Below are 72,089 nucleotides of genomic sequence, written 5' to 3' on the forward strand. Positions count from 1 at the left end.
TTTTACTGCTGGACCATAAAACTGAGGGCATGTGTATGTAGCCCCCCGCTATGAAAGAACTATGAGAGACTATGGACACTTTGTCCAGCCAAAGTAGTCAGATTTCATTCTTTTTTTTCTCTGTTGTGGAAGCACATGTAATTTTATTATGTTATTTTCTTAACCTTAAAATGCCAACATTACCTGGCATCCTGAGACTTAACTATGATTAAATTTCACTCGAGGTGTGAGTGGTACACCTTTCTGTACTGCTGTACTAATGGATATGCACACTGTCATTGTTACAGTCCCTTCCTCGCTGCAGCGCGGACAGTATGTTTGCTGAAGTTTTACTGCAATGATTATGCTAATTCTATTGTTGACAGTAATAAGATGTATAATGAATAATAAGCTGCTTCACATTTCCAAGGCAGTGGAAAACCTTTTAGGATTTCAGGATAGAGAAATACTGAAATCCTGCACAAACTGTGCCACAGCTATGTTTCCATACCAGTAGCTGCAGGAGGAGTTTTCCATAATGAGCAAATACATGGCACATGCAAATAGTTAGTTAAGACAAAAGCAGACACAGTTCTGACACTTTGACTGAGAAACCTGGATAACAGGCATTTGGCACTAATAAACTTGGCTCTTAGAATAAATGTTTTAAACCATGAACCTTCCTGGAAGTGCTTCTGTATTATTAGAGTGCTAAATCATGAACACTGAGCCTAACAGAGGCAGATGAGGCTCTTTTTGCTTAATAAACAAAATCAGATTTCAAAATAGGTTTTGCATTTACTCAGGTTATCTTAATCTACTACTAACTCACTTTAGCACAGCACTGTAGATCTTGCACATGTTTAGAGATGTCAGAAGTTCTTCAATCATCCCCGGAGATATGCAGGCCAATAAAGCAGAAACTGTGGCCACATAAAGATGTTTATGCAGAGGTATAGTGCTGCAGGGCTCTAATCACTATTTATTGGGAAGTGAGTCATGGCAATTTTTCACACAATACATAGGAATGACCTAACACGCGAAGTGCATATACCACGATGGTGCCAGAACATTTGTCCAAACAACATCCAGAATTAAAAAGTAATTATGGATGCAAAACAGATGTGAAGTGAAAGAAGCAAAGTTAATCAAACTAGATCATTTTTATAGTGTAGCGTACAACTTTCATTTGCTGCCAGTGCATCTGTTGTAATATTTTCAATTATATATCTGCTTCAAACGATTGTTTTTTATTTTTTAATTTACATTTTATGCAAAATGCCAACTTTTTTGGAAACAGGGTTGTAAACAAAAACTGTCTTGAAGCCTTCCTTGCTTTACACACTCAAACTACTCTATTGAATATTCACATACATCTTGATGTTAAATAATTAATATTAGAAAATAAAACAAGTCAGCCAACAAGTTGCAACTCATGTTTATTCTGGAAACAAATCATACGTCCAAAGCACACTGTATTTTTGACCTGCCATCTCTGGGTTTCGATACAACAGTAAAAAAGAAACAACATAAAAACAGTAACAAAGGTTGTCAAAGTAACATAAATACAACAAACCACCTGCCAGATTAAAAAAAACACAATCGTCTTCCCCTCTCCCCCCACGATGGGCCGACAACAGAATACAAAGCTTACCTTACTGCACTGCAATCCTCTGCCTTATCAAGAAACAGCAAAGACATGAAAAAAAACCAAACGCCCCCCAACACAATCACATCCAGAGTATTTAGGTAAACTGAACTGGGCTCAGTTATATTCATGCTGATGTTAAATGTGCTGCATCAGAGGGCTATGCTGTGATGACAAGGGAATGACGGGCTTCCCCTTGTCCTAGTCTTGAATGAAAAAATAAAGCCAGAGCTAAAGTGTTATCATAAAGCAGGTTTGTTATACTTCATCAATTCATTGCATCAGTCTTTTTTGTCGCCCTCAGTTGCAAAGCTCTTCAGTTAAAGTCGTAGTTACAAGGGACAGTTACATTTATTTTTAATTCGTGTGATCATCCTTTCATAATCTTTTTTCCCCCTCCCTGTATCCTTTTCGAGATGATTCAGGATTGCAGAAACAGCCAGTAAGTTAGAAGCAAATGCAAAGGACGGTTTCTCGCAAAGCTCTTTTTTTCTAGTGACGATGGAATGCAGGAAACAAAAACTCATATTAACCTTTTTTTGGGATTAAGAAAAAAATCTGGAAAAAAAAAATGTTTCTAATAATTCTTCTTTCTATTTTTTTGTTTTCACATAATCTTTCCCAAGCAGATTTGTCCATATTCCTTTTTTTTTAAACATCAATAATCAGTACAGTACATCATGGGGATGGTAGTCACCAAAAAGCAAAGAGGAGGAGTGCAGCAGTATCATGGATCACGTCACCCATATTAATGCGGCCCATGCAGCTCCATGCCCGACAGCACTCCTGCCCTCAGATTCGATAACTACCTTTTACTTGGTCCAGGAAACCCAAACAAGCTGCAACAACATCATCCACAAAGCTACATCACATCTACCATATGTACAATGCCACCTAGAGCTAACCAAACATACTGCAAGATAATACATGGCTACTGTGGAATCTAGTGTTATGTTTTGCTGACTATGGAGCAAGCAGGCTACTGAAAAGGGGTGACATTGAAAGCCGAACAGGATGAACGAACGATAGCGTCATTCTGAGACACGTGGTATCCATTTTCCTTTGCGAACAGGGTTTGTTTTTTTGTTTTGTTTTTGTGTGATTATACTGAGTTTTCCTGATGTTTTCACATTGCCAAAGTACCAGATATCTATTCCATAAAAATGAGTAATGAGACTTAGATCAGTCATGTGAATTTGGTGGAAATTTCACACTTTCAGTAAAAAAAAAAAAAAAAAATTCCCAAAACACAACCATCTATATACTTGACGCTGGTTCACATTCCAGAGGAAAAGGGATACTTTCTCATATGAGCATAGTAGCATTGTGACAGGTAAGGCATGAGGATTCAGTGTTTTGCTTTTTTCTTTTGTTTGTTTTTGTAACTTTGAAATAATCGTGGTCCTCTGCATCTCCTCCCCCCTCCCCTCTTCAATCCTGCACTCTGGCTGTTGTCATTTTCTTTCTGCGTGTCCTGCTGTTTAACTGAGAGATGTGATGTTGGAACGACCACCAGGGGGCACTACGATGCGCCTTCCAGCAGGCCTGATGGGGATGTCATCAGGGGTGGGAGGACCTGCAAAGAGAGAAAAGGACAAGATAAAGAGACCAAAGATATCGGTTGGGGGGTGGGGGCAGAAAAGCAGAGTCAAAGAGTACAAAAGGAAGACATCTGCAGGGTTTCTCTGAGAAATGAACACATAGATTTCTAATTAAACCCAATCAAATTCCTATAAATTACTTGTGCTTGCATGAAAAACACTGGCAAGCAATTTAGATATGGGAGGAACATACATTTAAACATTTAGTTATGCACTGATATTCTCAAGTGCATGTTCATGAAATTAATGGTAAAGTGTGAATTACATATGCCTTGGTGTAGTCTACTGTTTACTTTAAAACCCCAATTTTTCTTAAAGCTGTAAAAATAGGTAATAGGGTAAATATTTATCATACAGTCATGAGTAAAATGTTCTTTTACCATGTAAGATCTAGAGCATTTGGCCTATTATATGTTTGTTTAATCTCAACGTCATAATCCTATGAAATACTATGCTATTGGTGATGTCTCAGGAATGTATAAAAGTTATATGATTACTGTATTAAAATAAAAAAGAAAATATCCCACGACAGGATTAAGATCTCACCAGACCCCTCATTTGAACCCCAAATCAGTTCTCTGCTCTAAAAAAAAGTAAGCCCCTAGCATAAAGTGTTACAAAGATATATAATCATCTAATATTTTGCCCCTTCATATCTGATTGGTTAGGCTTTACGGAACTAAATTAATTTCTTGGGGTGACTGGGTTGAATTTAAGCTCTAACAATGTTAAACCATATCAAATGAGTGTAACTCGATCACATATACAAAGCAGCCGAAGCGCTTCTGCCCTTGTAAAAATTAGGTTATGCTGTGTCGTTTTGTTGAGATGAAAGTAACATCACAAAACCACTGAGATAGTCTTGTATGTTGGGACTACAGTAATGTGCAAACATGTGACAGATTAAATAAATCGGAGAACTGATGATGGGATTTACTCCCTTTTGCCCTCCACTGGAAACCAGTAGCAGCATTTGTCAATCCTGTCAGACAGGACAGCTTTCATGTCATCACGGCGCACAAATAATTGCCATGATGCACTCACGTTATTACTTTCCCAACACTAGAGGGCTTCTTGAAACACATCATAAGCTATGACATATGGTATGTATCACTGGGGTGACAGGGGAATGCAAATGTGAGTAGACCTACTGCTGTACAAGGACTGTGAAACATTAACAAAAGATGCTTAAGTCTGACATAAAGAATGGTGTTTCCAAATGAAAAGTCAGGTTGTCTGGTCTAACAAATGATCAGTGCGTGTATAAATGGAAAGTGGAATGATGTCAGACTATGATACACTGTGTCTAAGCAAACAATCCTTCCCAACTTCTTCCAGACAAGCAAATGTACTCTGCAGGCGGTATCCCAGGAAAACTATAACAGATCAGACTCATGCACACGAAGGCACATAGACTTGTACAACAAACTTACTTAAACACGTTAATATTTCAAAGCCTGGGAAAGTAGCAGCAGTCTTACTCCCCTCTTAATTCATGTACTCAAATTTAGAAATTCTTTCCAGTGGAGGTCATTGTCTTTTTTCATCTCTGAGTTCAAACACTTGCAAAGACAGGTTGCTTAATACAGTAAATGTCAAACTTCATTAAGTACAGTTGTTTATCCAAATGAGTTATCAGCTTTTAAAAATGATCCATATATTTGTAACGACTTCCAAAGACAACAGTAAACCCAGCTGTGGTGTCTCCAGGTTAACCAGAGTTGCTCTCACTGATGTAATGCTACACATGGACACGTTTAGTCAGTCAGGGAGGACAGAATCTGCTACGGTCGCTCTGTTTGGTTGTAAAACAGCACAAACACTGAGTGGCTTGGGATTTTAACACGAGTATGAAGCGTCACCGCTTGGTAGCTTTACAAAGTGCATTTCTCAAATTTGTTTACTTGAAGCTAAACTAGTGCTGCCCTGACACATGGGCACAATCATACTGTCACTCAGCAGCCCAGCAAAATTTAACAGATGTCAAACGTGAATGTTATTGTGAGCTCTCACATTAGATAGGGTATCTTAACAAATCAGGTCCAGATGACTGCAAATGCTGTACTTTTCAAAGCTCGAAACGTAGGTTCAAATGTGGTGAAAACTTCATTTCCTGCAGCTTTCTAAAAATCTTTTCAAAGTATTTTCTTTTATGCTACCTTGTTAAATGTATTTGTTGGCTTTTTGCCTTTATTTAACGGACACATTTTAAGAGAGACAGAAAAGAGGACGAGAGAGAGAACAATAGAGAGGAATTACAGGAGGTAAAGGACCCGGAGCAAAACGAAAAAACTAAATTTAGAATATAAAAAACAGACACAAATCTTAACACATATCCCGGCTTTGCAAAGCCTACAACAGTTCATGTTGCTAAAATATTAAGAGGATGAGAGTTATATTAGAGAGGCTGTATTACTGTAGTTGATGTTAATGTCAACATGTGTTATCTTTGCCAATATCCATAGATTCGTATAAAGAAATTGCTGAAAGATACAATTTAAAAATGTCTGTTTGTTAAGTTGCCTGCTATGTGCAAACACAACACAGGTTCATCCCTCGAGTTAGGTGACTTTTTTATGCTTGAATGAGTCATAGGTCAGCGTTAAGTGGTTTCATATAAACATTCCTCTGAAAATAGTCAGGTACGAGGACTAGACTGGAAATGAGTGAAAACTATGAAAGACCTTCGAAATAAAAATGACGAAACTGTCTTGTTTCTTGGGAGCAAAATATAAAGTTATATAAAGTGGATCAAGACTTTTGCACATATTTTAAACGCTTTTAACATTAAAGGCATGCTTAATCCAGGGTCATGTTTACTTTACATCGAACAACACTAAAGTGAAAACTTTTATTGACTGTTAGAAATGTAATTTAATTTAATAGAGTCTTCAATCAGACTCAAAAGAACTCAAGCAACTGCCTTAATGAAATGCACAAACAGACAGTATTATGTACTGCAAGTAAATGCATGCCATACTGTGCTAATTATAATGCATGAAATGAGATAATAAGACATTATTGGGTTACTCTCCAGTCAGCCAAGGACTTTTAATAAATCACTGACAAAACGCAAAGACATGATGAGAATCACATGACTGTTATCTGACTTCATATAATGAAGTAGTAACTGAGTTAAAATAGAAGAGTATGAGGGTGGTTTAGCTGATGACCATGGATGCTCCTCTAATGTTTGTACGTACAGTATGTGGACAGATACGTGGAAGAAATGACTGGGTAACACAGGGATTGTTGTTCTATTAAGAAAGTGGTCTCACCGCATGGTGCAGGGTTACCTGCTAGACTAAATCCAGACTGGTGCAGGTTTCTGACAGGCTGTTTGGTTGGGGAAGTACGGGCCGAGGCCGAGGGGGTACCGCCACGGGACATGGAGAATTCAGAAACTGGGCCATCGTACATTCCCCTGGGCACTGCCCTCAGAACAGCCAGCTACAGGACAAACAGAAAGAGCAGAGATGGTGAAAAGAAACATAAAGCATGGCAGCATGTAGAAACAGAACCAACATGCAGGTACTAGGAGAAACATTATGGCATTTTGCTGTGCAACAAAAGGTTAAATGCAACTAGCTTCACACATGTTTAGCATTACATTGCTGTCTGTATAACTGTTTGTGTGTCTAAATTATATATACATCTTTTCCTGCCAAGAGTCAGTTCCAGATTTACAAATCCACACAAACATACACAGAAACACGCAAACTGAAACACGAACACACAATCAAGCCCTTCTCGAGGTTATAGAACAGAAGAGTCACCAAAATACAGTTATGTGTTTATAAGCTTTCAAATCAAGTTGAAACTATTAGCCGACTGTGAAAAGCCATTGTCTGTATGTCTGTCAGTGGCGTGACTCAGTGGAATCTTGGAAGCTCGGTCAAGACTTAAAAAGAGACATCTGTGAATGAAGAAAAGCATAACAGTAACTGCTACCAAGACAAACAGCACACTGTTACTACAGCTCCATTTTTTCATCAGCAGCCAGCTGTGAATTAAGAAACTGTTGGGCTATGAGATTTCTCGGGCCGTAAGAAAGATGGCAAGAGAGCAGTAAGCAGGGGCTGCTTTAAGTATAAGCTGCTATACATCACATGGTTAAATGGGCCCATTTCTCACACTTTGAACAAATGAGTAATACTTTAGCGTGGGTGTCTAATGAAATAGTGCTACTTAACTACAGTAGCTTTCTGGGTTTGGCCCTGACTGCACATTAACATTTAATTTACCTTTAGTTTGGGTTCTCTAAGTTTCTACATGTATATTTTTTTCTATTCGGATACTTTCTCCTTGATTTCCCACCTATTCAGGAACTAAATATGTACAATATGTTTTACACCTTACTGCCAACTGATATCACTCCCATGTCTGTATGCTGAGTTTGAAGCATCAAGCATGTATAGCTTAGCATAAAAACAAACTCCCTATGTATCAAGAAAGCATCAAGTTCTCTCCAGTCTCAGCTACTCAGTGGCTCTTCCTGTAATCAAAGCCACCTTCCTAAATATCTTTTAAAATCGAGAGTCTAAAGTTAAAATACAAGTTTAATAGTATGAGTAATCCTCTTAGCGTGTGCGGTAGGTCTCTCGAAAAGTGTTATCCAAATCCAAAGTCAATGTATCTTTATTAATCCGAGACGACAAAGCCATGACCACCCTCAGTGTATGGACCTTACAGCGTCTAAGCACAGGCAGTGCCCTGTGGCTGAACCTTGGAGGGTGATGTCAGAGTTATTATATCTCCCCCACATCCCACTTCATTGCCTCCTCCATGGCTGCCCTCTTTTCTCCCCACTATCCTTACTTCTATTTCACCCTAGACTCTCCTTTCCTTTAGGTACATCCTAGAAGGCCTTAAAGTCCTTCACTGAGTTTTTTTTCCCCATTTCCTTTGTATTCTATGGTTTTCTAGTTATGTTATTGTTATTCTGGCAATCTAACAGTGCAGTGAGTGCTGTAACGGAGTTCATGTTGTTCAGTTCAAGTTTTATACACTAACTATATTACCACATGTAAAATGTGGGCTGTAAAAGAAGAATAACTGCACTTACCTGCTTCCTGGCTTTAATACGCTTATAGGCAAAGTCAGGGAAGGGAGAGCAGGGAATGAAGCGGCCCACTCCGGAGGTGGCGTGAAGGTTTCCATCTTCCAAAACGATCTTACCCTGGCAAATCACCACTTGTGGGGCGCCACGCAGCTCCATGCCCTCAAAGATATTGTATTCAGCAGCCTAAAAGCGCACATATGATATTGTCAAAGATTGTTGCAGTGGCAAAGAAACTTGTGTTTATTAGATAAAGTTTCCCATTAGTTATATGCTAAATGTACTCTTCAATGACTGAGGAGAAGAGGTTAAAACTCAACTCTCTTTCTCGAATTCGTTATCATTCATCACCTAGTTCTTCACACTTGTGTGTTTGGCATGTACAAACAGCTGCCCTCATCCAGCTGGGCTCAGATGCCTTCGTAGTACTTTGTAGTATCACCGCCCTTCCCTTCTTCTGGCTCCGAATGCTCTTTCACTTTTCTTTCTAATGCTCTTTCCAGTTGTCCACTTCTTAATGTTTTCACTCCCTTGCCTTCTCTTGCTTGACTTCTGTAACCCTTTGCATTTTTTAACCATGTTGTGCTGTTCATCCTCCTCCATTTTTCCTTGTGCCAACTTCCTTTTTTTTTTGTATGTATGTGTAATCTCTGATGGTCCCCTCCCCTCATTCCATTGTTGCTTATTTCCTCTGCACACGGCCCTGTTTTCTACTGCCATCCAAATTCAGGCCAGAACAGGACATAACTAAGACTCGCTGCATGCCAAACATGATGTCATGACTAATCTGAGCGGGCTCTCAGTGTCCAACAGTAATGCTGCCTGTTCTTCTCTATGTATCCAAATACCCTTATGTGCATCTATGTATTTTATGTTGACAATAACAAGCAATCAAAACCAGATGTGGGTTTACTGATAACACACTGAGATATAACACAGTTCAGGGAAAGCATTCCCCAACACAGTGTGCTGGTAAGCAGGTCAGCTCCCGTTTGATTTTCATGCCCATTAGGCAAGACACTTGAAGACAATAGGATACAATGTAGACTACTTAGCTTACATTTAGACAATTATTTTTTGGAAACCAAGATTTAAACACATCATATAATCTAATGAAATGTGTGCTTATTTATATTAATGTCCAGTAGACTAGTTGTCTTTGAATAAGCACTTGAACGTGTGTTTTGGAAGCAAAACAATCGTTTTGCCTGCAATGGTTCTCCTTAAGAGAGATTTATTTGAAGTGGGAGCTGCTGTGCTCTTGTCATCTGTTTCCCTCTGTGGTTTTACAGCTGGAAGGGCGACTAGGAGGAAATGAAAGGGGTGACATCATTATGCAAGAACCCATGGATCCTCGGTGGATGTACTCCACATTTAGAGAAGGCATATTATTAGTCCACTTCTCTCTGTTTCACGTCTTGTTCCTCCATCTGGAGAAAGCACCAGTCCTGTCTTCCAACAAAAACAAATGTCATCGAGCCTTTAAGCAAGACAAACTGAAATCTACACGTTTCAATTCATCATTCCTGCGATCAATTTAGATATTACTAGCTTTTCAGCTAATGCATACTCTCCCTGCTCGTGGACAGTGTTTATGCAAAAGCAGGATTTGTCCTAGGCTGCTGAAGCCGTAATTTCCTGTGCGGACACTTCCTCTGCTGCTGAGCGGCCCGAGAGGAATCTTTAACATCTGTGTAATGGCAGAAACCTCATTACTCATATATACCGTGCGTACTGTACACATAGTGTGTATGTGCGGAGCACGATGTGTGTGAGGCCCTCGGCTTAAACTGTAAGAGTGTACAACAGGATGCAGTTTCACATTTCTAATGTAATTTCACTTTCAGTATCGAACTCTGAACTCATAACTACACACAAAGACGCTCAAATTTCAAATGGCCTTAAGTGCAATTTAAAAGGGTTATTCATTTACAGTCTGCTGACCTTTTTACACTCGTTTCCACCCGCTCTCTTAGGAAAATGTGACAAAACATTTCTTTAATGTGAAAAAAACCCCAAAGTGCTAACCTATAATATTATACATAACTCAGTGCATTGGGAAGCAGGAGGAAATGCCGTGCACTATCACCTCTGGTCCAGGCTGCATATTGTGTGAGATGTTTCCCATGAAATCAAAAATACATTTCAACCAAAGTTGCTTTCTACTTATGAGACGTGCAGCTTGCCAACAAGCAGTGTATACAGATGTCCAAAATCTCCAAGGTTTTATGAAACCATCTGAAATATTAGTGTTTACAGTAACAGAATCTCATACAATGAGAGCCATTCTTTAAACCCACTTTTCCAATTATTCATGTATTTTGGAGGATCTGTGCAAGTGAAAGTGATATAGAGGAAGGAAATACCTCTTGATTATACAGCACATAGATTCTCTGTGGATTAACTTCAGTTCTGCTGAACTAGACATTTTGGCAGCATTTGCATCATTGACAGATGTTTGTTTGCTGTTTGTCTGATTTTGTTGAATAAGCACGGCATAAATCTTTTTTTTTTTTTTTTTAATAAATAACTGCTTCATCATTATTAAGGAGTTTTGAATGTACTGAGTCTCAGCATTGAGACCTGGCCTTGTGGTGAGCCCAGTGTGGAGTGGAATTAGTGAAGATCCACTGAGAATTCATTTCCGTTCCGAGGTACTCAGACCTCTCTGGAAGCTGCTCAAAAATGTGCTTTTTTTCCCCTCCCTAACTTACTCCCAGTCTCCCTCTCTCTTCCTCAGTCTCTCTTTTTCTTTGCCTCTTGCAGACAGATGCAGACACTTACCTCCGATCGTACATTCTACTTGTCTGTCCCCCCACCCAAAAATACATCTCACCCTTTAAAGCACAATTTTTCTTTTTTTTCTTATTTTAAAAAATACCAGATGTTTTGGGGGGCGGGGGGGGGGGGGGGGGGGTTGTAACACAGCTGTTATATTTAACCAACTAAATCAAATAAGGTTTTTGTGAGAACTTGTGAAGCATTACAGTGCCTATAGTTTTACAGCATAAATGTAAAACAAGTAGAAAGGGAAGCAAAAAAAGTTTAAAAAAAAGAAAAAAAAAGAAAGAAAGAAAGAACCAGGACCTGCTAATTGAATTTAACTGATACTTTGGTCTGAGTACATACTGAGTTGTGTGTCTTGGCAGTGATGGTGCGTATGGCGTCTGTGTCCCAGATGACCAGATCGGCATCAGAGCCCACAGCAATCCGACCCTTACGAGGGTACAGGTTCAGGATCTTGGCTGCGTTAGTGCTGGTGACGCCCACAAACATGTTCTCATCCATCTTACCTGTAGTCTGAGAGCAAAACAAGCACAACGCACGAGCAAATATTACTGGAAATGTTGAGACTGTATCCATTATCCATATATTAGCATTATGGAGCACACCCTACAGCATGTAGTCCTACTACCGAAGACACATTATTCAATTGGCTGAATGGTGTATTTGTAGTATTAATGTAAATGCATGGAGGACATTTTTAAACTTTGAGAATAAACTTTGTTGTGAAAATATCCATAAAAACAGTTTCAGATGATGCATTTTTCCTTACATTTAAATCTCTCAACATAAGATACTATATGTAAGTGACGGTTCAATGTTTTAGCATTAAAATATGAAGCGGTCATTAATGGGGGATTTCTTAGAAGATGAGTGGAAGCAGGGAAAACAGCTAGCCTTTGTCAACCTTTTAAAAATAGGCCTACTGACAGTCGGTCCAAGTTTGGTGTGAGCCAGGATTCTAAGTACTTGTGCTGAGGAAATGTATTGAGTTTTATGTTTAAAAGCCTACCCAAATTTCAGAGCCAGCAATGCACTTTACGGCAAAGCTCAACAAGGCTGCATGTTAATTATACGGACACAGTGATATAGAGAAAAAAATAAGGCTAGAGTGCTGTTTAAAGGGGAAAAACAGACATGGATGGACATGTAAAAGAGGCACAGAGAGTGACATAGTGGAGCTGCCGAGTGAAACACCACAGGTGACTGCTAAAACAAAGCTAAGGGACATAAAGTTGCTGATGTTCCTCTGGGAAAATCGTAAAAATCAAATGAATCAAGATAAAAATAAAAATCACACGTCACCATGCGCCTCTATCAGTATGTGATTGTCCTCACCACAGCTTTGTCCCAAATGAGAGCCATCCTCTCCTCCACTCCATTGACACCTTCTGGGATCTGGGTGAAGTCATCCTTGCCAATGGCCTTCTGGGCCACGCTGAAGGTGCAGTGAGCGCTGCCAGTCACACTCAGGTCTCCACTGGGAGGAGAAGAGGCATATTGAAGGTATTACACCAGGACAGTAAAGTCTGTGTACAGCATTAAAGTTCTGTAAACACAAGTAAATATGCTTCTACTTCAGCAGGAGAAGCAAAACAAAACAGAAGGGGGACTGAAAGTAAAGAAGTATGCAGCGTGCCAGAGTTTGTCCTTCCAGTGTAAACCATTACTAATGTTTCCTGTTTCCACATGAAGCAGTAACTCACTTACCAGATGAAGTCCATTTCTTGCATAACAATTGCTGATTTTTCATAAGAAACACAAACTTTGGATGTATCTAAATCTAAAATCTAAACTTTAATAGCTATCATTTTACAACACAGCGGTGTTCATAGCACTTACAAAAAAACAACGTTTCTGCACATGCAAAATGAAGTTGCAAAGGGGATGTGTACCTGGACAGGAGTGTGTTCAGATAGTCTGGAGTGGTAGGATCGGGGCTAAGAGGAGGTGATGTTACAAAAGAAGCTGCTTTGGCCCAATTCTTGCTCCAGTAATGTGTCCCATCAGTGCCCAGACTGGCTGTGATTGGCTCCCCAAACACAACATTTCCTAGGAAAAGAAAATCAGTCAAAACTTGTTAGATGTTACCAAAGTGCCAAGTGTGAGGGTATCCATTTGCATAATCATCAATTACGTTAGTGCACCTTTATTTTTATTTTGTCAGCAGTTTAGTCTCGCTAAAAGCTTTGGCAATTCATGTGAAAGTTTCCAGCAGGGGAACCATGCCAGCATTGGCAATGCACAAATTCCACTTGCTCAGTTGCAGCTGAGGTTGTTCTCTTTCTTGCACGGTTTGAGTCCTGTCACTAACACATGTGTGCTCTTATGCTTCTTCATAGTCCCTTGAACTAACATGCATTATTATTTCCTGGTTTTCATATAACAGCTCGGGAATAGAGTCAAAAAAACGTGTCAAGCTCATAAATGCTCCTAATGGATTCACCTGAGTGCAGAGAAGGCTATCTGAGGTCAGCAATCTGGTGTGTTAAAACCTCATTTGGCTTTCCATCAAAGACATTCAAACACATATTGTTCTTCTCTGCTTGTTTTCATCACATTCTCAAAAATTGTTAATTTCACAATCCATCTATGCCAGGCAGGCTCTTGGTTCACATCTGTTCTATCCTCTAAGGAAAAGTGTGTGTGACAGCTCAACCACAGAAAAGACCTGAACAACAAAGCTGAATGTTACTCTAAGAGTGGGATATTTTTTTCATTATACCAAACAGAGACAACTCAGCGTGTACATTTCTAGTCTTGGAAAACACAGAAAAAGAAAAAAAAACATATGAAGGCCCAGGACAAATTCTGCTTTTTACCTTTTTTCCGGGCCTGTGAGATGATGTCAGCAGCACTCTTGCTCATGACCCGTGTCACATAGAGCGGACAGTTGGTTTGGCTGGCGATGGTGATGGCACGAAATACCGCCTCTGCCTCCAGCTACAGACGAAAGAGCACAATGCGGTTGACTCGGGAATGTTTTTCCCATTACGATTTTGTCAAACAAACTTCAAATATCACGACCGCAGCAAATTATACAATTTTTGGAGCCGTATCATTTGAATAATTTATTTTGAACCCGAACGACAAGGAGAAGCTTATAATTTTAAAACTGGGCAAGTCAAGGATTGTTTCAGTTATATTGTGTTTGAGTAGTTAAATTTAATGCGATCAGCAAACAAATGTTTAAAAGAAACTTAAGGGAGGTCAGACTAACACCCAGTACTTGCAGATTTTCCAAGATGGAAGGCTTTAAAAACAAACATATTGGACACATTTTAGACACATGTCCACAATGAAAAGCACCTGGTGTTTTATTGTGATTATTGCATTTCTGAAATCTTCATCCCCATATTTGTAAATGTTGGCTAACGAGAACTAAAAATGACTTTAAATATAAAATTCTACAAAGGTTTCAAGTAGAAACGTCACTGCCTCCATATGATGCAAACACTGTTTTCTTTGAGTCCAGAGGTTCAGTCTGGCTTCAATGACCACTGGATTAGTACTGAATAAGATAGTGTACACTAATAGAGAAACACTTGTCTGACTTTGCCTGCTTAAGAAAATCCTGTTACCAATTTCTAGATTCTTAAAACTCCACTCAGCTACTTGACATTATGATACTGGTGGGACAGGAACCCTGTGCAGCAGCACAGAATGGAAAATCCCAGACAAGTCGTTGAGCTGAAAGTATGGCTTTGATTTTTGTTGTTTGCTGAAGAAACATTCACAGCAAAAACTGGATGGAACAAGAGACTTTTTTTTCACCCAGTGTCTCAAATGTATCTGAAACCACATGTGTGTAACAGGAACAATGTGTGTGTCTGAGGACCAGTCCAAAAATGTCACTGTGCAGAATGTGATTCTTTACATGTACAACTATGTTTGTATTGTTTGCACAAAAAAATGATAAATTATAACATGGCTAATTTATTTGAATACTTTTTTAGGACAGTCCATTTCAAAATGCTTGCACATGCAAATGATGCATAGTAGCTAATATTTAATATAGTGTATGATGTGTGAATGTTAGACCTCTTCTGGCCTGCTCAGCACATGCCCCTCTGGTCCAGTGATACCCATCTGCAGCATCCGGGCCTGCTCCTGTTCAACACACATGCAAAAAGTCAACTGTTAGCTGCTCAGTTTATAGACATAATGTACAGTATGTAGAACTTTCTGGGAGGTCTTCATCAGTCTACAAACTTCAGAATGATAAACCATTTCTGATTAGTTCTGCATGTGTTAAGTACACGAACAGCAGTTTTAACATGTGGGTCTGTGCACGGGTCAGAGCAAGGACAATTTCACTTTCAGAACATCACCTAAAAGCAAAAACTGCTTTCAGGTTAGTTTTCTTAGGCATTAGTTTGTACCTTTCCTTGCATAGTGTCATTTAGAGCGACTGTCTGTGAGTTCAAAATGTATTACGGTGACATGGTTCTGCAAATAAGGCTTTAAGCGAGCATCTCATACCAGTGGAAAATCAGTAATAAGGCAAGACAACTTGTACTGTAACTGAAGAAACTAGTGGCATTCCTGTGGGCAGTGCTCCCCTCAGCTATCTGAGGAGAAAAACTTTGTTGCGAGGAGCGGGACCTGTTGATGACAGACACGGAAAATCTAGACATGTCTACAAATGAGAGGAATCCCAGCTGTGTTACTACACGAAACAAATTTGTGGCTCTGATCAACATTGCTGCGCTGAGACTGTTCCCCTTCCCCAAACTCACACAGAAGAGGCTGCCTGGATGAAACAGCTCTACATTGGGCAAGCAAAAGCAGTTACAACCTAAGTTTTTCAAGGTGCATTTCTAATACTTATGCTGCCTTCAGGAGATGCTCATGAAGATGGCCCTAAGGCTAAATATGTTTGGAAAAGTTTAGAAATCTAGCATTGCTGATCTCGCTCCAAGGAAACATAGAGTCAGGGAAAAGTTATAGGATATGGGAATTATGGAAGTTGCAAACCCTTTCAGGAAAAAAGTAACTGAACTTTTAGTACATGAGTTTTGAGAGGGGAGTTTATCTCAAACCGGCATTTATTGGCCATTTGAAGCTGAGAAGCTGTGCTTTGGCATTTGTTTCTATGCTTTTCCATGGCTGTTGTTATAACAGAGAGCTTCCCAAGCTAGCTGAGAAGTGGGGTCCAGCCAAAAGACCAAAACCCTGAAGAAGACCCTGCCCCAACCTGGACTAGGGAATCAGGTTGTAAAGCATATCCTCAGGTTCAGAGTTGCTGTTTCTCCCCCTGCAGCTTTGCACTTGCTTGGCCACAAACATCTCCAGTGTATGCTTAAGGTTGAAGCCAGCAGAACCACATCATCTGCAAAAGCAAAGATGTGACCCACCCCTTGGGTGCATCTAGAACTTTGAGTTATAAAAGCTTGAACATAATCAGGGGTAGCTCTGGCAGCAAATCTAAACAAGACACCCCTATCTTAGGTGGTCTAAAGTACTGTACATGACATAATCAAGTGTTCAGACATGTTGGTCTTACAGATGGAAATCCGACTTCCAAGTTAAAGTTGCAAACTGGATAGGAGAGCTGGGAATTGCGATGAATCAGATCCAAGACGCACCCGCATACACACACAGTGACAGAATCCAGGCATGGTCTGGAGCTCTGACTAATACCAGCCCTCTCGATCCATCATCTATTACGGTTGATTCACTTTCATTTGTCCACAAAACGGCACAGCCCTGTATAAACTACACCCACACATTACAGTCCTACAGGAAACAGTCTCCCTCTCATCAGTGACAGTGTGTTTAGTCTCTAAAGTAGTGGAGATGCACTGTGATAAGACTAGAAAAGTGAACTGAAGTGAACTAAACTGAAATAAATCATACTAAACAAAAACATATCACAGAGTTGGACCGGGCACAAAAGTTCAGAAAAAAGAAAAATGAGGCAGTGAGGAAGCAATGGAGAAAAAAGGTGTCTGTTAGTGCACTCGTTTCCATTGTTACCTCAGCGATGATCTCGCCATTTTCAGCGTGGACCTGAGCGATGCCTCCCCGCTCTGCCAAGAAGGTAAAGACCTCATAGAGCTGGATGAGAAAGACACAGAAAGATTGAAATTACAGTGGCACTTCTTTTATATTTCAAATCCTGCCTCGCTGTTTACTCAAAGGAAGGGCACTCCTTTTTAACTCAGAGGTCACCCATAAGCCACAATTTAAAAGAAGCCCACAATTTACATGATGTCTACTCCGACACGCTGCAATTATTGTGTGTGGTCTCCAGAAATGGTGAGAGTCATGTGGATGAACTGCAGTTGTTGTTATGTTGCTGTGCCACAGTTCCTTAGTGAGCTGCATGACATCAGTTTTTCAGGCTGGATTATTTCAGTTGAAACATGTGCTCCTTTGACCAACCAAATTAGGTACGGCTGTATGAGTAACATAGTCCTGCCTCACACCCTCTGGCTTTCCACAGTTTTTTAAGTCCTTATAAAATCACAGTACGCATAAATCAAAGGCTGTGAACAATAAGATAAGATAAAACTTTATTAATCCCTCGGGTGGGTTCCTCTGGGAAATTTGAATTATGTAGTCCTTTTTTTAGACACTTTGTCACCATTGGAATCAAGTCACGCCCATATTTTTTTTTGCATGTTGACTGTGAAGTTACAGGAAGTTGGCAATTACTCATTTTATATTGACTGCAACTGGGAGTTTGTGACACGGTGAAATAATAATAAAGGTCATGAAGTGAGCCCTTTTCTAATGTATGATGAATTGAGGACAAAAGCAACAGTCCTCAACAATTCAGTGCAAAACTAATATTAGGCCTTCGGTAACTTAAAATAGCTTTCAGAGTTAAAAAGTTGCAGCTGTGTCTCTTCAAAGGCACCATCTCGTCGCTGAGCCAAGTTGGAAAGATAGAAACACCAAAGCATTTTTCAAAACTGTTGATTTTTCTACCATCCCTGAACATCAAGCATGCGGGGAAAGCAGACTGCTGAGAACAAAAAGAGTTTTAACACAGATATTAAAACAGCAAAACCCGGTCTTTAAAGTGTGTGCTACATTTAAGGCGCTCTACCTCACTGTTGCTCATCTGGTAGTAGTCCTTGTACGCCATGTACACCTGGAATGAGTTCACTCCTGCAAAAACAGTAAGTCAACGTGAGAGAAAGATAAAATGTGATACGTTTCATGTAAAGTTTAATTACTTTAACTACTTTTAAACAAAATCTCCCAAAGTACTCCACCCCCCTCCCCCACGAAGCTCTTATAGCACGCCATCAAGACCCACCCTTTTCCTTGATGAGATTATCCACTTCCTGCTTTACGCTGTCATTCCAGTGGGTGATGTCCACATGGAGAGAGTAGTCGCAGCAGGCTTTCTCATCAGCCCACTGCCTCCACTGGTCATGGGCCTCTATCAGACTGGTACCAGGTTCTGACATCACATGGTCCACTGAAGAATAAAGGAAGACAAGTATTATCAGACAGAAAGAAGGAAATGAATGCAAAAGGCGATACGACAGGTGAAGTGGCAAAGAGTTGACACAAGTGGGGTGGGAATAGTCACACGTAAGGAGACAAAGAGAGGGCAGCGTCAGGATCTGTCTGCTGGTGCTTTTACTTTCTCCCTGCATTGTTTATCTTGCATAATCAGCTGTCTGTCTGAATTCCTGCAGTGCTCAGCCAGTGGGAAATAACCTTGTCAGATGTCACATTGCATTTTGTACATCTCTATCTAGGGAACAGGTGTCCTTGCACAAAAATTGAGCAACTTTACCTACTTTTATATTTGGCTGTGTAGCCACAATCACATTTTTTATTAATAAGAATGGTGCACATTTCGATGCAAGTTCTTAAATGCATCATGAATGCTTTGCATGGATGCTGCTTGCATAAGCACAAGCACATATAATTACATACATAATGTGTATATTTGCATGATTTTCTGTGCAGATTGAAAAGCACACAGTATGAGTTTGTGTTTCTGTTTGTGGACACAACAGGATCACAGTGCACAAAATATCCTGCTACATCTAACTCAGCTCTAATAAAATAGGGCCTCCTGCTGCCTTGCCACCTGACTGCCTTCTTTATCTTATTAAAGACAACCCAATCTGCTTATGTTAATAGGATATAGCTGAAAACAGCAGTCGCATACATACACACAGACGCACACACACAAAACAATGGCAAACGCTCAGTGTCCACACTTTTTTTGTTCACCATCTCTCAACACAACCTCATTTGCTAGTTAAGACAGACATGTACGATATAAAAAAAACAAAAAACACACAAGCAGACAGCAGAGTACACATTTCCACTTTCTAACCCCCTGGAATATAATCCCTCTATGAATGGAGCTCATGAATAGAGCTTACTACAGTAGCACGCCTGTTAGTGGCTTTGTCTGTTTGAAAACAGGGCCAACAGGCAGCAGAGGAGCAGTCAGCCCATAAGAAGTTTTAATGAAACTGGAGCATCTACCAACTGTGACAGCATCTCATCCCTAACCTACATGAAGTTCACAAACCCACAAAAGAAAAAGCTGTAGTCAAACCAGACATGGGAGTACGACACTGATGCCCTATTTCTTTGGGAGTAGTGTTTCACTCTATACCCCCCACCAGCCATCGCCCCCCACGCTCAGTCTTTTGTATGGTCCTCTTTCGTAGTGGGACCAAAACCTTTTCCCATGCCTCCCTTTCTCTTTTCCTCTGTCTGGCGTTCAGCCATCCCTCCCCTCACTGCATTTTTTTTTTTTAGCTTTTTTTCTGAAAAAGCTTTACTATTATCAGCTTCACTGCGTGGGTGACCTTTCCTGCAGCTCTTACCGATCATGGTTGTCCCACCAGCGAGAGCGGCCTTTGATCCCTGGGCAAAGTCATCCACAGTTGTGGTTCCACGGTACGGCATCTGGAAGTGGGTGTGGATGTCGATACCACCAGGGATCACCATCTTCCCGTTGGCCTCAATGGTTTTCACACCACCAGGCACAATCAGATTGTCACCAATCTGCCTGTCAAGTGATGATGATGTTATTGTAACTATATTAAAACCTGTCCATAAATGTACACAAACAAAATATATGTATTACTTCCCCTTTTTGATTATTTATCAAAGCTCAGATGCTAATTATTCAAATTCAGAGAACCAAATTATTCCAGAAAGGAAGACCACATAGCAAAAGGTAAAAAAATGTTTAATGGGTATAAAGCAGACAAAAAACCTAACCGAAACAAAGTCAACCTAGCCTGAAGCGGGACAATGTCACCATCCCAACACATTAACATTTCGCTTCTGCTAAAAAGTATTTTTAGAGAAGACACAAGTTAGACAGGCAGGCAGAAGCCAGAGTCTCTGTGCTTCTGTGCCAACAGTCCAATAGTGCCGCCGGCATGTGGGTGTTTATCATGCAACACCAGTCTTTCTGTGGGCTCCTCTCTCTGAGCTGCCTCACTTAGGGGCAACGGGGACAACTGGGAATTCAAGTGGCAACAGAACAACGGGGAAAGCGAGTGAGACAGTTCCACTGTCCTACCCCAGCCCGGTCTGACGGGGTCAAGAACAGCTGTTATCAGTTTAACTGTTACCCCAACAAGTTCAGATTGTTAGTTTCATTCATTCAGTCTGCATTCATGTCGTAATTCTTAAATTGTTTCAGATTTCCTCATCAGTGTTTTGGAGGAAGTGTTTATAAGACTGCTATTCATTATGTAGCTGGTGTTCACTTAGACTGTAATGTCTGCTCTTCACTTAAACTTTAAAACGACCATTGCAAGTGGAGCAACCAGTTTTCAACCACTACTGCCTTAGGATCAAATAGCATTCAAAAACTAACAATCTAATCATGATTAAACTCATTAATATTAAAGGTAATCTTCAAGGCCCAAGGTGCTCGTTTCACATTTTTTAATACTGTTTTACCCTGGTATAGATAATTATTTCAAAAGAAGCCCTTTGATTTTGAATTTCTTCAAGAACTTTAGGATTATCTGTGTTTCAGAGTTTTAGAAAAGTAAAATATTTGAATTTCTACAGCAGCACTATGCACCTTCAGGGGAGAGAAGGATTTAAATATAAAGGGGACAAGTAAGATACCACATAGCCCAGACAGAAAATAGCTGATGAGGTGAACTATAAGTGGAGGGACGAAACCAAAATGGGAAGAGGTGTGAGCAGAGCAGAAAAGAGGACAGTGGAATACTTACTTAATGAGGCCATCCTCCATGTAGATATCAGCATGGAAGGACTGATCATCATTAACAATCCTTCCGCCTTTGATCAGAAGCCTGTCGCTCTGTAGAGAAAGAGATGGGCAGAGTGGAGGGAAAAGGAGGGAGGATGGGGTTGGAGGGGATGAAATACGATAACAATTATGATTCTATGCAACGTTGTGCCAAGAAAATTTGTTTAGACATAGACAAGTAAATTTCCAGTAGAGGATGATTTACTAAGCCACAATATTACTGTACAAGAATTTGAACTGTACTCTGTTTGTCTGTAGTGAGATTATCTCCTTATTTCTTTCCACCCACAGGATATGAACAATGTTTCATTCATGGCTGCTAGAGAGGGGTACACGTGGTGGTTGTGTCACATGCAAACACATCTCACATAACTATATGGACCACCCAGTGAGTCTGCGTGCCCAGAAAAACAAGCAAGATTTGGGAGGAAATGTCTTCATTTATTTGATGAACATCAACTAGTGTCAATTATTGCACAACTCATTACCCACTTTTCAGATGGCAGATGATTACATGACATTCAATATCTGGATCAAGTCAGATCTGATCTGTAACAGAAATACTGGTTGCACTGATACATAAACTGACTATGGACCCATATATATGTGAAGAGCTCTGTGTACAGAGTATTATAACCTCCTGCATCCACACATGGGGACATTACATCCTGGCTTTGTTTGCATCACACACTCCATTCTACTTGTGTTATGCTGTAAAATAAACCTAATGTCCCCTTGTGAGCATGTTCTCACAAGGGGACATGCATGTAACAAAGTATGTAAAAAAAATTCACAGCTTCTTGTTTTTTAATCACTTTGGTTAATCACAAATAGCTAGAAAAAAGTAAAAAAGGCTCCCCAAACAACAGCTCTGGTGTCAGGAGGTTAAACAGCATCCTTTAGTCTTTTGCTCCTTTACTTGAAAGGGGGTCCAGTAAATCACCATAATTTGCAGACCTTTCCCTTCTTTTAAAATGAAAATTACTCCAGACATAGGGAAGTCATCTGGGAGGCTGATGTTGTTGAAGCTCAAGCCGCTTTTAAGGTCATGGATTAACATCGTAACCACATTTATCCAGATTCTGTTACGCAATAATTTTAACCGTCAATGTGTTTTTTTCTCAGCGTAATCGTTTTATCCAATAGACCAAATGCAATCACCAACTGATCACTCAATCATTTCATAAAGCAGACAATTTCTGATCTGCGTTACAAAATAATGCAAATATGATATAATCCCTGCAGTGGTAACGAACATGTTCCAAAGTAAAACTAAAAAAGCAACACTAAGTCTGAGGAGCCTTTTGCCAACACCTTTTGATGTTTTGTGGCCTGATTTGGGTGTTGTCATGACACCACACAGTCAGACAAGAACAATTTGCTGCTGCACCATGGGCCGACTCTAGCAGGCCACTGCCATGGCAACGGGTTGACTAGAGGGAGAGAAGCAAGAGACGAGAGACAGCGTGCGCGTGGTTTTGCTGATATGCTGGCTTTGCTGACTGGTTGAGTGTACAACTGACTGTACAACAGGGTTAAGGGTTTACAGACGTGCTTGCTCACAAAATGAGCAAGGGCAAAATATCTTCTTCATACAGGACTTGCTCAATAAAACAAATATGATGTAAGTAATTGAACACATTAATGCCTTAGGAAATTTAGCCTTGGATAACCTTATCACAATGACTTCATGACAAAGCTTTTTTCCCTTCACTTCATTCCACCACCTCAACCTTCTCCTTATATGTGGAGCTCTCCACTTATGATTTAACAATAGGGTTCAAAGGTATATTTATTTGGGAGAATCCATTCTCCTTTCCGCTTCCTCGTTGCTGCTATAAATGGTCAGTTTCTTAAAGTATGTCTGAGTTAAATTACCCAGTGAATTTCAGGCACAATCAACAAATATTTGCACTTATCTGCTTTTCTGCTTCACAAATTAAAAAAAAAACTGCTTTAATTATCAGGATATAGGTTTAATTCTTTTCTGTTTAGAACTGTTTTTAGGACAAAACAAGGCTTCTGCACATGTCATCCTCAGGTGTTGGAGCTCGTGATGTGAGATTTGTGACATTTTTTCGAATAGATGACAAATAAAATAATCAATACTGAAAAATTTGTTGCGACCTGCAGTATTTAACTTCCGTGTAACCTTCACGAGATAATTAGTTATTTTATTTTTTTTATTTATTAATTTTTTACTAAAAGGAATTAGTAATCGAATTAGTTCTTTTAAAAAAGCATCGACATTACACTGAAAACCAAAAAATGTAGCCTTATTTATATACCCAGTCTCTAAAACGGCAAGACTTGGTCTTTCCTTGGTCTGCTAAGAGGAACACACCATATTTTCCCATCAGCAGATGTGTGCAACAATTTACAGCCCCTGGCCGTGGACCCAGAGTTTCATCATTATAATAAACTGCAGTAATTCCTTTGAACATAACAACAGGAAAAATAAAAGTATTATCATGTACATAGCTCGAATATCTGCTGAGCTCAAAGACACACACAATGTGGCTATTCATGAGTTGTGTGGTAGTGATTGCACATATTAGGTGGTGGTGGTGGTAGTGATGGACTAGTGCGAACCAGAACCCAGAGTCTTCCCAAGCAACCACACCCTGAAGCAACACATTACAACACACAGTCATCAACTCCTGGAACACCACACTAGCATAGATCATACCGCAAAGCTCAATGCCTTCATTAGCTTAGAGAGAACGCCTTCCAAAGAGTGCTCTGTCATAATAAATTAACATGACAACATTACTGAATGTGAATAGGGAGTGCACACAGACAACTTTCATAGCATTCCAGTAAAGGAAACAGACGATAAATTTGTCAGTTAATCAAAAAAAGGTACAAAAGATGCCCAATGTTGTAAAATTATTGTAACAAAATCAGTCTTTGCATGTGACTAAATGGTATTTTCCTTATCATTTTTTGACATTCTTTGACAGATCAACAACCTAAGATGACCATAACCCAGAAAAGATTTTTCAGTTATTCTTATAATGACAGCTCCTGATGAATTTGATGTTAACCGAGTTAATGATCAATTGTTGCAGCTCTACAGCTGTCAGTTTAAATGGTGGTGAAAAGCAGCTTGTAATGAGTCAAAGGAAAAATGCAATAGTTGCAGCTGCCCACAAAAAATTAATGCCACCAAATCTGATTCTGCAAAATCTGAAATCTGATCTTGTCACCTGGTCATGACTTATGGTGTTAAATATGAAACATTAGTTTTTGCAAAATGTTGTGATGTGTCAATAAAGTTGACCTCTGATTTTTGTAGATTAAAAAATTATTTTGTGGTCTCAGTAGCTTTGACATTCGCCCACTCAGTTCTAATCAGTTCATCCTTGAGTCCCATGCAAAGAAAATCCCTCAAGGATTCAAAAGCTACTGAATTCGGACTACCTCGGATCTCTAAAATTGGAAGTTTTTTTGTTTTTCTTTTTTAATATATGGTTACGAGTCACTGCTGTTTCATTAACATGAATAAGAATCACTAATATAAATATTATTGAATTAATAGTCAGATAGAGACCTGCTTACATCAGCAGCATCAGACAAGAAGAGATTTTACCTGATTTATAATACTGCAGCGATGGGTGTGCCATCATGCATGGGTGACTTACTGAAGTGCTTACACCCCCTCCCCCCTCCTCTCTCTCTGGCACACACACAAACACACACACACTGTTTACCCTTTTCAATTTCTGGCCACTGGCTGATGACAACATGCAGGAGACCGCAATCACTTAACAATCAATAGCTTTCCATTTCCGTTACAACCCAGTAACTGACCATTGCTGAATTGCTTGCTACATTTCACATTAGATTCTTTTTACACTCAGCGGAAACCAAGATGCTGAAACGCTTCATGCCAGCAGCTCGTGTCATCGGTGCAATATCTAACAAGACAGATATTTTTAAAAAGCAAAAAGCATGCCCAAAAATTTGTTTCAATAATAATACAAACCATGAACTAGACGCAGAATGCGTGGCCAAACTGTCGAGCCTTTTTAAAGACACATAATAAAAACAACGCATTTTCCGCTGACATTTCTTCATCACACTTCATTAACAGAAACTCAGACTCAACATTTACTGTGGCGTTTACATCAATTCTGTGACAAACAGCCACAAACTGTGACAGTAACCATTTCATCTGACCACAAACAGCAATGTTGCTCATATTATTATAACAAATATATGTCATGTGACATCATGGCGGGTGAGATTGTTAAAGAATGCATATGGAATATTTCAAAATGTGTTTTCTACATCACATTCATCATTATCAAAACAACATACAAGAAAAAAGTTGTAAGTAGTGAGTGAAGTAAGATAGCTCATCACCTCATTTATGAAATTCTTAGTCCAACTTTTGTCTGTTAGTCTGTCTATACCACAAGACAAATGTGGTTTTGTAATAGTGACACTGGTGGATTCCAACCCTCTGTGCTATCCTGTGGTTACGGGAATAAACCAAAACATTTGTTACATCTTTAACGAGACAGTACTGTCCACATAATGAACTCATGCCACAGCTGTTACTTTTTGCTGCAGCTTCGACAAGAACTATTAAATATCATTCAGTGGCTAATGTGGTATTCACGAGTCCTGAGTCTAAGATTGGACTGCATGACCACAGCGGTCTTAAGATGGTGGATTCAGTGCACGGCTAATAACATGCTTTGACAGTCTTGATGCAAAAAGGAGAGTAAAGACAGCTTAATGAGGTCCTAAGACAAAGAAGACCTCATAATTTTACTTTTTTTCTCTAACTTTGTTGAACAAAGTTGCCTGTGCTAACACATAGCTGAAGAAAGGTGCTGTAGACTAGTCATTGTGGATTTTCTATAATAGCCATTGATTTAAGTTTCGAAAACACAATGTCTGGCTACTGTTTTGAATTAACTTCTTCTCTTACAGGATCATTCGACTGGCGAGGGACCAGAATTTCCAGATTGACAACATTCTTGACACGGACTGGTGACTGGTGGGTTAGCCTCCCATGTGTCCAATTATGAGCTGGTCCATTTCATGCATGCGCAACGCGCGCACAGGGTTGGAAGCAAACAGTCATCTACACATCATTTACAGCCACATGCCAACGTAGGCTATCATTAGGAAGCTATTCGGTACAAGTACATGTTTCTGAGAACAAGCATAATAAGACACTTAAAATGCCTTTACTAAACTAGACACGGATATTTTAAAGAAGCTAACAAAGGCAAAATGGCTAACACTGAAGCTAGCTAAAGCTCAGAGCCAGGTAGAAGCAAACAGCTTCGGAAAAAGCTTCAGTATGAGCAGACAAAGGTTGAGAGCAATTACGAGGAAAACTAAGGTGTGTGAAAAAGAGAAAAGGGCCCTGTCATCTGCTGAAGTTATAAACATAATGGAAAATGTAAGTAACTGGTATTTGTTTTGTTGTATAAATCTGTTAAACCTTCTTTTATCTGGAAAGGCAAAATATGCCAGCTATAGAAACTATTTTTTAGTTAATTATTTGTACCTCATTCCTCTTTTGTAAAGTTTCATTGTCATTTCTTTTATTATGAAAATAAAAATGTCATAATAAAAAAATACTTTTTGTTTGCATAAACTCAATTTCTCAATATGTACCATACTGGAGTTTACAGAAAACTGGGAAACAGAGCATTTTATCCCTATCAGTGCTAAAATAAATAATCTAGTCACTAAGCTGTTTCCTGACTGAGTCAATGGTCGTACTGAGACAAAACCACGTCTTCAAGCCACTTAAGTCCAGACGCTTTTCTTTCCAAGCTCCTTAGACTTCTAAAAATCTAATGACATAAAAAGAAAATGTTTATTTTACTTTAGAACGGTGATAAATGCTATTCTGTTTTTTGGGGGGGTTTTTTGTGGGATTTGGCTCTTCAGAATATGCACAAGAGACATGAACGATGTTGATGTTGATTTGCTCTTCACAGGGTCACTAACTATGTCCTCATTTGTCAATCGCATAACTACTGCAGCACCGACTCTTCGAAATGGAAAGGTCTCCCTGGGTTGGCAGTAAATAGTAGCCACTGTTAGAAATTACACATTTGCAAGGACTACTCCATGCAGCCGATTCAGTACTCAAAGTGTACCAGTTGTTTTCCTTCCAGTTTTTTTTCCAGTTACTATTTATTTATGAAAGTCAGTACACCACTGTGTACTACAAGTGCAGTGCAGTATAAGTATATACTGCACTGTACTTGCATTGTTATATATATGTATATATATATATAACAAATGTTAGGGAAAAAATCTGATTAACTTTAATGTCTCTGAACGAAAAATTAATATCGGATGATAAATTGGATTTTCAAATCACACTATGAGAATTGGTCTTACAAATCCTGTGTCGGTTGGGTTCTAAACATACCAAATCATTCATGTATTAGAGCAGGGGTGTCAAACTCAAATACACAGTGGGCCAAAATTCAAAACTGGAACAAAGTCGCGGGCTAACATTAATATTTATTGAAAAAAAAATCTTCCTCCAGATATAAGAATGAATCTTTTCTTATGGACTCAAATAAGTTTTGCTGGAAAACTGAATATGGAACAAGCAAAGCTTAATACTGAACAATATATATATTAGCTGTATAATACCAGTAGGCCAGCTCAAATAGTAATTTGGTATGGCTTCGTGGGCCAAATGTAATTTGGCCAGAGTTTGACACCTATGTATTAGAGTAACTAAGCTTTGCAGGTGCCAAAAAACATAAATCATTAAAAAAAATTCTGCATCAAATCAGCAGAGCTTAAATTACATTTGTCTTAAAAATAATACATTACAAAAGCTTTCAGATGATTCAGTTTATTTCCTGAATGTGGCATTGAAACAGCTTGAAATGAAGAAATAATATTTTATACATATAGTTTTATTGGACGATTTTCTGGATATGATAAAATTTATAATTAATACACTGTGTTTCCCTGCGGGTGACAATCTAATCACAATTTTTACCAGAAACTTATGCCCACTCTATGAAGTGCGCGTGACCTATTCTCAAAGCTTTGGCACTGATTAAACTGCTGTCTTAATCACTAATTTAGGCCAGCTGGTGGATTAGCGTTAACACAAGAATCATGCAAACATTGCAACTATCTAAAGTCGCTCGCACAAGTAGTATTCTCAGCTCAAACAAATGTAGAGACTGTTAATGCCTTTCTTTAAACTAAGCTGATGAAATTATGCTAGTAAATGTGTTCCTTCCACCTGCTTTTTTTCTTTTGATACACTTTACAGTCAGTAGTGAGACCTTTTGTCTGCTACAGATACAACTTCTTACAAGTGCTGATCTGTTATATTTCTGGAAGCAAAACACTGTGAAGTTCAGAAGGAAAGAAATCCAAACAAACTTGTCATTCAGCTCTTAACAAAGAACAAAGTGCCAAAAATAAAACGCCTATTACTGCACGGGAAGCTGTCATTTTCTGTTACACAAGCCGGCAGTAATCAAAAATAGACGGCAGGATGTTGTTCTTACTACTATGCTGACATCGACACACACGTTTTTTCCACTTTCACCGGACTGGGGGGAGAAGCGCTCATAAAGTGGGATGCAAAGTACTAATATCTCCTTCGTGGTGCTTAATGAAAGGGAACGGTCCTGGAAAACTCGAGTGCGACAAAATAGGTCAAAGGGGCTGAGGAGGAGGAGGACATTAGAGGAGACCTCCATTAGCTGTGGCAGAGATCCTCGTGTCTGTAAGGAGGGGGGCATGGGGAGGCAGGCGGGGACCAGTGGAAGAGGGAAGTCATCTTGAATCTGCACCAGTGCCTCTGCTGCAGCCCTGTTGCCTAGCAGTCAAAAATATTTACTGTTCAGCAAAAAGTGTGCAGGATTTTTTTTCACATTCTCGAAAAGTGAAAACAATGAGACTTATCCATCTAAATTAATCGCAGGGGCCCCTGCCAGTTAAGGTCTGGAATGTTGATCTTGTGATAGGCTGGAGTAGTGTAACCGTGCAACAATCTGGATCTGATTGGGCCAGACAGGTTGAATTTTTAACTCTCTCAGTCAAGAAGTTTGAGAAATGCCTGTTTGTGCGCATGTGTGTCAAAACACATCCCCGCAATGACAAACCAAAGAAGGGCTGTATTTTCCTGCCATCACAACTGTATGTTTGTTTCCATGGTGAGTTGCGTGGCAATGTCTGGGTGGCCGTGGGGTATTTTGTTTGCACTGAAGCCCACTTTGCTGCAGTCTGCATGGTGACGGTACAGTCTGGTGTGGCAGGGAGCTGATTTGTGGAGCGTCGACAGGGTGAACGGGTTTCACCCACAGATGCTCACTCCAGCTGGAGGGGATTACGGATGACATGTAACCGCCTGGAACAACACTGTGGCTGCTGTGAGTGGGTATAAGGAATAAAAGGGACCACACCTAGAAATGTGACAGGGCAGATCTAAAACCCAAACGAAATGAAAATGCTGTAATAGAATGGACAGGCTTGGAAATAAGGAGTCTGTGTCAGGAAGGAGGCTTAGAAATAGGTAGAGCGTTTAAGGTCCTCCTGTGTAAGAATTAATAGCGCCTTTCACACATAAACTTCAGACAGTTTCTAGGGAATCAGGTTAAGAGGCAGCACACACTACATCCACTCACCACTAAAGAATGTACCAGACAATACAATATTCACACACCAGCATCGACAACATCAAATGGACCTCTGTTGAAGTACAGATGTGAAAACAGCTTACGAACGCAATGATTCCATGGCATCAAAACTCTATGAAGAGTTGTTTGTCCAGTTACAGAGTTAAAGGCCTGGTAATGAACTAATCATCTGATTCAGGTGTGTTGACCCAGGGTGATATCTAAAACCTGCAGGACACCGGCCCTTGAGGCCTGCAGTTGGACACTCCTGGCTTACAGTGAAAAAAAAAAGGTTATTTTAATGCAACAGATGCCAACCTCTGGGGCAGCAATGGGGCAGAATCACCTTTTAAATCTAAACATAGTGATATGATATGCACACAAGTGGTTCTCTGGTGTCTGTGTAGCCCCCATTACTAATTAACCAACCTACTAACCAAAAGCTCACTATGCCAAACATAATAAATTGCTTTTCATTATATTTCCATTTTTTATTGCTTGTGTATATAGTAGATCTTCCATGTAATTAGCAAAGCCTGTTGTTTCCTGTTGTTTAGGGCCATAACTGCATTTCGATCGTACACTCTGTATAAAACGTGGATGTACTCCACGGTCATGTTTCCTTTTGTTGGGGAAGTTCTGTGTTGAAGCCGCAGCCTGAACATTTTGGCTGTGGCCATCTTGTTTTTTTGAAACCAGATGGAAACTGGCTGGTCATACAGTGGCAATTTGTCAATTACAAGGTAGCTATGCCTTGATGCATAACCTACTTTATCATCAAAGAAATTTAGTTTCAGCTGCTCTCTTACTCACAAGGAGTCACAAAGTAGATAGGTCTGCATGGTTGATTTGGTAGATTTTTAAACCAGATGCAACCCCAAAAGGATTTGAAGTGGACTCTTTCACTTGTTGGGAATTATGTAAACCACTACACTACGGAGCCACTCAATGTCTATTAACATGATGCAATTTTAATAAGACTTGAAACTAGTTTAAGAACATAAACTCATTAGGAAAGGCCAGTGGCTCATGTGAGCAATGGGCTCATTTCCTCATAAACTTCTATACAGTATGACCTCATTTTGTAACTCAAGAGTTCGCCCCTTGCTGGCTATAACAAAGAATTCAAGTTCCTCTGTACTGGCTTTAGTTCTCAGACAAGAAGGCTATGACCATCTTTTATATACATGTTTATGGTTTAGATACAGAAAAGACAAAGACAACAGTGCTTCTGTTATTTATTTGAAAAACATCCATTACTTGTAACAAGAGGTTCTTGCTTTAGTCTGCTTTACTGAAACAACGTGACACTTTCAATTCTCCTGGCTTGTCTGCTTGTGAATAAACCAATAATGCAAGTATTGTGTGTTTGCATTTCTAAGAAGCTGATCAAATGGTTGGAGGGGAACCACTACTACCATAAACTCCAAATCAAACAACAACATGCGTTGTTAGTCCATATATTGTTGAACATAAAATACATTTCTCATAAAGTTATCGGAGGTGGGACTCACCAGACCCCCGACGATATGATACTATCACAATATTTCACTCACGATACAATATTATTGCACTTTTTGACATGTGGTGATAAGCTCAGTATTGCAATAACATCTACTGCAATTTATCACCTTTTTTCAACTGCAAATGATGTCCTCAAAATAAAAATTTGTCAATATCGGTTTTATCCAATAACATAAAGTTATCGACGTCATTTTTGGGGGAGGGGTTTTTTTGCTCCAAAATGACACTGTCAAGCAACACTGTCACTAAAACCTTCAATAAATGTTGCCATAAGATGGAGTCAGTCTGCCATGAATCTGATATCAGTCTGCAATTGAATAAGATCAAGTGGAAATTTTATACTATGTCAGGCTAAGTGCGTCCAGGGTCGTTTCAGCCAATTTATGGTAAGTTTGCTCGACCAACCTTGTCTCGGGATGACGGTGCAGAAGACGAGCCCTCTTGGCCCAGGGTCATCGCTTGTTGTTAGTCTAATATATTTTCAAGTATTTGTTATTTATTCATTTATTAAAATCAATATTATCAATATTTTTATACAATATCGCCACACAAAATACTCCAATATGCCAAACTGATTTTTTTCCCTACACCCTTAGAGGCTATGGTTATAACTTGGATGTAGGAAAGAACGTAGCACACCCTACCTTGTCAACTGGACGCAAACGGATTTGGGAGCAATCCACTCAGTGGTTGACCCAGACATTGTTTCAAATAACTTTTCAAAAGCACTTAAATACTGTTGGAATAGTCACCCATATGTTGAGATCGGAACATAATTAAATTCATAAAACAGTGAAAAGTGTGGTTGCTTACATCATAAATTACTCCCCTTCAACTGAAACCGCATGAAGCAACTTTAGGACGTCCATGAAAAACTTGTATTGTGGTACTTTCTGTCAGTCTGTGTTAATGTGCTGCTTACAACTGGAGCTTTTCTAAATCCACAAAAAAGCAAGCTCAGTAACCAAATATGATATATCTTGAGGCAATCAACCAGCATAGCTTACTCATGTTACTTTGGCTGGTGATCTGCTAAATGCTTTCTGTTACTTTATTGCTGCATGTGTGTGTATTTTTGACACAATTAGCATTCCTTTTGTATGTTTAAAACCCCCAAACCTACAAAACATCCTTTATTTTAGCGGTTATTGTCATTCAAATTCACTTCTAGTGACTGTTAAACATGCCTTCACTATTTTCATAGATTTTCATATATTATAGACATCTCCTAATTTTACAGTAATAATGTTTACAAAAAAAACCCCTCCGTTTACTCCCATTGTGTACAATCAGCTGAGGAGATAAGAAAAAAGCAAAGTCTCCCACATCTGAGCAACACACCCCGAACTGCAGCCTGAGCTTCAACAATGAGTGCTGGAAAACAGGCGTTTCAGATGCTCACACACAGAAAGAAAAAAAAGGAGAGGGAGAGGTTCCTCTGCAGTTGTAACACACACCAACACCCAGCTGGCTGGCTGTGTAACACCAGTCTGCCCTAAATTCAACCCCCCACCCCGCTCCACCCTGAATGCTCTGAGCCGACCCTGAATCTTTCTCCTTGTGGTGATGCAGAAATACAAGCACCCCTTCACAAGGCCAGCTTATCACAGATGGGCGTGTATTTCCCCCACCTCTCTTTTCCTCCTGTCCCTCTCACTCTCTGCTGCTGCACCAGCCTGAAAGACAAACCCTGTCTATGATTTCCGAGGCCCCCCTATGAAATCACAGAGAGGGCTTTTTTCTGCAATAAAACAATTAAGGGCTTCAGGAGAAACAATGAGTTCATGTATAATAAGTGACCATTATTTTTAGGACCCCCTCCCCCTCCCTTTTCGGTCATTTGCAAGCGTCCAGGGCATTGTGACCAGAATGTGCATTGATACTTTTATGTATGTCATGAAATCACTGTGCACCAAAATGGCAAGAAGGGAATTCGAAAAATGAGATCAACATTACTGTTCAAAATCCTCCCATGAACAAGACCAGCTGGGCCTTAAAAAGCCCCACAAGGGTTGGACACGTTCTTCTAATATCTTTACGCTGTAAATCTAGGTGGAGTGTAGGGAAATAAATCTAATTAACTGCATTATTCTAAATATATAAGAATGAGTTAGATATTTGAAATCACCATAAAGTCTCCGTTATGCACTGAAGACAGCAGAATTCCCTGCATAAACCTTACAGTGATTTTTTTAACGGGCGAGCCGGTATCCGTTTTGCACAACGGCATGGATCGCTTCAACAAAGAGGATGCAGGACACCTTTAAGAAAACGCCTTATCTCCCTGCCTGACTGTCACTATGGTAGCCAGACATGCCATATCATTGTGCGCATTGTTTCAGCGGCTTCCTGCAGTCGGCTCTGACAATAGAAAGAGCATTTTCATGTTGCTCTGGGCTTGCATCGGTGTATGTGACAAAGATCCATCGCAGCGGCGCAAAAAAACGCTGAAACCTTCTGCAGTGATTTGAAGCAGCAGCCATCAAAGTTCCTGCAGCCAGTGAAGGAGAAATAACTCTTTACTCACTGTGATCTTTGGGATGTTCTTTTTTCCTTGATAAGACATCTTCTGTTCGATTCCACCTTTTCTTTTTTTTAAAAAAACACCGAGCTTTTAAAAGCGATATTCCCCCGTTTATGGATGCTGCAGCGGCCCTCGCCTGGATGGGAGCTTCAAGGAATAGTCGCCCCTCTTGTCAGTGCGATGTGGAGTGGCTCGCAGAGTGCTATAGGAGCGTCTGTGGTCCAGGCACACGGCCCCTCCCTCAGTATGTTCAGTTTGGAAAGCGTGATGTCACAATCTTTCCACCGGAGGGCGCAGTGGAGAAGCTGGTGAACAGCCTCCAGCCGGCATCCTCTTCTTTGCGTTACACTGCTGTCACACGTTGTTTTTTTTGTTTTTGTTTTTTGTTTGTTACACAAAGTGTGCTGCGTATCCAATATCTGTCACCACTGACCTATCCGAGAGAAATAGCAAAGTCCTTGAAGCAGCTGGTTTTGAGGCGCACTAGTTTGTGGTGTAGTCTGTGCCTGTGTGTTTACGACTGAAGTCACTGAGGTCTGATTGATTAGGGGAAAATTGGCAGAACTAAGAGGAAACAAAGGAACACGGGATAGAAATCACCATCGTTATTATAAACAATATGTAATGGAAAGATTTACTCATTTTAAACATGTCCACTGACCTCACTGCCGTGTGTTAATCATACATATTGGATGTTTAAAATTTTGCCAGTCTGTTAAATAGATTTATTGGCAAGAAAAAAAAAATCCCTTTGAAATTGTAGACTTTATATCAGTCATAACCAGGAGGTTGTGTGTTCTGTTTTGCCCGACACAGAAGAGCAAAATGGTGTGGCAGCTGTCACAGAGCTTGCCCGTAACATTGCACACACACACACACACACACACACACTGCATGTTCCCACCCAGCCATGTGTCTCCATTGTTTGAACCTAAAGTGGGTCCCTCTTCGCTCTGCCACTCCCCTCCTCAGCTCTAATGCAGCCATAATGAGATCCTGAGAGTGACATGCATGTAGGAGCAGGTGTGTGACAAAGGGTGTGCATATTTGTGTGTCTATATTACACTAGCAACTTAAAATATGTATATATATCATACTTTCATTTGCTTCATTTTGTCTTTTTTTTAATATTGCTTTACAGAGTAATATAGGAAGGTTTTACAGCACAGTTCTACCCAATTGTTGTAGAAAAATAAGGGTTTAAATCTTTTTTTCTTTTTTTTTTTTTTGCTACAAGCAAACACAGGGCCTTCATCCTGGCATGTCCTTTCATGGCAGTGAGGCAGAAAGGCATTACCTCAGCATTTCCAGGACTTGGAGAATGCATCAGCGCTACACACTCAAGTTTGCAGGATTGCTACCTCTGCAGACCACATTAACCGGCTGACACTGACAGACAGACAGGGTGCAGACAGATCAGGGATGCAGAAAAGTCTCTGTCAGGTCATCAAGCCTGTTGGAGCACATTTCACACCACAGTGAATGGAGTGAGAAGCTTCCAGTTCACTACCCAACAATCATATAAAATTATATTATCAGTTTACACACAAGCACAATCATGCTGACCACCTCAGCCACTATGTGATCTCTTCATATAGACGACATTGGCGAATTGAAGAAGACTAAATGATCTGGAGTCGTTTTGTGGTAGTGGGACAATTTTGAAAAGGCAGGGGGAGGATAAAGCAAATAGGCTACGCAGAACGCAGAATTAAACCTCCTAAAATTTTGCTTAACTCTAAACATTTAAGGCTCTATCTATGCTCAGTCTTGACCGATATGAAGACATATGAAGCAGCATACTTCTTAGTGTTTATTTTTGGTCCCTTTTATGATTCATTCTCCCAAAACACTGAATATATTTAAGGTACAAAAGCATCTCTTTACTGCACCCAATATAATTAGAGTTATTTTTCAGACTTAACCAGATGGAGGCACAGACATCATCTGTTTCTATCTGCTGATTATAAAGACTAAACTGAGTGTTATATGTAACATTAGTAGAGTGCTTATTTCATTTGTTCCTACAGTATCTCTGTGACAGCTTAAAGAAGCATGCGTGTGCATGTTTTAATTTAGACAAGTCTACATGTCAGTGTATATGTATAGTTTTATGCTTTCTGAATGCATGTGTCAATGTGACTTCCACCCTGCAGGACATCACAAAATAAATAAATAAAAAATAATGGGGTTGGGGCCATTTCCTCTCTCTCTGGACATCTGGTTAGCCAGTCTCCATTATTCACTCCACTACAGAAGCTCACAGGACTAATTAGCCCACCAGACAGGAGGAAAACCAATAAAATCTATAATTATGATTGTTATTGTTCAGTATTACTACAGCGAACAGGGAACAACACAGGAACACATAGTGAGCAGTTCAGTTCACCATAGCCACAAAACAACGATTGATATTGAGAGTTTGCATGACAGTGTCAATAATATCACGACTTACTGTAGTTCAAATCAAAGTGAACCCGGTGTACTCAGATAGGAAGGAGGGGTAACAACATTTGTCATAAAAATACAAACGGGCAGCTTTTCCACTCGTCATTTGTTTGCCAGACGAGGATGCTGTTAAGTTTTACTGGCACGCTAAATGTACCAGTTAATAACAAAGGGATAAACACATCCTGCCTTCCCTGTGTCCTCTAACAATTTCCAAACCGGGGGGAAAAAAACAAAAACACAACCTTACTCTCTTGTCTGCTGGTTTCTGCTGAATCATCTGGTCCCCTGAGAGCAGCAATATTGCAGTTCAGTATGAGGCCACATGAGGGAAAAAGGCCACCTGCCACGCTGAAGAAATCTATGTTTATTTATTTATTTATTTTACAGTATTTTAAGACAATTAAAGGCGGGAATGATTCAGAAGGCGGGAATCAAATATATCATAAGGATAATGTGAAGACTTAAATGCAGATAAATGTAGAGTGCAGCAGCTTAGTCTCAAACTGTCTGAGACTGAATGAATAACAGCACTAGAACCACAGAGGTGTAAACAAAAAAGGGAACACCATTTAACTGCAACAGTGGGGAGATAAGCATGTAGAAAACCTGTACTCAAAGAGATAGAGCTCCACAGCTTCAGTCAGTTTACTTGCATTACTCACACACAGGTCTGTCAGTCTACTGCTTTGTTGCTGAGTCTCTGATGAAAGTTGGATAAGAGTGCAGATCTGCCTGTGCAGCAGAAACAACAGCAGGCAGTCATATTTTAATTAGTGACCAATCTGAAGATGAAGAACTTGCATCATCAAGAAAGGCAATCTGTGTCAGAGAGTTTTGTAGTTTTAAAGTTTTTAAAGTGTAACGAGACAATCCCATTGTTTTCCAATCTTTGTAGGAAATATTAGCAGCCAAAACTTCCCCACATTCTCTTAAATGCTGTGTAGCACATAACAGCAAACCTTAAAGCTGAAATTCAGCTCAAACATACTATGCGGGGATCATTTTAAAATGTTTACCAAGGTCTGCTACTAATTTCATTCTAGAGTTGACATCACCATAATGACTTTTATTAGATTCCATTTGTCTGTAATCAATGACATCTTGCTCTATATTAACTTACTGTGTAATCTGCTTAACTCTTTGCTGGTCTTTTTAAAATCTGTTTTTTCCGTCCGTGCTTTAAAGAAGTAGTCTTGTGTGCCAATAAATGACCACATTCTGGTGATGAAATGGCAAAATGGTAATCACACCACTTTGTCTAGTCCAGCGATTCTACTGCTCTCAGCCAAAATTGTGTGTGTGTGTGTGTGTGTGTGTGTGTGTGTGTGTGTGTGTGTGTGTGTGTGTATTGAACAAGGGCCAGAAAGCGAGACATGAATCATCATCTTTTGGTGCCTAGAGTGTACTGTTCAAAGCCAGTGTCAATTAAGAGTGGATGAAGTGAATTTTTAGCATAGTTGCTAGGTCACACATACAAATATTATCAGCATGTTCTTGTCCCACACTTATGTCATGGCAAAAAGTAGTACTCATACATTTAGAGTCTCGATGGATTGACTTTATCCAATGTATTTTTTTTTTACAAAAAAGTAGCATTACAAGTTTCCCTTTCTTTCCTTGAATATGGAATATGGAAACACTTCAGAAACAACCTTCTTTAAAAAAAATATATATATATTTTACTGAAATCGCACAGTTAGAGAGTAACTCTAATTAAATTCCAATTAGGGGTACAAGGAGTTCATGAAGTATGTGAAAAGCTTATCTCAAGTAATCTGCCAAAGAGAAAATTCTAATTTATTAATTGAGTGCAACCAAAGCAGAATTGTTAAACAAAAAAGGAATAATTACAAATATAAAAAAAGCAATAAAATAGCCAGCTTAAATTACAACAGCTGATTTTTTTTTTAAATTTAATAGCACAGATAAAGAGTTCAAATAGACAATAAATAGCTTACGTGAAGAAAACTAATAAGTAGGAAGTAATAGCTAAGAGTCAATGGTAAGCTGAAAGTAGTACAGAAATCAGTAAAATAACGTGAATTAATTTGTTAAGAGGTTAAGTAATAAAAAAATTAACTAATTGCTGAAAATTTTATTTCCACTTTTGGGTAGTTAAGCGTAAAGTATAACTATATAAAATGAGTTTAGAAAATTCCATCTGTGAGTCCATGTGCTGTTGTGTTGTCTGGTCTACTGGGTTGATTCAGATAAATGGGTTGTGAACCACTAATATAAAGTAATTATTACCTTTACTTAGCACTGGATTCTTTCCATGATGCTTTTGTTTGTCTCTCTCTCCATGGTGCTGAAAGACTTGTGTCATTTTTAATCAGACATAACAGACACAAACGTACCTTTTCTCAATATCAAAAATTAAAATGCAAATGTTTAAACGGTATAGAGTTTCCCAAATATTTTGTAAGGACTTTAAGCATAATGGAAAAGGTATCAAAGATGTTCAAGTGTAACATACGGATAAGTATTATTAAGTATAAATATAAGAAGCGTTAAGTATTAAAGGAGTATTTCACCAGACTAAGACACAGTAAACGTTATTCATTTAGATACTGGTTCTTTTGTGGCGATCCAATAGAATATGGATGCTTATTACTAGCACACACTACCTTTACAAAAAAAATTTAAAAAATTATAATTTTGGGAATATAAAGCATATTTAATCTAAACGAGGCTCTTAATTGCTTTCTCTGCAGTTACACCTGTTAGTGAACCATACAGTTGTTCCCAGTAAAACTCCTACATTTGGTAAAATATCAATATCATCATCACTATCATCATCATAGTAAGCAGTTCTGTGGGGTTTTTTTTTTTTAAACAGGACTTATGTCTTTAGTGGCACAAGCCTGTAGTGATGATAAAAATTGTAATTTCTCCAGCTTTGAGGCTTTCCAGTCATGCTGCTTTTTTTCTCTCTGTCTTCTACTTTATCATAAAAACCTAGTTCTGGATATGTTGTGTAAAATGTAAGTAAAAACAGAATGCAATGATCTGCTAATCTCGTAAACTCACGATTTATTCAGAATAGAACACAAAAAACATATCTTATGGTTACTTTGTAACCTTGGTGAGTGGAGTGGAGTGAGAGACTATCTCTTCCAGCATGGGGTCCTGGTGACCTCAGGCCTCAGCTGAAGCCTTTCACAGACATAGCGCACACATGCAGGGGAAACGGGAAGGACGTACAGCCAAGGCAAGTGGTGCAAGATGCTGATGGTCCCCGAGGTGAGGTAGGCCATCAATGCCAGGGACTGGTTTGCAACCACTGACCTGAAGGACACCTACTTCCAGATTCCTATCTGGCAGAAGCACAGTCGGTTCCTGAAGTTCAGATTCGAGGACAAGGTGTTTGAATTCCGAATCCTCCCCTTCGGCATTTCTCTTGCATCCCGAACCTTTATGCAATGCATGAACGCCGTCCTAGCTCCTATTAGGCTCAGGGGCCGCAGGGTCCTGAACTATTTAGACAACTGGCTGGTCTGTGCCACATCAGTAGAACAATGCCACAGCCATGTAGCTCTGTGTAGCATGTTCTGGCTATGGGGTTGTGCCTGAATCTGAAAAGGAGCAGGCAGCAGCCTTTAATAGTCACAACATTTCTGGGCATATCCCTGGACTCCATCAGGGACTCCATGTCCCTCACTGTGGAGCGAGAGCATGCCTTCAGGGTGTTCCTAAACCAATTCAGGCTACACTCACAGGTTAGCTGGGGGCTGTCTCCACCTGATGGGCCACATGGCTCCCATGGTGTAGGTGGTTCTGTTAGTGCTCCTAAACATGAGACCTCTCCAACGGCACCTGCTGAGCCTGGGTCTGCTCGCAGGAGTCCCACAAGACAACAGTGGTAGTCTCTTGAGGGCTCCACCAAGCTCTCTATTTGTGGAGAGACTTGTCCAACATGGAGTAGGGCCAAGCGGTGGATCTACTTCACAGTTAGTCTAGTTAGTCTTCACAGATGCCTTGTGCAGTCGACGAGGACTGTGGGGTCAACAGCCACTGGACTGGCTTTTGGGTGTCCCAGCACATAAATGAACTGGAGCTGCAAGTTGTTGTCCTTGGCATTACAGTAGTTTCTGCCTCAACTGGGTATCACGGTATCCTCTGCAGCTACCAGGCTATAGTGGCTGGCATGGTGGCAGCGATCAGGCCCGTTTGTGTTGGTCACTCAGATCTTAGCGATGCCGACTCCTCTTTAGTTTCCCAGTTCTTGAGGGGAGCCCAGCTGCTTACAGTTTGCAGGCCTGGGTACCCAGTTCCTTGGCGCCTTTTAGCGTCCTCATTTTGAACCACCATGTAGGTCTAGAAGGGTCAGTGAGCTCCATGCTCTGTTGGGCCATAGGGATTGCTGTGACGGCTCAGTGCCAGGCTCTCCTTTGCCCTGTCCGTACTTTGGTGGTGTATGCTAGGTGTACCAAGCTGATTAGGAGAACAGACCAACTGTTTGTTAGTTTCCACTAGGTTTCAAAGTAAACATGGGCAGAAGTAAACAGGGGAGGTTCACAGAGGTTCACAAATCTTCTAAAAAAAAATTGCCTCTACAAGTTGTGAAATGATTTCAGAATAATGCTCCTCAACACACAAACAGACTTTGATTATCACATCATCTAATATCATAATCACAGTAAAAGAATCCAGAGAAATCTCTGTATGCAAGAGACAAGTTAAAAAAAAAATTGTATTGGATCACTGTGATCTTCGGCCTTGGCAGGTGGGATTCTGACATGGAAATCATTGCATGGGCTAAGGACTATCCCTATCTGTGAAAAAAAGTTCACTGTGCCATCCACAAATGCAGGTTAAAGCTCTGTCATGCAAAGAAGAAGCCATAGGTGAAGATGCTCTAGAAACACCACCATCATCTCTGGATGATGATACAATGGGCTGATGCAAAGTGGAAAACTGTTCTGTGGCCAGCCAAATGGATATTATTTTTGTGAAACATGGATGCTACAGAAGAGGCTTGTTATCAGCACTGCATTAAAAACCCTGCTTTTCTGATGGTATGATGGATGTGTCAGTGCATGTGGAACTGGTAGGTGGTACATCTGAAAAGGCACCATCAGTGCTGAAAGGTATATACAGATGGTTTCTTTTCCAGGGAAGGTCTTGTATATTACAGCTAAACAATGCTGAACTGCATCCAACAGCTATGGAAATGGCATAACTTTAATACTCGAGGACTCTAGGTAATGAACTGGCCTGCATGCAGTCCAAACCAATTTAAACATTTGGAGAAAATATAAGACAGAGATAAGACTGTTGAGCAGCTAAAATGGGATAACACCCCTCTCATGGAAGTCCAGCAGCTGGTCTCCTCAGTACCCATACATTTATGGACTTTTGTTAAAAGTAGAGGGGATGCTACACAGTGGTAAGTAGTTTGTATTGCACAATTTCTCAGTTAAAACAAAAGCTAATGAATGTTGGATGGGTAGTGGGCTGTTTCCCAGACACAGCTGACTGTTTCTTGGTAAAATCTTACAAACTAATATTGTTTACTAAGAAATAATGCTAAGTCATAAAATCCTAATGCCATTTATTTCATGATTGTTTTACGTTCTGTGGCTTGTTCTATGCACTTCAACACCAAGGTTATTTCTCCAAACAACATAGTGTCTTTAATTACATAGTGATGTGGCATAATGACACATTCAGTCAACAGAATTATGGATAACTCAGCTTCTTAAGCTCTTTGTAGATTGTAAGGAGTGGACAGTTTTTGACTTCCTATTTCAGTTTTTGCTCTCATGGCATGTCATTGTGATTATTTAGTGGCAAACTTGAAAACTCAACTAAAGGACACAGCGAGTTCTATAACATGGGCTCTTATAATGGAAACAACTTTTAAGCATAATTAAAAAAAAAAAAAAAATCAGGGTAGCTGCAGAGAACTTGTAGGAAAAACAGTGACACACAGTGGAAGCCACCTCTGTCATTTATGCTGAAACAGTCTGTTGCAAAAAAAAAAAAAAAAAAAGTTAGTCTCTTTACCTTCTCATCTTCCAGGTTCTGCAATATTTCTTTTCCGCCGCTGGTTCCGATCTTCACCTGAGGGGAGCCTTTGCGTTCTTGCTTGCCTGATGTGGGACTTTCCACAGCGGGGGAGCTCTTACTGTCACTCGCCGGGCTCTTCGCTTCCAGACCGGTTAGCCGTTTGGTGCTCCGCGGGGTGCGGGATCCCCTTTGCCCGACGCTAAGGGCATCAAAGTCTATCGTTTTACTCTCGAACGCGTCCTCAATGCTGCAAAACAAGCCTCCGTGTTTCTGCCTGGGCACCTGGTCTGCCGTGCCGGGCCGGGCGAGATAAACCGGCAGGTCGTCCCCTGATTTCTCCCAGTTTCTCCTGCGCTCTGCCATAGTGGAGCCCTGCACAAGTGGCCGAGAAAGACGGGGAAACTAGTACTGAAGTGCTGTGTGTGTGTGTGTGTGTGTGTGTGTGTGTGTGTGTGTGTGTGTGTGTGTGTGTGTGTGCGTGTGTGTGTGTGTGTGTGTGTGTGTTTGTGTGTGTGTGTTGAGCAGACAGTCAGGCAGGAAGGAATTGAATTAAAGCCAAAGGTGGTACTGCAGTGGCTCCTGATGCATAGGTAGTATATGTGTATTTGATTCCTCTTAAATTTTACAATGAAATCAAGCACACTCGTGGTTGTGACTTAAGACTAATGGAAGGCTTTGTTTCTCTGAGTTTATAGTATAACACTGAAAAGAGAACAAAAGACATCGACACACATTTGGTTAAAGAGAACACTCGCCGTATTTATGCATACATACATATTATGTCTGTAAAGGTAAGAATTAACCTAATAATCAAAATATAATTCCTTCTGGCTGATGCACTGATACTGAGATTAACTTGAGCGGACACAGGTGTGCGCCTAGCAGGTATTACAGGTGTCCTGAAAGACGTCCACTTTGGCGCTGTCCGTTCAGCACTTACGCGCTTAGACAACTCCCAGCGAGATCATGCTGATGTTTCTTCAAGTGCTTGTCTGGCCCCCTCACCGGCGACACCTCAGGGTGCTTAGAATACTTAGGCCAGCACAAACGAGACAAGATCGTGTCAGCAGCGCGGCAGACGCGCAGCTTTCAGGCGGCAGGTCTGCTGAGTCGAGAGGGCGAACGAGGGAAGCAGGAGTCAACGAAGTCAGTAAACAGGAACGCAATTATGTAACGGCCAAATATCTGCATGTTCCACAAATCTGCATGTCAAGTCAAATTTAGGACACTGGTTCCGTTAGGAGTATATTGATAACTGTGCCTCGTGTAAGTCTCATGAACTACATGTGTCAGAGTAAAACAGCTTTCTAATAAAAAGTGGACAGAATAATGACAGTTTGGTATTTTATTTTATTTTATCCTGGTACAGCATGGGGGTGACTTTGGCTTCACAGAGAGGTGAAAGGACTGGTGAAAACTTTCATCAAGTGGATTAGAAATAACACCGACCTGCCTAACCTGTGTGTGTGTGTGTGTGTGTGTGTGTGTGTGTGTGTGTGTGTGTGTGTGTGTGTGTGTGTGTGTGTAAAAGAGAGAGGTGAAGAAAAGAGCTCTTAGACTCCACAAATCTGAAAAAGACTTTCAAGGTCAGTCACACTGTGGGCTACAGTGAAGTCCAACAAGCCACGTCCTCAGGTCTCATCTAACAGGTTGTCATCAGTGAATTAAAGCCGTGGCTGTTTTCAGCCAAATGGGCCAATTCACTGGGGCAGCATCTGAAATTTCCAGGAGCTCCTGATAAAGAAACCGACTAAGGGCACAACAGACAAAATCAAACTCAAATGACTCAAGTGACCAAGCCTGAAAAATGAAAATGAGAAAATGTAATTGTGTGTTTATTTGTTTGAGTTGTTACCAAGGCAGCCACTATTTTTGTGTGTGGATTAAAACCACAGGAGAAGATTTTATCTGTATAAACAGATAACAGACTATAGTCAAAAGGTTTCACATTGGATAATTTACAACAGGGAAAAGTCTGCCCGCAGGGATGTGCAGACGTGACCATCTTTTCCTTTTTTGCATGGAAACATGAAGAAACATAATCCTACAAATACAAAAGCATATCTAACACACTGCATTTTACCATGATCTTAGAATGCATAGGAGAAAGAGGAAAATAGTGATCAAGCACGATGCTTTTAAAAGATAGCAGAGTGTATATTTTTTTCAGTGTACTGAAGCAAAATTAAACACAAGTAGCACTATTCTCTGCTGAGTTCCACTGTGGCAGTTTCCGTGGCTCTTTTGGCATCTAATGCAGTAACTTGACAAGGCAGCAGAAATTTCCCCTCACATGAATGTGATTAAAGCGTCAAGGTTTGCAGAGATGCCAAGAGCCTGCTAAAATTCCCTGCCTCTGTAACTCTATGACAGTGTGTTCCGAGTCTCGTGTTTCCTCCAGTATCTTACTTGATTTAGACGGTGAATAATGCTGATGGAAGAAAGACAAATGACTAACAGCGTTCCTTAGAGTTTCAACCTTGTAACAAATTTGTGTTTTGGCCGGCCACACGTTCATAAGCTGACACCGACCGCTTTGCGAATTAAACATAATGTGAGAGAACAAGGACAGCGCTCTGAGGCCGGCGCAGAGTGTGTTTGTCTTTAAGTGTTCCCTGTGGTGTGGGGCATCAGCAGACTGACTGGGAGGCAACAGAGCCGTCAGCACGCAGTGTCTGGCTTTCAGTGTGTCACTGATGTTGTCATAGCTGCAAACCATAAAAACAAAACATTCAGTCGGTTGTTTACTTTACTGTCAGTGTCAAAGAAAATTCCCCGTGATCACGATCCCAAAGAAAGACATTGTGTTACTTCCACGCATTCTGAATTTCCTGCACAAACCCATATTTGGCACTAAGTCAAGAAGTTCACAAACTAACATCATTCTGAATTAATGTGGCTTTTAAAGTAATGACTGCATCACTGGAGCAGAGCAGGAGACTCACTCAGTCATGATAGTAAACGTGGATGTAATGTAAGCCAGCACCATACAACAATGGCCTTTATTCTGCTAGTGGGTTAAGTGTATGCTCATTCGGGCATGATTGAAGCATGGCAGGTAGGACAGAGTTTGGCAAATTCACGCCCAGTGGTCTTCATGGATTTGGCACAAGAGGCCTTACGGCGACTTAGACCTTTGAAGAAGTAGGTAAGTGGGCCACAGTTCCACAGATAAGTCGACAGGGCTCAATTCAAATGGTTCACATAAACACATAAACTCTCACATTCCACCACAGGTAGGTTTCTGGTTTGATTCACCACATGATTTTGATTTAAAAAAGATCAAATATTCACTGTCAAGTTGTCTTGGCTATGTAGCAGCCATGCTTTGATCTCGGTTATGCGTTTAGTACTGAGTCCTGTATGTCTGTTAAATCATGGGATTTTTTTTTCCTGCCACAAAATGTCATTCCTATGGCATGACTAGAACAGCAGCCTAAAATCAGAAGCAGCAGTAAACCATCAGCATTATACATCAACTTATATAAATGCCTACTGGCCTGATGCAGCCAAATAAAAAGGAACGGCAGCCCAGGGTACTGCAGAAGCTCACTTCTCGGCTGTTTTTCTTGTTTTCACTTTGCTTGTGAATTTACCCCAAAATTGCTGAATTGTGCAAATCTAAATCTATAGTTTCAAAAAGTGAAAGCAAAAGCTTGAGGTGGCAATCTCACAGAAGTATGAACTATAATAATAATGGATTGCATTTTTATATAGCGCTTTTCAGGACCCCTCAAAGCGCTTAACAATACCACTATTCATTCACTCTCACATTCATACACTGGTGAAGGCAAGCTACAGTTGTAGCCACAGCTGCCCTGGGGCAGACTGACAGAGGCGAGGCTGCCATATTGCGCCATCGGCCCCTCTGGCCAACACCAGCAGGCGGTAGGTGAAGTGTCTTGCCCAAGGACACAACAACCGAGACTGTCCGAGCCAGGGCTCGAACCAGCAACCTTCCGATTACAAGACAAACTGCCAACTCTTTGAGCCACGATCGACCGGATTGCCCCTTAGCAGTCCTGACTTCATAGTCAGGACTGCTAAGCAGCTGGCGACACCAGGCCAGGCAGCTGCATCCGCCTGGAATGGTTTGGCTGCTGACCAGCTGCAGCTGAAATAAGGTTAAAGAGCCTCCGAGGATGGATGTGTCAGACATTTCAATCTTGTATCCCTAACAGTCAGGCGGGCTTCTTAGCACATAAACAGCACTGAAGTGTTCGTACTATCTGTAGTTTGACTTTTAAACAACCCACTCTTCCGAGTTGTGTCAAATGTGCTAAAAAGGTTTGTGCTGGTAAAGCATTTATTGTGCAGAAGAAGCAGTTTTCATCTGCACCCAGCAAACGTGTCATCAAGGATTACGCTAGAAGGATAATTATCCGTCCATCCATCCAAACTTCCTCAACACAGTATCTCTTTGATGGCAAAAGTGACATTGTTTAGTCACATGAACTGATGCAGTGATGATAGTTTATACTATGTCACTATCTGACTATGATATCATATTTTTTTTAAAGTAGCCACAGACTGTGACCATACAGTTGGTAGGATTCATAGTTAGTAACACTAACATCTGGGGACACCTATAACAGGTTCATATGATTTACCACATAAATCACATGAACCTGAACAGATACTGATTTCAACTGCAATTTGAGTGATTAGCAGAGGCATACAAGCACAAAGGGGAGTTTCATCTAACTTATTTAGTACTGTTTTCCCCCTCTTTTATTCAGTTATAGGAGACAGTTGTTCAGTCAGACGATACACTAAATATAAAAGGGACCTCTGTGTAAGCGGTGAAAGGAGGACAGATAAAAGTGCTTTCATGACAGATGTACTTTGGCAGAACAAAGCCTGGCTTAACCTCTGTTCTCATCAGGATTGTCAAGAACAGCCATGACTCCAATTTATTTTTTTAAAAAGCAGACTCCTAACCTGGACTGACTCTTCTCTTTGTACCATACAGCTTAGAATAAGCTTAGAGTATGAAAAGCCTACTATTTAGTAAACTAATGAGGAAACTGGAAAGCTGAAGCCTTCAGTGTCATCTTCTTTAAAGTAAGCAAATGACTCAGCAATGCTCAATCAGACTTTTTACCCTTTAATATTAAGAAACTTAGAGAAGCTCCAGTAAACATGATATTTCTGTCAAGGATTTCTGTCCGTTTTTGAGCGGTACATGCTCGGAGAACAAAGATGTGAGGAAGCCACCCACCAGCTACAGCTCAAAGCCTACGCTCTCTTTTTATGAAGGGGAAGGAAAACTTGTTACAAACAAACCAGTGTGAGAAAAAGATGTTTGACACATGATACAGGTGATATAGAAATTACTGACTTTGGAAGTAGTATGTAAAAAAACAGCTTTTGCTAAACACTTAAATATTTGAAATACATAATAAAGCAACAACTAATTGAGCGTGAAAATGGCAGATTACGTGTCATTAAAAAAAAGCAGTCATTTTAGCATTTTAGTCATATTTTAGCAGTCATTCCTCTTGTAATGTACACTTACAAGACACAATCCCAATCAGTGTTTGTAATTAAGGTGCAGAAAGAAGACAAATTAGTCTTCAAGGTCATAGGCCATATTTTTTTATTTAATCTTTTTTTGTTTTTTACAGCATTACGTTTTTCTGTTTATCAAATAATCTAAATGAAATTAGGAGGGATTATATATTCTCCTTGGAAGACAGACAGAAGAAGGAGAAAAGAAAATCTCTGTAAAATAAAAATAAAAATGAATACACATTACATGTAATGTCACGCATTACATTCTCGTAAAGTATATTTGTGAGATACATAAATGACCCGGAAAAGAAAAAAATAGATTAAACATGGAAATACAGGCAGAAAAAGGGGGGAAAGTGCATTTAAGGCAACTGCTGTTGAGTTTGCACAATATTTTCAGTCGCCCCCCTCGATAAGTTAAAGTGAATGTACTGGGCTGTAATTACTGTCCGATGTGTAATGAGATCCAATGAGAAGGTACCCTCGGCCTTACAATAGGTGATTCAGTGGCAGATACAGTAGCTCGGGTAAAAAGGGGAGCAGGCAGAGTATTAGTAGTAAATATTTTAGGGACTGGGCAGAGTCAGCTTGGCGGGAGAGAAGTGAAGCAGGTGTCGTGTTGCATCCACTTTCTCCTGTTTCCTTTTGGGGGAAGTGGACACCTAAGTGGCCAGCAGAGTTTAGCAAAACAGGGCCATTAGTATCAAAGATGTTTTGGTTAGTAGAAAAAGAGGAGACCTGCAGTTTTCTTGGGTTAAACGAAGGTCTGATGTTGTAGTGTTGTTTTATAATTTTTTCCTTTCATCCTTACAAAATTCGGAGTATGGAGTGAAATTTTGCCCAACAAATACAGACAACATGAGTGTTACATGTTGTTTTGTGACCAGAGCTCATTGGAAACCAGTCTGAAATATTTACAAGTTTGGTAAAAGGTCATGTTTCTTTAAAGGGCAAATTGGGAAAGTCGCACAGGTCGACAGCAGCACCCCCTGCTGGCCAGCTGGAGCAACACGATATAGACAGTAGAACAACAAATCCAATACACGTTATGTGATAAAGGATGGGGGGGAAAGGAAAGGGGTGGCAAATATTTATATTATTCCACATTCATATTAAAATTATTTTTTTCATTTATAATTTTCAAGGAAACAATGTTCATCTTTGCAGCCATCACCACAATAAAACAGAGCAATTTACACCCTTGTCAAGTCATTTCTAAACTGCCAAGTACATCAACTGTTCAAGCTGCATCAGAGAATAAACAAAAGTTTCCACTATTCACAGAAAAAAGGGGAGACTACATGAAATTATTCAGACACATGTACATATTAACAATGTGTATATTACAATACAGAATGGGGATGTTTTCTCTTGGGCTGTCAGTGGTAGGAGCTGTAAAAAAAACACAGAAAGGAGGGGGAAAAAAAGACAACCAGGGGGTAAAGCTTTTACAGTCTGCTGGCTTTTGAGAAAAAAAGAAGATGCAGTTTGACAATCCGTATGTTCTCCTGTACAGATCCAGGCTGAGTGGAGCTGGATCCAAGTGTGGCATTTCTCCCAAAATCTATTTTCACCTTCCTTCACTCGAGTCTGTTATGTGTGTCCAGTGAAGACATGTCAACCTGAGTGTCCCGTATCTCCCATTAGTGTCTGTACACACCAGCTTCTGCAGTGTAGCTGTGTCCTTTTGCAGACGTGACCTCTGGAGAGTGCAAGCAGTGTGTAAGCACCATTCTCTGAACAGCAATGTCAGGGCAGTTGGTTGAAGAAACCAGGTCCCGAAAGTTCCTTGTTAGAATCTGACCTGAGACCAGCACTGTTTAAATGGCCTCTGCGTGCGTAAGGCCCTGAGTTGGCTCGCTTCAGTTCACCGGGTGGTTGCATTCAAGAACTTCTTTTCAGGTTTGAACGCCAAAAAAACAGAGGGGGAAAAAGAAGAGCGGCCTGTGGTCTGGTGGTTTGTTTTCCTTGTTGTTTATGAGCTCTCTGTCTGTTTATATTCCCACTGGGGCTAAATGTTGGTCAGTGATATATTATTACCCTGCATGGCAGAGAGAACATATCCCAGGCTTTGGTTTTTAAATTGTCAAAGCATGTGTTTGCAACTGCATATGTCTGTAAATGCATGTGTGTCTGAAAACTATTTATGTGTATGTGTGTGTGTGTGTGTGTGTGTGTGTACGTGTCTGAATGCACTATATCTGTTTTCCCAATTGCCTGCCATTCCTTGCAGTCTGTATTCTCAGCTGCTTGGAGAGATATTTAATGTCCTAAAAATATCATCCTGGGCAGCAGGATGAGAACCAACGTCGCCCGGTTAAAAAACAATATTAATAATAATAATAACAATAATAATAATAACTCTGAAGTGTGATCCGACCAGCACACAATACATCCAGCTATACCGACAGCAGTCACTGATGTTATGACACGAGCAGCCACTGCTACACACACCGTTTCACACTTGTCCAGAAAATAAATAACACTGCAGTCACAAACAAGATCCCCAAGCTGACATACCACCTGAGAGAAAGAGAGAGAGAAGTCATGAAAGATTAGATTAGAACACACAAAACGTGCAGCATGTGGCACATTTTTATCATATTTAGATATCGGTATGCTCAGTCAGTAGCAGTAGAGTAGCCCCTATGTCCTAAAGATTATAGTCTCTGTACTCAGCTGTCTCTCATGAGAATATTAGAATTGTACTACTATTTGTTTTTGCTTTACAGTCTACGACTAAACTCACTGGCCACTTTATTAGGTATGCGTTTCTAGTGCTGCACTGTGGTCATAAAAGGATGGATATGGTAAGCAGCAATATTTAGGAAGACTGTTGTGTTGAAACAATACTCAGTTCGTACTACAAATCAGAAAGAGTGTCAAGAAAATATCCCCCACATCATTACACCACCAGCAGCAGCCTGTACTGTTGATATAACGTAGCATGGTATGGTTTCAAGTTGTTTAAGCCAAATTTTGACCCGAACCTCCAAATGTTGCAGCAGAAATCGAGTCTCATCAGGTCAGGCAATCTTCTACTAAGTTTGCTGAGAACATGCAAGATGTAGCCTCAGTGTCCTGTTCTTAGCTGACAATAGTGGCATCTAGTGTGGTCTTCTGCTGCTGTAGTCCATCTGCTTCACGTTTGGCACGTTATACACTCAGTTCAAAGTCATTCGAAGTCACTTAAATCACCTTTTTTCAGCATCCTGATGCTTGATTTGATTGTCAGCGCGTCGTCTTGAACAAGTCTACAAACCTAAATGCAATAAGTTGCTGCCATGGGATTGGAAGATAAGTCATTTGTGTTAATGAGTGATTGTGCCTAATAAAGCGGCCGTTGAGTGTTCTTCCCAGTATTCTTTCCAGTCAAAGTGCTTTTCCTTGCTTTTACACTTCTTGTAAACCAACTGTAAAATTTCTAACCTTCCATGCACAAACAGCTGAGCAGCAGAGAACAAACCAGAGCGAAAAGGTCAGTGAACACTGGACTTGTTATCTTCAGCTAGATGGGAACATGAATTTTTTCTCCATATATTGTTTTTACATCAGCCATAATAAATTAATTGGTAACTTTAGTTTTAGTCTATAAAAACACAAATTGCTGAGAACAATTCACAAACCTCAAAGGGTTTCTGCAATGCAGGTATAAACAATGGTTTTAACCAAAGAGTTGACAATGAAGAAATATATAATGGATAGAAAGGTGCTCATGGTATCTGCTACCAAGACGGTAAAAATGGAATGTAAACATGGAGCGAAACACAGAAAACATGGAAAAAAAATATCACGAAACTGTAACAAAACTACATAGGTGGAAAGATGATGAGAGTATAAAGAAAAAGTAATGACAGATGAAGGAAGGTGGGAGAGTGTGCAGACCAGGGTCAAATCTTTTCTTGATTCTGAAAGACACAGAGCCACCCAGTGGTCAATTTGTAAAACTGTTTGAGATTTATGGCTTTCCTCAGTAAAACATTTAACCAAGGTCAAAAAGAGGGATGGCAGTGATTTGAATTTTCTACCGAAAGCCCAACAGGACTCACCTCTGCTACAGGACACGCCAAAGACTTCAAGGCCAAAGGATAAAGGCAAGAGAAAAGAACAAGAACAGAAACAGAAACTATAGGAAGAAAGAAAGATGAAGGAGGGACAAAGGAAGAGAAGAAGAGAATTAGAGGAACACTTGAGACATGTTAGTCACAGAAGGGACAGGAACAGAGGTTCACTGTGCAGCGGGCGTGGCTCATTGTGAATTATGAAATCATATTTAGGAATATCACATGATTTGAGATTTGAGACTGATTCCCTTTTTATCTTTTCTCCTAAACTATCAAAATTAAATTAGCGTTCCTTTATGAGTGTATAGCCAAGCTGCTGATCATGAGAAATTAGATATTTCTGCATCCAATTGTTTTCACATTAGGCCATCAAACACATCCTACCTTTTCCTCCAGGTCTTTAATCTGCCTCCTCTGGATTTCTGTCTTATCTTCAAGGTCACGAATTCTCTGCAATCATTTAGAGAGGGGAAAAAAATAATAACAATACAAGTATAAAGCATGTGACCTACAAATCTACTATCATCAGCAGCCACATTTACAGACAGCAACAGACCTGATGGGCCTGGTGCAGAAGTTCCATCCTCTCCTGGAGGATCTGGCAGTCGTACTCTCGACTCTTCCTCAGCATCTGCCTCCTCAGCTTCTCCACCGCCGTCCGCAGCTCGTCCCTCTGAAGCTCATCCAGAGGCTCGCCGTACTTTATCACCTGGTGAAAAGAAGACAGGCGTGAAGCACAAATACTGGATTGTGATTGATCTGAAAGACTCCTTACACCTCCAGTGTTACTGCTCTTTATCAGCTGAGGCTTTATCAAATCATAAGACTCCTTGAGGGCTTGTAGAAGCCTTTTTTGTTTCTTTATCTCTGTTAATAATCTCACACCAGTCATTCGTTTACCAAGAACTAGCTGTGCCAACAGCTTCGATGATCCAAATTATTTGGGAGGAATTTGGCATTTCTTATCTTAATTAGATAAACCTCACCCAATGTATCAGATGACTATGGTGACATTTCAAAAGATGGGTGAGACTCAACAAAGCTACAATTGTTTTTGTTTTCTTCAGCCTTTTTTTGGTAAAAATTTATGGCTGTACGGCAATGCATAAATGCGTGATGGCAAATAAAAGACCTTGTCTTGCTGCAGGGCGTTGTATAAGGTTGCTTCCAACTCCTGGATTTGCTGTGAAGAGAAGCAATGTAGAAAAGTGTTGTTAGTTAAGTTTGTAAGAACTTATTCACTTTTCTTCAAACGGCTACACACCTAACAATACTGTCATGATTCTAATGGGAACTGAAAATTAGACCCCAAATAAAACGAGGCACTGTTTTCTCAGCCCCAGATGTAAAAGAGACAAAAAACACACCCACCATGTATGCCTGATCCAGGGCCTGTTTTCTGTAGTCCAGCTCCTCTTCCAGATATCCTTTCTGTTTGCAAAACATCTCCTGTACACATGGAGCATATTAGGACCAGTGTTTAGCAGAGAAAGAAGTGATAACATAAACTTAAACCACATCCTAACATGTGGTTTAACTGTTTGAAACTATAGGATATGGATCTGTGAAGAAAACCCAACATCAATGGCAGATTTTTTTGTTTGTTTGGTTTACTAGTCATAACTTACAGGAAGGATCTGGGTACAACATGGAATATTCAATAAACCATCAATAAAGAACAAGGTGCTTCAAATACTGGTTATGGAGACTCTTCGGGTATGATATGACTTTATCTAAAGAATGTTAATTAAATGTCTTAAAGTCAGAAGGTTAAGCAGAAGAATCCGTCATATCACAAATGATAATCATGAAACAAAGTCTGCCCCTTGTTGTGTCCCACCATCTCTATCTCCAGGTCCATCATCTTCTGGTGCAGTGCTGCCTCTGTCCCTTCAATCTGTTGAATCCACTGGAAAATAACAAGCAACAAAACAGGATTTATTAAACCACAGAACAATCTGATGTTAATTTAAACACAATGTAGCTTCCAGCCTTACCTTTTCCGCAAGTGACAAAACAGTGCTAGCCTGAATAATAGCCACTTGCTCCTCGTTCCTTAAGTTCTGCACAAAAAAGACATTTAAACCTTAATAATGTAAATGTTTTAGCGACGAAAAATGAAATGTTAAGTTCCGTATGAATTTACCCCGTTGTCTCCGAGGATATCGAGCAGTTTGATGAGATCTGGTATGCAGACATCCTGTATAAAGAACACAATAAAACTGATTAGGGTGTAAATACATATAAATTCCTTTAACATTTAATCTTTGCTGTTTTTAGCTACTTAACGATAAACTATGATAAAGCATCAGCCCGTCTCACTGCGCACCTTAACTCCTTCCTTCATACAGTAGATCTGCAGTGCACTGACTCCCTCAGAGAAAGGATGCATTCTCAAATGGTTGAATGGAGGAGACCTCCTCTCACGCTCCTAAAACAGCAAAAAAACCCACTTTTTATTATGCAAAAAGTCTTCTGCAAGCCTCCTATGAATTATAACAGCATTATAACATAATCTCTATCATAGGGGCCTAAAATTAATATTTAAATCAGGAGAGAAAAAAACAGGATAAGTGACAGTCTTACCCGGAGTTCTAATGATGGATTATATCAGTCTCTATCAGTGATTCTCTTTGCATGCTTGAGTTTTAGTAAGCAGCACTGTCTCCGTTCAGCTACAAAGTTTCTAACTTGGTTCACAAGTTCATTGCAAATGCTGTCATCTAACTAGTGACATGCCAAACCTGACAGCAGCGCTGGAGATTTTTAGTTTAAACCGAGGCTGAATCACTTTGACGGTGCCAGAGGTGAAATCAGGTGAATGTGCACGGCACGTCCGAGCAAGAACTTTTCCTCTGTGTTCACTAGGTGGCAGTTAAAGCCTTGGTAAGTTGCTGTCAGTTACTGCTCCGGAGCGAAGCCAGAACACAGAAACCGCTGTCAGCTGGTTATCGAGCTTGGAAATCAGAGACTCTTGGAGCCATTCCAAGACACGAGGCATGCACCCTGTTAAACAACGATTCTCCACAGTCCCCGAGTTAAAGCAGGGATTGTGTAGTTAAAGCAGGGATTGTGTAGTTAAAGCAGGGATTGTGTTGTGTTGTTCTTTTAAAACCTCACTGTGTTCACTCAAAGTTTACCTTGTACTTTTACGAAACTATATAATCCCCAGCCTTCAGAAAAAATTAGATAATTTCAGACACCACTTCTTTTCCCCAGTAAAGTGGCTACAGTCTCTCCTTATTTGCCATGAAATATTTCACTGTGGTTTAATTCACTTTAAGAAAATCTATCAAATGTAAAACCAATGTGGCTGCTTTAATCATCAGAGTGTTGTTTGTGTAATAATTACACTAAAATCACTTTTTCTCAGCTCTTGGGAAAGCAAAACGTTTTTAACTCAGTAAAAAACACGCAAGTTATTTAGGCTCATCTGATTATTAGGCGCAAACATTCACAGACAACCCTTACCTTACTTGGTAGAAAACCCTTTGTGACGTACCTCTAGCTCCAGTATCCTAAACTCTAACAGTTCATTTTGATCTTTGGAGTCTTGAAGCTCCTGCTGCAGCCGATTACAGTCTGACTCCAGCTTTTCCACCTGGGTGCCACAAAGGATCAGAATGAATGTGTCTGTTTTCATTTCCACTATTTCACTGTTCACTGATTATCGAAAAAAATGTGAGTCCAACCTTTTCTAACAACTCCTGATTCCTTCTTAGGAACAGCTGCTTCTCTTCAACCCATTTGGAGTCCTGATTGGTGGAAAGGTACACATCATTTCATATATTTATTAAACAAATATGGTTATTTTTTCCAATCCCCTCATGCGCACATGTAACCACCTTCATTCATACGTGTGTTTACACATCCTACCTGTCCCTTCAGGGTTAGTTCCTTCTCCAAGTCCTCTATCTTGGCTTTATACCTGAGAACCTCTGCTTGGAGCTGTTCGTGAGCCTGAACCAGGAGCAAAACAGATATTCATTAGAATTTTTATTCAAATCTGGTAAGATTTTAATTTTTGTCTGACGTTCACTCCTGACTGCACTTAGGCTCTATAATGGGATCTGTTTAAAGCCACACCTAAAACTCTTACAAATGTTGTTTTTGTCATGATCCTGGGTCCTTTTTGACCCAGCGTTTTGTGTTTTCTATTAGTGTGATTTTGGTTCTGTTGTTCCTCCTGTTTAGTGTTATTCTGTTCTGCCCATCTATTCCTGTGTTAAGTCCGCGTTTCCTAGTCTGTGTCTTTGCGTGTATGTGTTTCCTGTTTTATTGTGAAGGTCTGCGTCTTATGTGAGTGTTTTCAGTTTGCCTCCCTAGTCTCGTCACGTTAATCACTCCCAGCTGTGTCCCCCACCTGTGTGTAATCTCCCTGTGTTCTCTGAGTGTTTTTAAGTCGTGTCTTCTGTCTTAGTCGTTGCTGGTTCGTCTGTGTTGTTTCCCCTCGGTCTCCCCGTATGTATTTCCCCGGACCTCCCTGCATCTTCGTTTGCTGTTTGTATTTTCTTTTGTTAAATAAACACTCATCTGCACCAGAGCTGCCGCATTTTGGGTCCTATCTCCAATTCCACACGTCTGCCACACCGGACGTGACAGTTTTGGTTTTTTGAGGGTTTTTTGCAGCATTTCAACCCAAAATACAACATACATAATGTCACTATATGCAGACACTAAAAGAGAACGACTGAAAAGTCTAAAAGAATGTTTTGTGTCCTGGTCAAGCATGGGACATTACCCAATCAATGACGGCAGCTGAACTAATTAAAAAGTACATCTGACATCCACATGATGTGGCCACGCTCAAAATGACTCTTTCACAGCCTCATACAATAGAATAAATGTCAAAAAATGATTTTATATGTGTTTAGATGAATACTTCAGACTAGTGGTAATCAAATTCTCAATAACTGAATTTCTCACTGCTAAGGCAGACAGACGTAACCTTGAATGAACCATGTTGTACCTCCAACTTAAATAATCCTCGGGGGGACATTAGAATTTTTGGGGGATTGTAACTTTACAGTTTCAGACCAGATCAGAGGTTTCCAGACTAATTGAGCAGTAACTAATTAATTAATCTTTATACATGTACCTTAGCTTCGATTTCAGCATCCAGTAGGCCTCCTTTCTGTTCCTGCAGCAGGGCGTAAGCTCGCTGTAAGGCCTGGTATTCCCTGGTGAGCTGACGGAAACGTAGCTCTGACTCCTCGTTGGCTAGACTCTTGATTGATACACACAGGAAAATGATCAAAGGTTATGATTCTAGGAGACAGCATCATTATACTGATACATCTGATGAGCTATTACATTACATTACATTACCCAGCTGGTATGACTGAACAAATTTGATGTTGATAGCAGAAGTTTAAAAAGTAAAAACACAATTGAAGGCCCTGATGTGAATATAAATGAGATTACTGAGATTAATGCTAGACTATCGTTTGGATATGATAAATATAAACTCATACATCATCCAGGTCTTCATCAGGAGTAGCAGGAGTTCTGTCCATTCGAAATGAAGCCACTGAGGATGTCTCCGAGTCCATAGACTCTTCATCATACCCAAAGAAAGTATCAACCACGATATGCCTCTGCAGAAAATAAATACCAAAATATTTCCAGACCCCAAATCTTTCACGATAGAGCAATCAATACACTTTTTTTCCCTTTTGGTGCTTCACATTTAACAAAAAGCCACGTTTTGTGTTAAATACTCTCAATTTTTAGTTTTGTTTCCTGCATTATTAACAGGTCGAGTGTCTCCTTGCACTCACTCATTTGTTTAACTACAGTTTACACTCTTATTGAAAAAATCCACTCAAACAGGACTGACTTCCATACTTTTTTTTTAATGCACACTTTCTACAAACACTTTAAATTAAGCAGCCATTAACAAATTTAATTTATCCTACCTTTATTGGCCTTGAACTTCTTTTATGCCGTTTCTTTCTTAGGAGTTTTTCTCGGTCCTGGAAAATCAGACAGATGAACAACACACTTTAACACTACGACTAAAGACACAGTTACTTTCTTTGATTTTCTTTCTTTAGGTTACATGATCAAATTTATAGAAGCAGCAAAATTACAAGAGCTACCCCATAGCAAAAGTGCTATAGGTGTGCAAATGTCATGAGCCACCCCTCAATTCTTTATATTTGTTTCCAAGGAAACAAAAAGTGGTCTAGAGCAATACTTCTCCAGGCTTTCTGAATATCTGTGAATGTTTCTGAATGTTTACATACTGGTTTATAACTTATTTTCAGTCCAGTACTAATTATTTTCAGAGAATCATTTTGTTTGTTTGTTTAAACACTTAACACTGACTTAAGAATCACCCAAGCATAGAAAAGGCACCTAACTCAATGGACAAACCAGTGATGCATTTCTTTAGTTGAATATAATAAAAAATGATGAAGATAACACAGTTTGATATGTTTCAAGGTGATTCTCAAAGAGCTATTAGCAAATACCTAACATATCTCGCATGGTGTACCGACCGTGTATCCTTGAAAGAAATGAGGCAGCTGAACAAGTGAAGGACAAAAGAAGAAGTGGCAGGGCTAAAAAGGTTTCTGCAACAATATGTGAAAGTCATGACCTTTGAGAAACAGATCCATCAAAGACCTGACACAGGATCTGAGATCCACCTAGTCCTTCAGTTGATCCATCAGGCCTCATCAGAGACTCTTTTCCTTCTTAAGGAAGGGAAAGAGAAATTCCATCAATTTTGATTAAAAATTGATGGAATTATATAACTTGAAAAGTATCATCCATATTTTTATTTACCACGCAATACCACCTGGAAAGGCTCAGACTGGCAAGAGCATCATTTTATTTTCAGCATGATGACGATCCCAAACACACTACCAGTGCAGTAAAAGCATATTTAGATAGAAATATTGACCTCCCCAGAGTCCGGACCTCAACATTACTCCAGCAGTGTGGCATCATTTTAACAGATAAAGCAACAAAAGGCAGCCAAATCCATAAGAGATTTGGGATGTAGTTCAAAAAGCCTGGAGAACTATTCCTGAAGACAAAATGATGGGTGGCTCAAGACTTTTGCAAAGTGGTCTACTACAGATGTGAACAACACATATGTGGTTTTAAAATATGTGTGATTTAAATACCATCAAAATTGATGATTGTAGACAAAAAAACTCATCTGAAATTCCTGCTATGGGTCATATTTATCAAACCCAAACATATAAACTAGGATATGCTCTATACTGTGCTTGATTTTCTAGTTTTCTAGTAAGGATAGTCATGGCAATACATTTTCACAAGATTAACAAGCATTACACCAATTTTCAGCAAACTATGTCCTGTTTGGAGCAGGTCCCTACTGTGGGTCATCTTGACCATGATGTCATAATACTTCATTATCCTCTGAGATTACTTTCTTTTCATCTGAATCTATCTGACCTAAGCAGAAAGATTCAGTGTTGTATCAGGACTGTGTCAAAATGTTAGAGCATCGTGGCAACAACATGGCTTACTTGATAAATTACTGAAACACTATAAGAAACATACTCTTGTCAGCTCATCAATCATGCTTTGCTGCTCCAAGACTTGAAGCTTGAGAAAGGCTATTTCCTGGTCATCATGGGCTTGGTCCAGGTCATTGAGAGACTTTAGCTTCTTCAGTGGAGGATGAGAGTTTATCCTCTCCTTCTGCAGATCCACAAAAAACACAGAGAAGTGTCCACTGAGATCACACTATTCAACTGTAAGTCAGCGTGTGTATATACAGAATGATGCTACTGATACTTTGTGCAGACCATCTCAAGGTTTTCTTTCATCAGGCTCTTCAGCTTCTCCTCCAGCTTCTGGATCGTCTGGGTCAAATCGTCATTCCTCTTACTCAGCAGCTTGTTCTTGTCCAGCAGGGGCTTACACTGCTTCTCTGACTCTCGAACACGTTTCAGCTAGTGAGGGGAAAAAATCATAAATTTAATTTAAATGGTGATTAAGGAAGACCCGTAAGAAAAGAGATGACAACGAAACAGCAGCTGGGAACTTTCAAGGAAAAGCAGAAACATTAAAAATGTTTCTTGAATTTCATCGTACCAGTTCATTCCTCTCATCCCCCAGCAGTGAGTTGCGGTCCTCCAGCTTGCGTATAGTAGCATTGAGTTCAGCCATACGCCTCTGGTTTCTCCTCATGTCCTGAAACAAACAAAATGCAATCCTTTATCGTTTGACCAATCAAGTCACAAGGGAAGTGTGAAGAATACGTGATGTAATGGACTGCAAAACAGAACAGTCCATCCTGTCTTGTAGTGGTTTTGTTTTGCACTCATTAAAATTAAATTATAACTTGGAGCTGATTCATGTGTGGACTGCCCCTCTCTTATAGTTTTTTTGTAGTCTGTACATGACATGGTTTCCATTTTGACTACTAGACTTTTAAAACAATCTAAACCAAGTGCACTCAAGTGCTTCAGCAAAAGTAATGAAGTGAATTCAAGAAGTAAGACAGTTTCTTTTAAATTAGCAGTTTAATATTATTTGTTTTAATTCCCTGAGCTGCTTCTCGATGGTTTCTCTACTTACTGGGCTGCCACAGTGCTCCGCACCATCTCCAGCTCTGCCTGGGATTTCTCTTTTCGGGCTTCCCAGGCCACACTCAGCCTCCTTAACAAGGAATAACTGTTCATCCAGGGCATCCTTCTGAAGCTGCAGCTTCTGTAAGTAACCCGATGTCGATTCCAGTTCTTTTTCCAGAGCGAAAATGGTGCGGTCTTTACCTTTGATTTCGTCCACCTGAGGTGTGAGAGAAGGAAATGGAAAAATCATTAAGTAATGGCTGAAAGGAAGGCGTTTTATTTCCAATGCTATCCTAATTGTTCCCATCACTGTTTATGACATTATGATCAGAATTAGGGTTTTAAATGTTAGAACAGAAAGTTTAATATGATATTTGCTTGTATTTTCTTTTAATGTATTTCTGAAAAACTAACAAACAACTGTAAAGAAACCAGACCGACTTACACAAGTAGAGAGGAACAACAGACCCATAAATGTTGCCTTTGCACTTAAAAAAAAATAGTTGACCCAAACCATGTTATGCTTGAACCATGAAGCAATTATGAGAAAATTGACATTTTTGAAAGTGCAGTGTTTATTGAGCCTTCTGATGAAATTTTAAAATGACATAAATGTAATATAAATTTGAATATATGACGTTTAAATTGTATTATGTTTGCTACATCTGGCATTGTCGTGCAATCTATCACTTGAAGAATTTATTGCACAAATTATTTTGCAATTATTTTGTTATTTTCAGGGCTTAACCAGTATTTTTAAAGCTTGTTTTAAAGGTATGAGAGGATTTTATGCAGATATTTTAATACCATGTTGTTGTTGTTTTTTTATTGGCTAAATAAAAACAAATTTTAGGCATTTCGACTGACAGATAAATTACAAAGACTGCCTTGATAGCAATTTGGAAGGGAATTTACAGCATTAGATGTGTCCATAATTAAACTCTCTCAGCACCAGGTCTCTACGTTATGCAGGTTACAAATGAAAATGTTTTCCCTGCTGCTCTTTTGTTCTTACATAGGTTGCATTAAACACAAATGTAGCTCATTCAAATAGATAAAAATCTACCCCACTCTTCTCTATTCCACTCCCACTAAAGTGCGGACTACTGTATACTCTGTTGTAGACACATACTAGCTGGAGAAACTATTCAAGTAATGATTGTTAAAATTCTTTGAAGACTTCTCGAAGTCTCGTGAGAGGCTGAATCCATTATAGAGTTGTGTCTACTAAAGCTCAAACAATAAAAGACTTTAAAGAGTATACCAACACTGATTTTTGGTGATTTAAAAATCTGTTTTTTTTTCTTTCAAACACAAAACATAAATAGATTTCCCTAACATTTTTTATGTGTAGTTATTTATGAGTCCTAAGATCACAGATTCATGGACGCAGAAACTGTGACATGCTCATTATTCATGTGTTGAAAATACATGTGAAACCTGTTTCTAGTTTTATGGTGTTTATTTGCAGTGACTGTTCATACCAGTCTGCGGATGTCTCTCTCACAGTCCCATTTGATCTTAGAGATCTGCTCCTGGTGCTGCTGGTGCTCCACCCGCAGGTCCCCAGCCTTCATCTTGTCAGCCTGGATCATGTTGCTGAGAGCCTCGTCAGTCTGCTTTTTAGTAGACTTCAGCTCTGCTATCTCCTGCAGGAGTTTAACTCTCTCCTGGTCAAAGAAACGACGTGCGTCCTCCTTGGCTTCAAGAGTCAGTGCTGTGCGTACCTGAAAAGGTGAAGGCAGAAAGAAAAAGGTTGACTAGGTTGATAAGGGTTTTATTTATTTATTTATTTTTACATTTTTCTGAAACACAAGTAAGTGTAGGGTGGAATGAAAATCTTAAAATCTGTTTCACGGACATCTTTAAACTCACCTTCTCTCCACTGCCATCACGCATGGCATTCAGTGCTGCTTTCAGCCTCTGGTTTTCCTGGTCTTTGATTTTAGCATGGCGGGCCAGTTCTTGCTCGTGCTGCCGTGTCAGGTTTTCCCTGAGAGCCTGGAGCTCCTTTTGCTTTTCCTCATGCCACTTTGCCCGCTGCTCTGTTAGCATGGCAGTATGACGGTGCTGCTCCTGCTCTCGCACCCGCTTCACCTCTTGCACCTTGTCTCGCTCCAGTTTGCTCACCTTTAGAGGAGCACGAAAGGAAGGGTTTGGTTATTTTTCATAAATACATACTATAAAAATTTCTCAAGCTGTCAGTGATGGTTCTGAACATTTTAACATTTAAACTTTATTAAGGTTTTAAAAATACTGTATTTACACAGAAAGTGGTCCAAGAGATAATAGTCCATATATATATATGCATATGAGATCCAGTACAGTACCTTGCATTTTTCTTGGTGCAGCTCTATCTGAATGTCAGTCAACTTGGACCTGAGATCTTCATTAGCTGCCTGTAAGGCAGAAATAAGGGCTTCGGGCTTCTCGCCCTTCGTACGCCCTTTCTTAGCCATTGATTCAAGAACTAGAGAGGCTGTTCTAATGCTTTCATTGAGACTTCATATAAGCGTTCCGAGGTGCTCCCAAGGTTTCCAGTTCCTCCTCTTCCTCATTCTCCTATTAGACACAAGGGCTTGGGGTAGGAGGAGAGACAAAAGAGTGACGGAGTTAGACAAAGCAAGTCCAGATTTACTTTAAACAGAGTATGAATAAGATTCTTGTACTTTGAAATAATAAATTCCTGGAAACATAGCAACAAAACTGATGTTTTGCCCCGTCAGACTTTAGACAAGCAAACCAAAAGGTATGAAACCACTGTAGGAATCACCGATTAGCGGAAATACAGTGTTTTAGCAAGCTTGTCCTGCTACACTGTATAAGCCCAGATAAAAAACACTGGTCTCCCCCAGGATTAGGACAAGCATGCATTGTTAACACCGCAAGAGCACATGGAAGCGAGACAAGGGTGGAGGTGTTAATGCTAGGCTATAACCTAGCTAAAACCTAGCCCTAACGCTAACCTCCTCAAACCAATTTCCACCACCAACTTGTTGGCTAACGAAGGCTATTTCATTTTTAGGTAATTATATAAAAATGATGAATGAAGTCTAATCTTATCTAATGTAATCTGAAATATGTAACTGAAAAATACAGTAACAAACTTGGGAATAGTGCATATTTGGGCTAAATGCTCATGCCAGTTAACAGGCTCAAAATGAAAACATGCACCACCTTAGTTTGGTAGAAAAAACAACATGCTCCAATTATTAAACGTCAGTATAAATGGTAAAAATATAAATACACTACAGTTTTTCAAGCCTGATTGACCACTTGGGACTTTTTACCGTATCTATCCATCTGTATCTATATGCTATCTGTTCAACATGCAGACACCACTGATACAGTTTTAAAACTACCAGCGTAGTAATTAGTGGTCAACCTCTACTTTCTGAGTAACAGTTACCCAAAAAGTCATGGACCTACTAAACTCATTAGGACTCCCCTTGGGGGAGACCCAGCTTTCTTGCAGTTTGGCCACATGCAGTTGAGAAGTTGTGGAATTAAAATGGTAATCCTTGAAAGCCACACTGCTAGCATGGCATAAAAAATGGAGATAAGGGTTTTTTTTTTTAAGCATTTAGTTCTAATTTGTTAATATTCAGATCTGCCAGCAACCCATTTAAGGTTAGGGATTAGGCTAATATTAGCCCCATGTTATTGGAATTTTGCACTTGGCTTACCTAAATGGAAAAGCTCATAATTATGACAATATTAACTTGAACGGCAACATCGGTTACTTTCTGATTTATATGTTTGAAACCTCCTGTGAGCAGTTTCCTCTGCACTTATGCAGATTTATCTCAGGAGCTCCTGCCTTTTTCCCTTCAAAACCATGTGAGACACCTTGTCCCGTCCATTAACTGGGACCTGTGAAAGGAAAGCCGGAGTTGGTCCCTGTTTTTTTCCTCACTTTGTGGCATAAAGCAGTTTGATGCCACTTCCTAAAAGTATTTTGCTCTCAGCCTTATAGAATCAGTTATATTCAATATTTTTTATGCCTGTAAATTCCGCATGTCCATAAAAAGTTACATAAAACCTTTTAGAACCGTAGTTCTTTGTGACTGTTGCTCGGTCAGCTTCTTTCATGTGCATTTGATTTCTTTTTTGATTACAACTGTTACATGCCTAGTTATAGTCACGCAAGAAATTATAGTCACTCATTAACATAACAAAAAAGCAGTAAACACAATGCACACAATAGAAACATCCTCACAATTTTTTACTTTCAGTATGATGACCTACACATGCATTATGTTATGGTAAATCCCTAAGGTCATACAGATCCAGTGTGTCTCAAGAAGCTTTGCCTAGACAGAAAGAAGCCAATAATGACAATTTCTGTGGCAAGAGATTTCCATTTGAGAAATTTTGCGGTGTAAATAAAACCTGAACAAGCAAGTAGGAAGTGAAATTGTCCTGATCATATTGGCTGATTATCAAACCAAAGTGGTTTTGGAACAGATGGTTGTCTGGATATGCCGAGTCAGTGGTAATCCTTCCTGCCCCACAATCTGACTTCTGTTTGTGCACAGCCTGAGGTCATCTGAAAGCCAACGACCTGCTAAAAGCCACAGATAGACTTGTGCAGCAAATATAGGACATTTGGGATAAAATAAGACTATGAGAGACTTGTCCTATCAGTTTACTGAACACAGTCTATTTTCACACATCCTCACCATAACATATTCACACACTAGTCCGGGGTAAAATAATGCTCAGTTCATTTCAATATTATTTATATAGGACCAAATCACAACAACAGTCACCTCAAGAAGCTAAGGTCGCCTAAAGATGGTAATGCAGGCCTACCGCACTTACTGCATCTGCATGTAAGATGTACAGTAAGGCTTCACTGTCTTGCTCAGTGGTAGAGAAAAATAAATGGCAAACTCATGAGCCAAAAGGACAGCTTTTAGCTCATATATTTGTTGTTTTACTGATTAAAATAGACATTGTTCTTATGGCAATCAAATTAATTACACAAGAAGGTAAATATAGGCTTTACCTTGACCAATCTGTCTAAAAAAATTAATAGATAAATAATAAATACTCAAATTACCATCTGGAGTTGAAGTCTAAAGATTACAGGTTTGGTGCCTTTTCTAATGTATTATGCATATGCTAACATGAAATATGTTAATTATGAAAAACAGAGTATGATGTATTGCGTGTGACTGTGTGTACAACACACATGTTGTATTTAATATTAGTCTTGAAAATGTATTCTGCTGAAATTTTTAACTTTACTTTTAATACCTTATGAAGAACACAGATATAGATAGTCCCTTGATGATTTGGATGATGAAGGTTAGCCGTTACTAGGCTCTTGTAATGGCTGTGCTGCTAAAATTCTTCTTAAATGGCATATACATATACATATAAATATGACTACCAACTATTCGTGACTTTGCCTGTTCTATGCAGATTCAACCAAAGGTTTATAGATTAAACTGTTTCTAAACTCTTTGGAAACATTGTTACAAGGTCACTGTTTTAACACATTTGTAGAGATGTGCAGACTGTTTTCCTCTAATACACTACCCACAAAATGTTCATATGAAAGTGAAAAAGACTGTGCATTGTCACAATGACTCAGAAGGAACTGGACTACGTCCCTCATAATCTGAAGTGGAATGACATAACATTGCTTAACAGATTTGACGATGCAGATTAGAGATGAAGTAATCATCACGTTTAGTCCACATGGGCTCCTTATTTTGCAGTTAGTTTACAGTGCGGCTTTTCGGAAGTACTGCTGGCGTTATTAAGCATCACTTCAGGAGGCTGTCCAAAGTAACACTAATGAAGTAGCAACAAGTAGCAACTTCAAAAATGATTTGCAATAAGAGTGCAGGACAGTTATGTCATGTACATTACCATTTTAACACCACTGTCTGTAATCTATGAACGAATTTGAAAATGTTTGAAGAGGAAACTTGAGCTTACTCGAGTTTGCATCTTCAGTAGATTTCTAAGTATGATGTGAAAGTATAACCAGATTTACACCCTTAAACATGAAATATTTCAACAGATATTTCTCCTGCCAATTCAATATTCAATTGTATATATATATATTTTTAATATTTAATTAATTAGATCGACTATTATGAAATAATTAAATATTTGGCCATATTAACAAGTCCCTATAACAATTTTTCCAGAGCCACAAGTGATGTGAAAAACACTTTTTGGAGGATTTATGTAGTTTTCATGTTGTTTTGAAGGCAAACCGGGTTGTTTCTTCACCCATCGCGTGTGTTTTTGAACACAGAAAAAGCAAATGTTGACCGGAAAATATACATTTGATATAAGTTTAGATTGGTGTATTGTACACAAGTTTTTATAATATGGAAAATACTAAGGCAGTTGAGGTACTCTACATTTACAGGAACACTTCCTGTTTCTTTGATATTCATAATGTTGTTATACAATGTACAACACTCTCCTTTGTGGCATGAGTGCAATACCCATATATGAAAACTCTAATAATAGTAATGCTGATAATTCATTGACAAGTCATCTCTTTTCATTTTGGTTAACCTGACTAGACCATCATCATGCAAAGCCAACCGCCTCACCATGACTACTAATACTGTATTAACCTACAAACCATCCACAGAAGCCAGATACTGTTCTGGAGGAGTAGGCTAGATATGTATTTGCGATAAGCCTAAGTCAATCTGATTGCAGTTACGTTCCCCAGCAGGGAAACGATCTGTTGGCTAGCCAAATGAACATTATTCACCCACACAGAGGCATTATAGGTTCCACTGCTCAGTGCAACACAAGTACCTGCTTTCTAACCTTACAGACTTCTACTTCTACTTTTCAATATATCACTTTCAGTATCAGGCATCTTTGGTGACTCTTAACAAGATTTTTAGGGAAGGATTGTGATTCATATTTCCTTGCTTGTTAACAAATAGCAAAAAAATCCTTCAGAGCTGTCATTTGTGATCTATATTTCCCTCAGGAACACCCAAGTAATATTCTTACTCAGCACTGTCCTCTTTTCCAATGAGAGCCAGTTTAATATTTAAACATGGGGTTTTATAGCGGGAAGCCTTGCATATAAAGTAAGGAATTTTTTGGAAGCTGCTAAATGGCAGGTAATGGACAATTTAAGCTAGTCTGAGAGGCATCTCTCAGATATATTTTAGTATTATATTATGATCAAATTATAATGCTGTGATTGGAGATCATCATCATAAAAACTGTAGCTCACTAGAACACTAAACTCTAAACCTATATCTTATATTTGGACAAAGCTGACTGGTTACAAGCCATTTAGAAAATAATTCATGTTTCATTTGCATAAAAAGTTTAAATAGATTCAAATGAGGAAATAAATAAAACAATAAAGGATGCTAAGACAACACAAGACTCTTTTGTAAAGAAACAAATTTCAACCCTAGTACTGCAAAAAAAAAATGACAACTTGCTATATTTTTAAAAAGTGCAATATTCATACTCAACATACTTCACACAACACACTCATTCAAAATCTTTACAACAATATTAGCAATCAACATCACACAAGACTAAGACACTATATAAAAGAAAATCTTAGAGTATCAGTACCTTATACAAGCTTCCTGGTAGCCGTCGAAACTAACTGTAAGAAACCCGACAGCTACAGCAGCCTCTTGGATAAGAAATGACATAACTGAGTAACACTTTATGGACTCACAGACTAACACAAGTTAATGAAAATGCATCTTTCATGCCAAGAAGGGTTTAGGGAACCAAATCTTTCAAACTCTGTTGACAGTATTCCTCTAAGAACGAGTGAGCACTCAGCAGATCAAGAAGATCGAGCATCCATCACAGCAGCATCACTTGAATAATACATTTTTAACTATAGAGATTTAACCATTATCTCTAAAATGTATAACTCATGTGAGCAAACCAGGATGCTAATGCTATGAGATCAAATATATGTGGTGACCATACCTCTTTAATCCACAAAGACCACTATTTTATGCATTTGTGACCAATCACGTTCACCTTCAATTCAGTGCTGATATTTAAAACATGTTTCTTGGACCGCTGTCTATGTTCCCAGTGTTTGTACCGTATACAAGGATATCTTTATAGGTCAGTACTGCATGGTAAGCAATCGACTTGACTTATGTGGAGATGACAGGCAAAGAGATGCCAACCAAGTATAAAAAAAAAACCTTTAAAATACTCAACAGCAATTTCTCCAACAATTAAATGGTCCATAATTCTAATTCAACAATTGTTTAATTGCACTTGAACAAAAATGGACATTTATTTATTTATTGTCAGTTGATTATTTGAAGTTTTTAACAGGGTCTTAAATATTGTTGATATAATAAACATAAATGCATAATATCGATTAGAAATCCAACTTACCAAAATATTTTGTCTCACAGACAGATAGCAAAAGCAATTATTTTGTGTCATGGTATACACCTGACAAGCAGAGGGTAAAGTGAGATTTGGCAGGTGTGAAAAGATTGCGTGTAGCAGTGTATGGGGAAAAGAACCACCTAGAAATAAGTCACAGTAATTTTCATTGTGAGATTTCTTATGTACAGGCTGTCATCAGCTGACCAGATTCTCTGCTCTTTGTGGATTTAGTCAACTGAATTCAAACAAATAAGCAAGGTTACACGAGCTATCGTGGCTGCTTTCCAACACCTAGACAGCATAAAGCTAGTGCAAAAGGAAGGATTTGGCAAGTGAATCTAATCAGTGTCATCACCTTAAATTTAAAGTGATGTCTGCAATCCTAGATGTAACCTAACACTGAACATGAACACCACAGCCACTCTGCATCCAGCATATAGTGGTGCTTTACTGGAAACTTCACCGCAGTCCTTCAAGCTAGTGACTTAAGCCTCCTCTAAACGACACCCTCTGAAAAACACAAAGTTCTTATACTTCACTTTGTTTGGAATGACTTTCACAATATGAAAAAAAAGAAATTTGCAACATTATGTTTCGATCCAAACACTACAAAATGAATTAGGACATTACAAGAAGCTTTAAAATTCCAGTTTTTCAAATGTCCTTGGAGTCTCTACCTTTGAAAAATCTCTTATCTTTCTCGCCTTTCCTCACTTTCTTACATCTTTCTCCATCCCTGAAAATGTCACAGATGTTGTAATGTAATGGATTTTTTTTCCACTCCCTGAAAAATAAACCGACTGTAGGTCTACCTAGCAGACACGCTGTGGCAAGCTACATTAAAACATGTTTTAGTGTTTGGTGATATTTGCTTTTTTATTTTTTATTTTTTTATTACCTCACTGAAGAAAAACTCCTTTTACTGTATTATGCATAAATCCCCCTATCAGGTTTAGTTGCTCTTTAACTGAATGTGCCATATTGCCATTAATAACTATTAGCCCAAAATCCACTTTCCTTTTGGTATAATTTTCATCAATTCCTGAGAGAGAAAAAAATCTACATCTCTAGTGTCTAAATGCTCAACTATGGTTTCAAGTTAGTTGATATTTTTGTCGGCTATTCGGTCCTAAACAAGTTCCAGGTGAGATTGAAGCTTCACTAAGAAATGCATGTAAAACAGAAAAGGTCACAGCTGTACTGAGTTACTGCTACTGCCTTTTGAAGCTGTATGGTAAATGTGACATCTTAAAGACTTCTGGTATTCATTTGAGGCAGATTTTAGACCACCTAAAATAATAATAATGTAACTGTCCAATTTCTAATCCAATACAGAGAAACAATATGGGGATCTAAATGTTAATGCAATTTGTTGCTGAGCAAGCAGAACAACAACCTTATCTGAGCTTTTCAATGATAGTAGGGGTCAGAAGCTTCAAACAGAGTTTATTAGAGTGTCACGACTAAGCCATGAAGTCAATACACTACAAAATACATTAGAATACACAGAACAGAGAGCTAAAATGTGAAAAAGCTCTAAGGAACTGCACCGCTGGACAATGACCTGGGAGTTTTAAAGTGTGATGGCATCATTCACATTATAAAATGTCCCTAAGTTAGGCTTCATTAACCACTGGTGAAACACACACTAAAAACAAAACCATGTAAGTGGAACACGTTTTGTAGTAATAGTACTGTGATGACTGGGAGATACGATTGGTAAGTCTTAACTAACACCATCCATGCTCACAGTAACTGATTAGAATGGATAGATTTTTTTTAATATGAAATAAATAGCTAAGAATGAAAAATGGTGTTGGTGTATCAATGTGAGCTTGTGTGCATTAAATACTACAACACAAAGCACACTGGCACCATGACCCACTTTTGACTCCTCAGACATTAAATTTGGTTGTTAGCACTGGATTTTCCAGCAGACTATCAGAGGGAGCATTAGAAATACGAGCCGCAGCTTCAGTGTGACTGAAAATAGAGTTCAAACACAGAAATGATTGATGCGTCACAAGGACGCATTTTTGCTTTGTTTGAACAATTGCTAGTGATTTAATGTTAACCTGGACTACATGCTGATTCTGCATATAGCAGTGGGTGTTACAGTTTTGCCAAATGCATTTAAATCAATGGCAGCTAATTCACTGCCATTGATTTTATGTATCATAAAGAGATTACATACATTTTTCTGCTCCAAAACGGGACCCTACTGATTTCTGCAAACATTTATTTATACAGTATGTGGTAAACAGTGGCCAAGCTTGAAGATGACTGAAATAATCTCTGTATATGTAAACTTACTCTTGTGGTAAGGGCATGTAAAACACCTTGTCTTTTTCAGAAAACAGGCGTCGGCACTACTTGTAGGACTATAAGCTTTTTACAGATGCGAGAATTCTATGGATAACATTCTGAAAAGGTTCATTTTCCCCATATTGTGATTTTCTCAAAGCCTAGCCAAGCATTTTTCCCTAACCCTGTCCAAACAGTCACATGGTTGGAAGTCTTCTGTTTAATATGTGCCACCACCAAGCCTTCCACCTATTGATGTGGATTTTTACACTGCTTTACTATGAACACTAGTAGTGCAAAACTGAAAACATACATGCCAGCCACTTTTTAGGTACACATTGCTAGTACCAGATTGGATCACAATTTCATGCAGAAAATATCCCATTAGCATCACACCACTGGCAGCAACCTGAACTGTTGAGGATGAATGGATGCATGCTTTTATTTTGTTTACATCAAATTCAAACATTCGACAGTTGCAGCAGGAATCGAGACTGATCTGACCAGGCAACGTTATTTCCAATCTTCTATGGTCCAATTTTGATGAGCACATATGGGTTGTAGCCTCAGTTTGCTGTTCTTAGCTGAGAGAAGCAGCACCTGGTGTGGTCTTCTGCACCCACAACCCATCTGCTTCAAGGTCCAAGGTATTACATGTTCAGAAATGCTCTTCTGCATACCTTGGCTGCAACAAGTGTTTATTTGAGTTATTGTTGCCTTTGTTATTAGCTCTGTCTGGCCATTCTCCTCTCTAACTTCTGGTTCAGAGAACTGTGAATCTGATAATTCAACTGTCTTGACCATGTCTACATGCAGGTACAATGTGT

General features: G+C 39.5%; 2 protein-coding genes across 3 annotated transcripts in view; both read right to left on the reverse strand.

Moving 5' to 3' along the window:
* Positions 1 to 1,401: 1,401 nt before the first annotated feature.
* Positions 1,402 to 34,198, reverse strand: dpysl3 (dihydropyrimidinase like 3). 2 transcript variants are annotated; one of them, XM_006784997.3, is made up of 14 exons: positions 33,984 to 34,198; positions 21,262 to 21,350; positions 19,885 to 20,069; positions 18,342 to 18,506; positions 18,129 to 18,190; positions 17,051 to 17,131; positions 15,113 to 15,181; positions 13,894 to 14,014; positions 12,967 to 13,123; positions 12,410 to 12,551; positions 11,417 to 11,587; positions 8,294 to 8,473; positions 6,525 to 6,678; positions 1,402 to 3,203 (listed from the first exon to the last, which is right to left on the reverse strand). In XM_006784997.3, the coding sequence occupies exons 1-14, from the start codon at positions 34,020 to 34,022 to the stop codon at positions 3,109 to 3,111; spliced, it is 1,710 nt and encodes a 569-aa protein (XP_006785060.1). In that variant the 5' UTR covers positions 34,023 to 34,198; the 3' UTR covers positions 1,402 to 3,108. The 2 variants fall into 2 exon arrangements, with proteins under 2 accessions (XP_006785060.1, XP_006785059.1); XM_006784996.3 differs by having other exon boundaries at positions 6,507 to 6,678.
* Positions 34,199 to 50,349: 16,151 nt separating this feature from the next.
* jakmip2 (janus kinase and microtubule interacting protein 2) overlaps positions 50,350 to 72,089 on the reverse strand; it is a 24,038-nt gene continuing 2,298 nt past the window's right edge. Inside the window, exons 2-24 of the mRNA XM_006784998.3 lie at positions 62,907 to 63,154; positions 62,452 to 62,706; positions 62,061 to 62,303; positions 60,584 to 60,793; positions 60,098 to 60,196; positions 59,809 to 59,955; positions 59,561 to 59,701; positions 57,940 to 57,996; positions 57,496 to 57,618; positions 57,120 to 57,248; positions 55,898 to 55,981; positions 55,714 to 55,776; positions 55,524 to 55,622; positions 54,351 to 54,452; positions 54,168 to 54,221; positions 54,019 to 54,084; positions 53,862 to 53,930; positions 53,393 to 53,470; positions 53,154 to 53,204; positions 52,578 to 52,730; positions 52,406 to 52,471; positions 52,007 to 52,083; positions 50,350 to 50,480 (exon numbers count right to left, since the gene is read on the reverse strand). Of these exons, the coding sequence (XP_006785061.1) occupies positions 52,033 to 52,083; positions 52,406 to 52,471; positions 52,578 to 52,730; positions 53,154 to 53,204; positions 53,393 to 53,470; positions 53,862 to 53,930; positions 54,019 to 54,084; positions 54,168 to 54,221; positions 54,351 to 54,452; positions 55,524 to 55,622; positions 55,714 to 55,776; positions 55,898 to 55,981; positions 57,120 to 57,248; positions 57,496 to 57,618; positions 57,940 to 57,996; positions 59,561 to 59,701; positions 59,809 to 59,955; positions 60,098 to 60,196; positions 60,584 to 60,793; positions 62,061 to 62,303; positions 62,452 to 62,706; positions 62,907 to 63,035 (2,469 nt within the window). The 5' untranslated portion in view covers positions 63,036 to 63,154 and the 3' untranslated portion in view covers positions 50,350 to 50,480; positions 52,007 to 52,032. The remainder of the gene's footprint in view (positions 50,481 to 52,006; positions 52,084 to 52,405; positions 52,472 to 52,577; positions 52,731 to 53,153; positions 53,205 to 53,392; positions 53,471 to 53,861; positions 53,931 to 54,018; positions 54,085 to 54,167; positions 54,222 to 54,350; positions 54,453 to 55,523; positions 55,623 to 55,713; positions 55,777 to 55,897; positions 55,982 to 57,119; positions 57,249 to 57,495; positions 57,619 to 57,939; positions 57,997 to 59,560; positions 59,702 to 59,808; positions 59,956 to 60,097; positions 60,197 to 60,583; positions 60,794 to 62,060; positions 62,304 to 62,451; positions 62,707 to 62,906; positions 63,155 to 72,089) is intronic.

Source organism: Neolamprologus brichardi, chromosome 10 (genome assembly GCF_056152115.1).
Source record: "Neolamprologus brichardi isolate AB-2024 chromosome 10, ASM5615211v1, whole genome shotgun sequence".
NCBI classification, from domain to species: Eukaryota; Metazoa; Chordata; class Actinopteri; order Cichliformes; family Cichlidae; genus Neolamprologus; species Neolamprologus brichardi.

Bases quoted from the DNA above. Each gene is read 5' to 3' on its own strand.
- dpysl3 (XM_006784996.3), bottom strand. From the start codon at position 34,022: ATGTCTTATCAAGGAAAAAAGAACATCCCAAAGATCACA. The intron at 20,070-21,261 runs GTAAGTATTCCA...ATCACTTGACAG, and splicing joins ATGGAGGATGGCCTCATTAA to GCAGATTGGTGACAATCTGA. The intron at 3,204-6,506 runs GTGAGACCACTT...CTCTCTTTGCAG, and splicing joins AGGTAACCCTGCACCATGCG to GTCCTCCCACCCCTGATGAC.